General features: G+C 38.0%; 1 long non-coding RNA gene across 1 annotated transcript; it reads right to left on the reverse strand.

The window, feature by feature from the left end:
- Positions 1-22,367: 22,367 nt before the first annotated feature.
- On the reverse strand, positions 22,368-33,290 carry LOC149913179 (uncharacterized). Its single transcript, XR_016461437.1, has 4 exons — positions 33,238-33,290; positions 28,464-28,646; positions 23,928-23,998; positions 22,368-22,485 (listed from the first exon to the last, which is right to left on the reverse strand). It is a non-coding gene; the product is annotated as an uncharacterized LOC149913179 (long non-coding RNA).
- Between the last annotated feature and the right edge of the window lie 38,799 nt (positions 33,291-72,089).

The following is a 72,089-nucleotide window of genomic DNA, read 5'->3' on the forward strand; positions in this document are numbered from 1 at the left end:
AAACAGATGGCAAAAGGAATATGTTCTCTCTGTACTTTATGCTGCCTATTTCCAGCAGGATTTTGTAAGTAACCACATTTCTTTTTTCTGAGTTGCAAGACAAAGATCAGATGGGACAGACTTACCTCCACTGCTAGGAATTGCTCCCAGTCACACAGATGTATTTCTGAATAGAAAACCAGTGTTGTTTCAAAAGACATCAGCTTCTAGAAAGCCCCTGTTAGATCTGTAAGCAAGTGCATTGAGGAGCTTCTGACAATTCATTTATTCACAGATTCTAAGAGTGAAAGTTTTGCATTTTGATCATTAGGTCTGTTGTTCGGTGTTACATCATTTTTTCAACTGTTCAACTAGAATATATATCTCAGAAGAAAATCACACTAGTTGCCAAATTTTCAGCTTCATGTCTGATCAGAATACATTGTAAAGGAGTTTCTCTCATTAATTAATGTTCATAATGTCGAAAATCATTATGCTTATTTTCTTTGGAAAGATTTATCAAGAAATAAATTCACTGAATTAGCTAACCTTGCTGTCATGGATTTGGTTACCCTTCCTTTTGCCTCATTCCTGGTCCTCAAGATTTCAGCAAATTTCTCCCCAGTTCTCAGCTTCCTGGTGAATTTTCTATCCCCTCTCATTTGTGGGGTGTGACAGGATAATAGCAGCAATCCATTCCTTATTGTCTGGATCTGTGGCTGAACGGTGCTGTATAAGTGTAAAGTGTTATTATTATTGTAAGGAAATAATAATGCTAATAAAACAAAATGAATCGAAGTCTTGTTTTCAGATGGTTATTTTAGCAATCCAGAAATCTAAAGCCCATGAAATAGACAATTAAGAGGGGTTAGATACTTAATATCAGTTGTTGTGTTTTGGTAGAATTTTGCAATAACGCAGCTGCTATAATAATACGGATTTTTATTTCTCCTTACAGAAAGAAAGCACTTTGTTTTCGGAGAAGCTTCAAAGTCCTGCCGCAGAATGCAGAACTTTGTGTGAATGTGTGTGTGTGTGTGTGTGCAAAACTGCCTCTCTTCCTTTGCAACAGCTCCATCTTTGGGAGAGAGAAGGGGAAATGTGTTCTTTACACTCACTGGTTCTGCAAACAAAAGAAACATCAGAAATCTTATTTTGCTCGGGAGCATTTTTCTTCCTCTTTATCCCCCCCTCCCATCCTCCCCTTCCCACCTCCCTTACCCTTCTCTTCATCAGCTGGTGAATTAAAAGCAACAATACCCCCCTGCTCTCATTTGTGACATAACTAAGGGCCAGAGACTCATTTAATTAGTCTCTCTCGTGTGGCTTACAGCCCTGTTCAAGGCAACGTTTACCCATGGGCTTCAGAACTATTGCTTAGACAGTGATTTTTTTCCTTTCTATTTTTATTTATTTATTTATTTATTTATTTATTGTCAGGAAAATGTGGTATCTTGTTAATGGCTATTGGGGATCCTATGGCTAAATCATAATCATAATTGTCTACGCTAATCATAATTGTCTGGTAGTTGCAGTGCACATCCCTCCCTGCTGTCAGTGCGCAGTCTCCTTCTGCTCCCTTGTATTGTGTGCTTACATTGTAATGAGCACTTCCAGGCATGCAGACATTTCATTTTTTGTTTTGTTTTGTTTTGTTTTTGTTTTTCTGTCAAGGAACTGGACCTGGATCATGGAAAAATCAGGATCCTGTGGGAGGGATAACTCTGTGTTCCCCAGATCATTGTCCCAGAACTCTTCCATAGGTCTAACTGTTTCCTCTTAATGTAGGTCTAGCTGTAGAGAAGATACAGACCCTGAAGTAAGCAAGTCTCTTATCCAGAGAATGCTTTTATTTACTGTGCTACCCTTAACAATGTTTTCTCACGAATCTTTCACACCTCTCTTTGCAGTGGTCCATTTTCAGAAGAAGAAATGACATCTCCCCCTCACTCCTCGTAATATGGAGGGGGATTACATGACCCAGGAGATTGCAAGCTTTTGCTTGACATAGACCTGAACATTTCCTATGTCCTAAATGAACTGTCTTAATAATTTAGATCAGTTTTTCGGTGGACAATCAGTCATGAATGTCCTCCTCTGTCCATGCAGCGTTGATCATTAAATGAGTCTCTTGGAGAAGGATCCAGATCTTCACAAATGAACCATCTACTCACTTTGCTGCACATGAAGCCAATGAAATGAGTTTTTCCAGGTGACATAAAGCAACATCTCGGGTCCTGATAAGGCACTGGTACTAAATTGGTACTAAATGCCAAAATAGTTTAGACCTACAGGTATGTAAAAAATACATAAAGATAGGGCAAGAAGTGAAAAGTTTGAAATGAAAAAAAAAAAAATAGGATTTAATAGGATTTACTATGTCCTTGAATTATGTCTTGAATTGTCAAGTCCAGGACCAATTCTTCCCTCCCCTCCTGTCCCCTCCCCTCCCTTCCTAGGATAGGGAATATTTATTCCAATTATCTATACAAAGGGATGGATAGAGATCCCAGATTATCCACAGCGTTCAGGGCAGAAATGAAGAGATCAAAGAAATCACAGAGGCATACAGAGTCCACAGCATAGGAAACAAAACTAGATTGGACTCAAGTAGGTACATGATACATGAACTTTCAGGGACAAAACAGGGAAAAAAAAAAATCATCAATGACAACAACTTTAAAAAGGCTAAAGATATTTCAATATAGCACCAGAACTGTGGCACTAGAAAGACTTTGAAAGTCTAGAAAAGACTAGAAAGTTTCGGCATATTTTTTTTTTTCTTTTCTTCCCCCCCCCTCCCCCACCCTCCCCCCACTGGTCTTCTGATATAGACTGAAATCACAAGACACTATTGAAATCCAGATCTTCTGAATGCCAAACTAGTAACTTCAGTATTCTTCGGTGTAATGAAAATTGTTTGTATGCAGAGTTCAATTCACCACATGTTGTCCTATCCACACAGCTCTGCTGCAGCTCCTTCAGATTCACGCTGATAAAACCTCATTACAGTTCTGTAATGTACTTCTGACACACATTCCCACTTTCATTCTCATCTGCAATCCCTGGCATTGGCTGGGATTTGAAGAGAAAGTGTAAAAACTGCTGTGTTTAAAGATGTATTTTTTTTTCTTGCAGTATTTTAGTCACAACTAGAAAGAAAACTTACCAGAAATCTCCTGAGAAAGCCTGTTTTTAAGAGAATTCATTGCTAAAATTAATACACAGAAGTATCAAATTCAATCCAAAGTTTCTTTCCCCTTTAACAGCTAGGAATGCAGTCAAATTCCAGCATCCAAAACCAGACAATTTGGATTTGTCTCTTAGCTGTGGGGGTTTACCAGCAGACCTTACCACCACTGCTCCACAATGCCTCACATAATATAGCTGAGCCATGCAAAAAATGTTTGAACTGCTCAAGAGCTGCATCTAAACCAGTCAAACTCTTAAGCATCACACACTTCATATATTCGTTGTAAACTGTTGCATTCACTGGTAGGCTTCAGAGTGCACAGACAGATTTGATCAAAGCACACAGGGGAAAAAATAAATAAATAACAGAATAAACTTCCAAAATGGTGTGTCAGTAGTAATTCCTGAAGGTGGACATTCAGGAAAGGATGTATTCTTCAGTTCATAGTATGCTTGTCCTGTATTAAGCTGTGCAGTCCAGAGCTGGCTATCCTGGTGCTTGCAAAGTCTCTTCCTCCTTCACTTCCTGATAACTGTGCAGAAGCAAACAGGCATATGTAATGTTCAGCAGATCAGTAAGACCGTAAGCAAGACATATATTTGAGTTGACAAAGCCCTCTGATACTATAAGAGGAAGTTAGTTATGCATGCTGCTCAATAGATTTGTTAGGGAGAGAGTGAGGCATAAGGTGTGTGTTCCTAAGAGGATTGAGGTATTAGGGGTATTCCTGCTGAGTGAGGAGTCACAACTATAGATTTCCTTCAGAAACTGAATACCTGAGATAGGCTTAATCTTTCTTTCTTTCTTTCTTTCTTTCTTTCTTTCTTTCTTTCTTTCTTTCTTTCTTTCTTTCTTTCTTTCTTTCTTTCTTTCTTTCTTTCTTTCTTTCTTTCTTTCTTTCTTTCTTTCTTTCTTTCTTTCTTTCTTTTTCTTTTTTTTTTTTTTTTTCCCTTGAAAATCTTGTTTTTGCCCTAAAACTTAGTCTGAGCACTCATCTGATCCAAAGGAAACCCAGGGACGATTATATCCTTCCCCCATTTTTCTTACCATGGAGCTAAAATTATCCTCAAATTGTGCTTGATTCTAAAATGATATCAAGATTCAGTCTTCAATGTGAGTATATACGTTAAAACAAAACAAAACAAAATAAAAACAAACAAGAAAAAAAAAAAAAACTGGTTTCATGTATTTTTAAGATATGCACCTGGCTCTACAAATTAAGAATTGTTATTATTATTATTATTATTTTTTTTCCAGCTCAACATATTATTCTGAGCAAACTGTATTGAATAACACTGAGTTCTGGTAAACTAGACTTTCCTTTTCCTTTCTAAAGCCTTTCTGAGAGTCTATATATAAAATACAATTACCTGAGTATTGTTTGCATCCATCAGTTTTTCATTCTTAATAATGTTCCTGAGAGAAAAGTAAAAAAAAATACAAACTATGATTTTGTCATTATAGAGACTGTTTCAACCACAGTTTCCCAATGTCACTGTGAAATATATCTGAAGAAGTGATATCCAAATGATATTTTACTGTGTGGTTTAAGATTACTAAGAATTGCATTAAAGTTTGTTGTTAAATCTGCTCTATATAAGACTAGAAGCCCCCTGTTAATATTTATATTATATATGAAGGGGAGGCAGCAGGTGACAAAGGCGCAGTAACTTTTTAACACCCTGAAATATCTATGATTTACATCTCTAGGACATGCTAGGAAGCATGAAGAGGGCCTCAGTTCTGCAATGTGAACAGTGATTTAAGGTAAAGGCAAAGTGAGTTATCTTACTGCAAACCACGGTTCTTTTTTTCTTGGGTTAAAGAGACAGGAATATGCCTACTTCTCTTGCATCCATTCTGTGATACTTAAACAATACCTGAAGTAAGACCTCACAGGAACAGATGTTGTAATAAGAAATATTCTAAAGCCAGATTTTGTTTTGAAATATAGTCAGAAATTTTTAATTAGATTATTTTTGCAGGTGGTGGAGTATTGTTTACAGCAGCCAATGAAACATTTTATTCCATTTCTATCTATATCCATCTTTTAACAACATGATTAAATATAGCAAATCTATTTCTAAACTATAAATTTAATTTTAAAAGAAAGAAAACTGCAATGTGTAAACTGTTTCCATTTTATTTGATTTCACTTTGTTGCATTTGAGCTTTTTTTTTTTTTTTTTTTTTTTTTTTATTACAAATGAAATTGACACACTATTGTGAAAGTGGCTTCCAGAAATTTTCCAGTAGAAAACAACGTGTCCTTTTATAAATTTTTGATGAGTCTTAGATAATGTCTATCCTAATCCTATTTCCAAATAAGCCCTGCATTAAAGGTACCTTCACAAGTGCGTGTCTTTTGTGTAATTTTGAAATACCAGCAGTGTTCCTTATGCTATATCCAGATATATAGATATATACCTGGACTCCACCTTTGTGCTTCTGAACAGCTTAGTATTTTCTTTGAAGAGGTGACTAAGAGTTTAAGAACATAAAAGGCTGAGTAGGTACCATCAGCAAAGCAGTTTGACTGGAGATGTGATGGCCCCCTGCTGTTCACATTACTGACTCAGATTCTAGGCAAGAAGGCAGAAGAGGAGTTTCTCATTTTTGGATAAACTGTTTACTTTATGACTCATATTTCCCCCGAAGATAGTTGACTCTGGTACAAGCTTAATGATCCAAGTGAAACTGAGGACATTAAATGGTCTGCAGAGAGATCCATCTCCACTCCTGCGTTCTCTTCTAGCTATCCCTACTCAGCCCTGGCCTATAATACACTTGCCTCTCTTCCACAGTAAAAGTTCAGGCAGCTTCACATCCAGCCACTTTATTCATAGCATTCCATAGCAGATGATGTTCATAAACTTAAAAATTGCCTTAAGCTGAGGAGTGAAACGAGGAGAAAAAAGAGAAAATAGGAAACCCCACTCCAGATTGGCTGAAAAATGATGGACTTAACTCAGAGTTAAGATTCCTCTTCTAGCTCTCCTCTACAGAGCAACAGGTGGTGAAAATGATCAAGTCAACAATTATGAAAAAGTCTTTTTTCTCACTTTCTAGTACTATTATGTTTTTGTTTTTGTTGTTGTTGTTTGTTTTTCCCCCAAGATTTGCTCTAACTTGGTAGCTAATATTTGGTGCTGGTTAGGGTATGCCTTATTAGGTTCAGGTGTTGCATGCTAATTGACCATTAAATTTTGGCATCTATATTATTGATGATATTTACTGGACATTAAATTAAGTATTATTTATTTTCTACTAAGCTGTTTTGGTTTTAATATGAAGCTTTAAACTACACCCTACAGGGTGAACAGGACTATACACAGAATTATAGACTAATAGCTACAAAGCAAAAGGGTGTTGAGGCAGAGGAAGAACATGATAATTTAAACATCAGAAACAAAGACTTTGCAGAAGAAACCAAGTGTGAAAGTTTAGAATCCAACAATGCAAGGTGATGAGAATGGTATTTCTTGAGGTGTCACAGTAGTCTCAGGGTGGTTTGATAAAAGGTTACTAGGATACAAGTGAAAGGTACATTACAGGTGAACTGTCCTCTATGTTGCAAGTTAGAACCATAACAGATTTTCTCTACTAAGTTCTCTGATTTTTCTCATGTGAAGGTCTAATGTGAGAGACACCAACATGAGAGGAACTGGCAGCTTTCTTAAGTATGGCTGCACTGAGGGAAGTGAGGCACTGAGCTTGAATCTTGCTGCTTAGAAAAAAAAGGATGTACAAATTTTCTGTTTCATGTTTGTAAAGGAGGACAGATAGAGGAAAAGGGGATCTTTAGTATTATAGAAGTTAGGTACACGTGTCTGAATTTGTTGGATTTAGTCAGTCATCATGGAAATAAATATAATCCACAAAATTTCAGTAGGTTGCTGAAAAATATTTGCCAAATAAAGGTACAAAATTATTAAATTGTCCAATGACTCCTTTCTCCTTTCTTTGAATTATAGAATGGTTTAGGTTGGAAGAGACCCAAATAATCATGTAGCCCAGGGCCTCATCCAAACTGGCCACAAATGCCTCCAAGGATGGGATACCAACAACCCCTTAGAGTGACCTGTCCCTTTACCTCACCTCCTGCTGAGAAAAAAACTCTCTTCCTAACACCTTACTGAAATCTCCCATCTTTCAGTTAAAAGCTCTCCTCCTCTGCATCCACTTCAACAGCTCTGCATCATTCTTATCCTGAGGACCCCAGACTTGGACACAGTACTCCAGATGGGGCCTCACATGAGCAGAGTATAGGGGGACAATCATCTCCCTCACACTGTTGCCCATCACAGTATTGATGCAGACCAGTTGGCCTTCTGGGCTGCAAATGCACACTGCTGGCTCTTCTCCAGATTTTCATCCAGCAGGACTCCCATGGCTGCTCTCATATCTGAGATTGCTTCAAACCAAGATCAACACATTGTACTCGGCCTTATTGAATGTCATTAGGTTTACATGAGCCCATTTTTCAAGCTTGTCCAGGCCCCTTTCTCCTATTGTATCAGCTGCACCACTCGGCTTGGAGTCATAAGCAAACTACTGAGAGCACGCTTGATCCCATTGTTTAAGTCACTCATGAAGGTACTCAAGATCACCTGACTGAAGACAGATCTCTCAAGGACACCAGTCATGTTCGGCCTCTACCTGGACATAGAGCTATTGGCAACAACCCTCTGGTATGACCATCCAATCAACTTTTTATCCACTGAATAGTACACCTTTCAAACCCATAGTTCTCTAACTTAGTAATAAGGATGTGGTGCAGGACCACGTCAAATCTCTTGCACAAGACTATGTGGATGACATAAGTTCCTCCTAATTTTTCCACTGATATCAACACTGCACCATAGAAGACCACCAGGTTGTGAGGTGTGATCTCGTCTTGGTGAAGTCCTGCTGCATGTCTCTGATCACTGCTTTGTTTTGTATCTTCCAGGAGTATCTGATTCATAGTCTAAACAAGTACAAAGGTGAGGTTCGCTGCCCTGTAGCACTCCAGATCTTCCTCTCTCCTCTTCTTACAAATGGGAGTGATAGTTCACTTTTTCCAGTCACCAGAGACTTCTCTTGACAGCCATGATTTTTCAGATATGATGGAGAGGGCCTTGGCTTTAACTCAAATAACTAAGCACACAGACTTGGTGATGCCTAACTTATTTAAGATGATCCCAAGCATTTTAAAGCTGGGAAACTGAGACAAAATACAAGCAAATGACTTGTGCAAGTTCACACGAGAGACTTATTATCTAATCCTTTAAGCCAGAAAATATGAAATAGAACTTTCCAAATATTAGGACACACAAAAAGTTCTAAGGAAAATTTGTATCCTCTTTGCATATTCCTAAATTCAGAAGGAAACTAATCTTTTTAAAGACTCACAGTTCAACTGATTTTTTTTTTTTTTTTAATTATTACTATTCTTTTTCTGTATATTTTTTCACAGTAACAGTAGTCATTTTAAAACTAAACTAATATGGAAAAGAATGTTTACTTGTTGTCTAGATTAAAATTAGCTCTTTTTGTTTTCTTTAGTACTAAACTGTGTAGTAAAGTGTGTGTGTAATAAAAACCACAGCAGAAAATTCATCAGAATGGCATATTTTGAAGCATGCTTATTTTATACTTATCTTCCTCCTTTCTTGTTTTCTTACTTGTTTTTCTTAGAACACAGTATACTAATTTTTGACGTTTTTTTTCTTGTTTATTCTTTCAATTCCCCCTCTCCTATCTGTACAGCTTCTTTACAGAAGTATTTCACTGTTGAAAAGAGAATCTCAAATCACATACAACATGACTGAGAAGTTCAGTGTAAGTCTCTCCTTTTCTCTTCCTGTACTGTCCTAAATTTTATTCATTCTTATAATGGAGTCACTATATGTCTAGAAGTAAATATTGTCTCAATAGACATTTGCATTGCACAGCAAGTATGGAATAACAAAAATGGAATTTACATCAACCATATTCTGTGACTAGTTCTCACAGTCCCACAGAATTCTCATGCTCACAGTCACCAGATGTTTAAGAATATAGCTAGATAATAGAGTTTTGCTTCCATAGTGCTGATTGATATTTCGGGGATACATGCACATGTAGTCACCTGAAAGCTGGTAAGATGATGAGTTATGCAGCAGGTCCTAAAAAAACAACATCCATCTTCCAGGGAGTTTTCTTTCAACAAAGCCCATTAAGGCTGCTGGTCTCCTTGGCATCTCAGTTTCTTTTCTCAGGAAATAGTAGGTGAATGGTGTAAAGACCTGTCAGCTGTTTATGGCTAACACTTCTGGTCTGTGAGCAGCAGAAACTGAAAAAGTGTTTTGGCTTTTTGTTTGTTTGGTTTTTTTCTACTATTATTTATTTATTTATTTATTTATTTATTTATTTTCTGAAAGCATGGGAAAATCATGCTGTATAGAGGAGAAATACAAGGTGAGAGATTGTCTCTGGAGTCTTGGGGACTTTTCAACTCTGAATGTACTGTTTCTTGATGTCATATTGTTCCGTGTTTTCTGTTTGTTTTTTTATTTTCTTCCTTGTAAAAACAGAATTCTGTTCTTAAAATTTGTTTTCAATATGTATTTACCTATTAACATGAGGGAACACTTCTGTGCTAACCCACAATGGGTACAAGCACTCTTTCTGTCTCATACTGTAGTGTCTACTATTGAATACTGTAAGCAGTGTTGTCTCTAATTTAATAATGCCCTCATTCTACCCTGGATGTACATTGAAATGTCAGGGCCTGTATTAGTTTCTCGCTTGGTCTGCATCTGAATATTTTCACTTATATTTGGGAAGCACTGGGAGTCCATTTGTGAAAGAGCAATGCTTTGTGTCAGGAAGATTACTGTAAGCAGAATACTTTCCAATATCCAAATTACAGTTCTACATATTGGAAGTGCATTTTGCTTAACACAAAAAAATCATTATGGAAACAAAGTCTCACTACACTTTCCCCTAGTTTGGAGCTGTAACACTAACTTCCATGTTGAGCAGAAAAGCACAAGGAGGGTTAAGTCAGTTTTAAAAGAACATCAGTTGGGTGAAAATATGTTTGACCTTCACAGGGTTCTTCAGTCATTCTTCAGCTTGAGTGGCTGAGTGAAGAGTGTGTCATTCTGTCATATTAAAGAAAAAAAAAAAAAAAAAAAAAGAGAGAGGGAGAGAGAGAGGAAAAAAAAATGTAAAATCGATCTTGTCTACTCCTGAAAGCCTTAGTTTTCATTGGCATCTAACCAGCATAAATAATATTTTGTTGGGTTTTCCACTGCTATTTTTATTTAAATGTTGTGGGATATGCCAGCCAGCAACAAAGTCTATTTTCATAGCACAGTGCACTCCCACTTTTCTATTAAATATAATTAGATAAGAGGTTAAGTTAAAAAGTTAAACTTAAACCTTTGTTACAGTCAATAAAAGTAAACTTCATAACCCCAGACTACATCCTGATTTATAATTTCTAATTATGGAAGTCTATTCAAGGACATTTTAGGGGGGGGAAAAAAAATCTAATAAAAAACAACCAACAAAACAAACTAGAGGAATAGAAAAATATGAAAAAAAGGAGACAGGCAGTGAGAGTTAAGAATTTTAAAGGAATAGAATACAAAGTAGTGCATTTACTTGATCTTCATGTGAGGCAAAATAATTCCCCAGGTAGATTCCCATTGTTCTGCAATATTGCATCATCTCTGTGACAGTGATCTTGCATTGTAAAAGACTTTTGGCCAAATGGATCTAAGTGTTGCTGTACAGAAAACAGAAATAATTGGAAGCATGGGGATTTCCAAGGAAAAACATACAAGAGGAAAATGAAGATGGTATGTAGGCTTATTATTATATATTGCTCATTATAATGCATGGCACTATTAAGTGTATACCATGTAGCACTGTGCCCTGCACTGTGTCATGAAGTCACTCAATTTTTTGCTTTTTTTTTTTTTTTTCCACCCAAAAAAAAAAAAAAAAAAAAAAAAAAGAGGCAATTTCTTGATGTGGAGTGAAGTGAATAATTTGGTCTCAGTGAGGAAAAGCAGTCCACAAGCGAGAGCAGAATTCCATGACCTGTAACTCTTTTCCTCCTCTCCTCTCCTCTCCTCTCCTCTCCTCTCCTCTCCTCTCCTCTCCTCTCCTCTCCTCTCCTCTCCTCTCCTCTCCTCTCCTCTCCTCTCCTCTCCTCTCCTCTCCTCTCCTCTCCTCTCCTCTCCTCTCCTCTCCTCTCCTCTCCTCTCCTCTCCTCATCACAGGAGGGAAATTGAAATGAACAGAGAAAGTATATTCCAGGGACAGTTAGAGGGCAAGAAAACAGCCTGATAGGCATATCAAATTTTCTATTTCATGGAATCTTGTGAACAACTAGAGACCTTCTACAAATGTACAATGATATAAAACCCCTACACCTTCATCTGCACCTTTACCAAGGAAGAAGAGAGACAAAACATGGAGAAATCTCAAAGGGGATCATCCTACAATGATAGAGACTTACTCATGAGCTAGAAGTGGTAGAGGACACAGAGCTGGGAACTTCCTGCCTTTTACAAATACATAAAAGCATTTTCTGTGGCAGTGGCTTCATGCTGTGACTGAAGCTCCTGTCACACAGTACAACTGTTTTTGTCCCAGTCCAAAGGACAATGCAACCCATGGCTTAAAAGTATGCTTGGACTGTCGTCTGTGGTGTTCATGAGAGCCGATGGCTTCACAGCTGGGGATGGCACAGCTGCAGGCTGCATCACTTGCTAGTAAGAAAACAGCATCAGTTGTGATGTGACCCACTCTTATTTTTCTGGTACACATCAAGTTACATTTCTAGTGTCTAAAATTTCTTTAAATGCATGTAGTACATCCTTTTGTCTCTAACAACTGTGCTGAAGTGTTGTAGCTAATTATTACCTTGTTATGCCAATGTGATTCAGCGAACATTTACTCAGAGTTTTTTCACATCAGAGTTTGTGTTGTTTTTTTAATTACTGAAATGAAATGATGATTTGTGATCTCCTTATTTTAAGCTTACTCTTTAATGATTTTTACCACAGTCAGGAAAATAAATAAATAAATAAATAAATAAATAAATAAATAAATAAATAAATAAATAAATAAATAAAAACCTCAATATTTTCAAAAATATAACCCTATTCTACTCTTCTACTCTCTAAGAAAGGGGAAGAGGGGGGGGGGGGGGTGGGGGGGGAGGGGAGGGAAGAGAGAGAGAAAAAGAAAAAAAGAAAAATGAAAAGGTTCAGGTGATGGTAGTGCAAAAAAAAAAAATCAGAATAGTTCATACTGTGTTCAATATCACTTTTAGGCTATTATTTATTTTATTTATTTTTATTTATTATTTTTTTTTTTTAATGAGTAGGAGATATTTCAGAACTATTTTTATGATAAAGAAACAGAGAAAGAAAGAAAGATATGTTTAAAACAACATCCAGACTTAATAATAACATATATGTAGAAAGAACTAGTCTGAGATGGGTGCAAAATGCTGCAAACCCATCTAATTAAAAATGAGGTTATTAGTTTTTAGTTACACTGCAGTTAGAGATACTGCTACAGAGAGTGAAAGCACATTTTAAATTGTAGTAGGAATTGCATTTTATGTGGCATTTTATTTTATTTTAATGGGTGCTTCTAATTCAAGAGACGAAAAATTCAATTATGAGTTAAAACGGACGGGCTGCAGTTTCTCTCCATCTTCATTGGAAGGAAAGGAGAATGCAGACTTTTCACCCTTTTTGGCATTCCACCAAAAACAACAGTACAGACATGAGCCTTACCATAAGAGACAGCTGCCCAGATACTCAAGAAACGTGGCAATGTTTGACATTTATTTATTTTCTTTTCCAGAACAATTAATAATAATTACTGACTTGTTTTGAAAGCATAGCTATGAATATAATTCTCAACTGTTTTCCAGTAAATTTGTGACCCAGTTTCAAAGCTATTGTGTATGATAAATACATTTAGTAATCTCAATGTTACCTAAATTCTCAAGTAAATTTTAGAAGTTTATTACTAAGTTGTGCAAGTTTGAACAAGTTTTCACTAAGTTGTAAGTACTGACACAAGTATCTGTGTCTGAAGCACACTGAGGTATCTTGTTTTTAGAGTGGAAATTCTTGTGTAAGAAACATGAGTGAAATCTTCCTGCCAATGAAGTCACTGAATGAAAATCTCTTTGGTTTAACTAAGACTGCATTGTGCATTTTGTTGGTTTGTAGAGCTTTGATCACACCAGCAGTGTGAAAGTTTACTCTGAAAAGAAAAAAACTGTATATTTGGGGAGTGAATTGTTTTATATTTATTTATTCAACAGAAAAAAAAAATCATAAATTATAATTTATTTCTCCCCATTATATATTTTTCCATCCACATCTGTGCTGGAGTATAATAATAGGCTATGTACATTGCTCCTATAACAAGACCAAAAACTAAAACTAAACTCTAGTATAAAGAGCAATATACAGAACCTAAACTTTTGACCAAAGGCAAAGGTAAAATAACTACCTGCATATAAAATCGTATAAAAGAATCCAGATTCACATCTCAGTTATAAGCAGTCATTTCGGAAGTTCACAAATGCATACTGTGTTTAACTTACACGTCTTGACTAGATGTAGACATGCACTTTTTTCAAACTGCGAGCTTTGTTTACAGAGAAGCATGCAGGAGAGAAGTGTGGGAATATTTTCCATCACCCACAGCTGTCAGCTCACAGGGAGAATACAATCTTTAGTCCAATTTAAGGATAAAGCCAGGGAGATATTCCCTAGAGTGAAACACAATAAGATCTGCTGCTTCTTTTGGTATTTGACCAAATTAACTGCAGTCTAGTCCAAAGGATTTAATCACTATGACTACAATTCTAAACTAAACAGTGCCAGAAAATATTCCTGGGCTTTGGAGTAAATTGTCTATGAATTTAAATAGTTAGAGTTGTTCCTAGCACAGTCTTGATGTGGGTAGCCATCACATCCCCCAGTAATTTCTGGGAACAGTTCAGGAAACAGCATGGGCCAAGGATGACTTGGATGTGGCCACCCATTTCAGGAGGTTTAAAGATTTTTCTAACAAGGAAGTGGACTGATCTATGCCAGTTGGCTTCTACATATGAAATCAGTTCTGAGTATGTATAATTTAAGAGTATAGATGCGGCTTTTGTTCCTGCATCATATATTACATAGTATCGCAGAGAACAATACAAACTTGATATAAAAAGTAAATTAAAATTGGAACAAGAAGTTCAATTAAACCAAGAACACTTTCTCCAGATTTTTGTTTTGTGACAGATTTAAGTGGGGAAGCATTGTCTACTTGCTTCCATTTTGGCTCAGGAAATATTATAAAATTAAGAACTTAACTGTGAATTAAAAAGTATAACTCTATCCCAATTCTAATTAGCAGAGACTCAGCAAGTTTAAGAAAAAACTGTGTAGCATCTGTCAATTGCTCACCACACAATACACTTACATGCACATACACATATAATTCAGTGAAAATAAACAATACATAACACTTTGAAAAGGTCACTCAGTCTTTTTGGTGCAGACACTTGGCTCCCTTTGTGACCAGTTCACAAAGAGCAGTCTTTCTAACTTCAGACATTTAAAAAGCTAACCTTTATGCTTTAGATTCCCCTCATCTCTATTGACACATTCTTCTGTGCTGAAGACTTTACTCCTCAGAAAATGTCTCCCACTTCCTCCTATCTACCATGCTAATTTTGACAGAAACATCAAAATCTTCATCTTCAGTTTAACATTTCAAATGGGAATTTCTAACCATTTATTGGAAAAAAAAAAAAAAAAAAAAAAAAAGAGAAAGGAAAGTAGGGGTGAGGGAGAGGCGAGAAAGGAATATCATTGTATCCCTAAATAGAGTTAAGAATGCAGAAACCTGTCAGTCTATGTGTCAACAGAGACACAGCAGTATTTCTGGTGTGCCTCAATCTAAAGCAACTCAGAGAAGTAGCTCCTTTATTTCCTCTTCTTCTTTGGTTATGAGGGGAGCCCTGTGACGCTGGATGTTTCTGCATAAATGGATCTTGTCAGCAAGGTAAGGTGATCCATTCTCCGGTCCTGAAGGGTAGCTACTATGCATCATCTTTTAAATTGCACCAGTACATATTATCAACTTTTCTTCAGTTGTTTATGTACATGAGTGGCGGGTTTCATATCAGATTTCCTGAAAAGTGCTGAAGAGACAATACTTTCACCCACAATTCATCATAACCTAAGATGGTTGGGAGTGGAATAAAGGCATACCTAATATTTCTTCAGAGATCATTGTTGCCTATTGCATTAAGGAAGAAGAATCTGTCAGGATTCCCTCTGTAGTCTGGAATCACTCCATCTTTTCCAGACTACTGATTATTTTCACAGAGAAGGATAATTTCAGCATCTCTTGTTCCTAAGGCTGGTTAAGAATATGCTTGACAACTATGGTTTACCCCACTAGGAGTACTTTCCTTCCACAAAATAAATGTATAGCAAAAAATGGATATAATTATTGTTGTAATCTTTCTATTTTAATTAATTAACATTTTCTTTGAGATGGTATACTTCTTTTTTTTAATCAAGTTCATTTTTTTAAGACCTTGTTTCTTGTTTATCTATTTACTGAAGCTTACTATATACAAAGAAAATGTGAATTCTGGTTATAGAAAATGATTTTAAAGGAAATTATTTTAGTATTTTGTTATAAATATCAGTTAAAAAAAAAAACATGAATATTGACACATAAAATACCAGTATAAGGCCTGCAAAATATATACGACCTCAAAACGACGTTTCCTTTTCTCCCATTGATTTCTTATTTATTTATTTATTTATTTATTCCCAGTACAAGAAAGACAAGGAGCTGTTGGACAGGGTCCAGAGGAGAGCCACAAAGATGATCAGGGGACTAGAGCACCTCCACTATGAAGACAGGCTGAGGGAGCTGGGCTTGTTCAGCCTGGAGAATAGAAGGCTGGAGGGTGACCTCATTACAGCCTTTCAGAACCTAACGAGAGCCTACAAATAGGAGCGGAATCAACTCTTTGAAAGGGTAAGTGACAGCAGGACAAGGGGATATGGTTTTAAGTTTATGCAGGGAGGAAGTTAGGAAGGCAAAAGCCCAACCTGAACTCAGATTGGCCACTGCAGTAAAAGACAATAAAAAAACCTTTTATAAATGTATCAATGGCAAAAGAAGAACCAAGGATAATTCTCATCCTATACTTGATGCAGCAGGGAATGTGGCCACTGAGGACAAGGAGAAGGCTGAGGTCCTCAATGCCTTCTTTACATCTGCCTTTAATAGCCAGACCTGTGGGCTGGAAGTCTGGGACGCTACTCAGAAAACACCCCCAGTGATTCAGGTGGAGACAGTCAGAGAACTCCTCCTCCATCTGGACTGTCACAAGTCCATGGGACCGGATGCCTACACCCTTGGGTGCTGAGGGAGCTGGCGGGGGTGATTGCTGAGCCACTCTCGGCCATCTATCAGCGCTCCTGGTTAACTGGAGAGGTCCCAGAGGATTGGAGGCTTGCTGATGTGACTCCCATCTTCAAGAAGGGCCATAAGGAGGATCCAGGGAACTATAGGCTTGTCAGCCTGATCTTGGTACCAGGGAAAGTAATGGAGTAAATCATCTTGGGTGAGATCGCATGGCATGTGCATTATGTCCAGGGGATCAGGCCAGACAGCACGGGTTCATGAAAGGCAGGTCGTGCTTGACCAACCTCATCTCCTTCTACGACTGGGTGACCAGACTGGTAGATGAGGGAAAGGCTGTTGATGTAGTCTACCTAGACTTCACCAAAGCCTTGACATGGTCTCTCACAGGCTTCTTCTGGAGAAACTGACTGCCCGTGGCCTGGACAGGTACACACTTCTTTGGGTAAAAAACTGGCTAGAGGGCCATGCTCAACGGGTGGTGGTTAATGGAGTGAAGTCCAGCTGGTGACCTGTTTCAAGTGGTGTCCCCCAGGGGTCGGTTACTGGGGCCTATCTTGTTTAATATCTTTATTGATGACCTAGACGAGGGGATTGAGTTTACCCTCAATAAGTTTGCAGATGACACCAAGTTGGGAAGATAAGCTGGATCACTGGGCTGGGGTGAATGGGATGAGGTTCAACAAGGCCAAGTGCCAGGTCCTGCATTTTGGCCGCAACAACCCCATGCAGCACTGCAGGCTTGGGGATGAGTGGCTGGATAATTGTGAAGAGGAAAGGGACCTGGAGGTGTTGGTTGATGCTCAGCTGAACATGAGCCGACAGTGTGCCCAGGTGGCCAAAAGGGCCAGCGCCATCCTGGCCTGCATTAGAAATAGTGTGGCCAGCAGGAGCAGGGAGGTGATCATCCCCCTGTACTCAGCACTGGTGAGGCCACACCTCTAGTACTGTGTTCAGTTTTGGGCCCCTCACTACAGGAAACACATTGAGGCCCTGGAGCGTGTCCAGAGAAGGGAAACGAAACTGGTGAGGGGTCTGGAGCACAAGTCTTATGAGGAGCCGCTGAGGGAGCTGGGATTGTTTAGTCCGGAGAAGAGGAGGCTCAGGGGAGACCTCATCGCACTCTACAACTTCCTGAAGGGAGGTTGTCGTGAAGAGGGGTTTGGCCTCTTCTCCCAGGCAATGAACAGGACCCGGGGAAGTGGCTGCAAGTTGTACCAGAAGAGGTTTATGTTAGACTTAAGGAAGAACTTTTTCTCTCAGAGAGTGGTCAGGCACTGGAATGGCCTGCCAAGGGATGTGATGGAGTTGCCATCTCTGACAGTGTTCAAGAGGCATCTGGACGAGGAGCTGCGAGATATGGTTTAGTAGCTTGTGGTAGCAGTGGTAGTGTGAAGACGGTTGGACTAGATGATCTTATAGGTCATTTCCAACCTTGTGATTCCATGATTCTATGATTTTAAGTTGAGAGAGGAAAGATTTAGGTTGGATGTCAGGGGGAAGTTCTTTACAGTGAGAGTGGTGAGGTGCTGGAACAGGCTGCCCAAAGAGGTTGTGCATGCCCCATCCCTAGAGATGTTCAAGACCATATTGGATTGGGCCCTGGGCAGCCTGGTCTAGTATTAAATGGGGAGGTTAGTGGCCCTGCATGTGGCAGGGGGGTTGGAGACTCATGATCCTTGAGGTCCCTTCCAACCCTGGCCATTCTGTGATTCTGTGATTTTTTTTCCCATCAGCTTCTTCACCTTTTTTGCTTTACTTTCAAAATAAAATGAGGAACAATGAAATTAATTAGAAAATATATGAGGAAAGACATTTTACCTATTTTGTTTTATATTTTCCCTTCATCACGTTAGTTCATTACAAACACAAGGCTTAGGAAGCTTCCAAAGGCCAAAAACTAATTTCAGCAGTATGATTTGCAGTTTCCTTTGATAAAAAGAAAGGAAGGCTGATCCTCAAGAAGTTGCCTCCTAAACAGAGCTGCAAAAGGAAGTACCTGACAACTGCAGATAAAGAAAGTTGTACCTTTGTTATGGAGCTGCACTGAGGCAGAAATACAGGAGAATTTGCAGGTTCCAGAGAAAAAAGAAAATTCTTTGACTAACAAGATTTGAATAACACTCATCTTCCTTTTTTAAAAATTTGGTTCTCTTCTGTTTTGTTTCTGAGAAACTGATAGAACTGATAGGGGCAGGAAAAGAAAAAGAAAAGAAAAGAAAAGAAAAGAAAAGAAAAGAAAAGAAAAGAAAAGAAAAGAAAAGAAAAGAAAAGAAAAGAAAAGAAAAGAAAAGAAAAGAAAAGAAAAGAAAAGAAAAGAAAAGAAAAGAAAAGAAAAGAAAAGAAAAGAAAAGAAAAGAAAAGAAAAGAAAAGAAAAGAAAAGAAAAGAAAAGAAAAGAAAAGAAAAGAAAAGAAAAGAAAAGAAAAGAAAAGAAAAGAAAAGAAAAGAAAAGAAAAGAAAAGAAAAGAAAAGAAAAAAAGAAAAGAAAAGAAAAAATCCAGTCTCTATTTGTATTGGAATCTGAAGGAACGCCTCAGTTTCATTCTTTTCCTTCTCAGTAACCCCATATTTCAGCAATATGAAATATTGGCAGACCTGAGTTTCTGCCTGAGATCAGTGCTTTCATAAACTAAATGAAGTGGGAACATCATTGGAGGTCACACAGATATCACAACTACTATGTCCTTTGAAACCAACCTGCTCATTGCAAGTCTCCTGTTCAAGCACTGACTCATCCCAAACCTCCTTAGCTGATGAAATATGACAGCATCACAGCTTGAGTTGGCCCAACATGTTTAGCTTATGAGATGTGACAGGATCACAGCTGGAACTGCCCCAGGAGATCTGATGGGATCACAGCTTGAGAAGATTTAGCTGTAGAAAGAGCATGCAAAAACGGATCCAGAGATCTGTATAGAACCCTAGTCACATCCTAAAATGAAACCTTCCTCAACTTCAGGGGGAAGGGAAGGGGGAAGGGGGAAGGGAAGGGAAGGGGAAAGGGAAGGGGGAAGGGGAAGGGGAAGGGGAAGGGGAAGGGCAAGGGGAAGGGGAAGGGGAAGGGGAAGGGGAAGGGGAAGGGGAAGGGGAAGGGGAAGGGGAAGGGGAAGGGGAAGGGGAAGGGCAAGGGGAAGGGGAAGGGGAAGGGGAAGGGGAAGGGGAAGGGGAAGGGGAAGGGGAAGGGGAAGGGGAAGGGGAAGGGGAAGGGGAAGGGGAAGGGGAAGGGGAAGGGGAAGGGGAAGGGGAAGGGAAGGATGTTTTCCATAGCTAACTATCTGGAAGTAACTTTAATTTCATAGAATCATAGACTATCCAGAGATGGAAGGGGCCCATGGGGATCATAAAGTCCAAACTCCTGAGTTTGCTTGTCACAACATGATTACAAAGATCTGGAAAATGACTTTTTGAATGTGACTATTGCATAAATTCACATGCTACTTTTTCAGTCCATAAATATACCCTCTTTCCCTTCTTCATGCTTCCTGACACTGGAAAGTTAAGTGAAAATTAGGAGAAATTTGAGAATATTAAAGCTAACCTGCAAGTAAAAGCATGTTTCTAAATTGATAAAACAACCACATGACAAAACAGAATAGTTTCTGTTAAAACTACATATAAGTAAAATTATATCAAAGTGAGGTAAAATTGTAATCTATATACTTACTAGATTAATGAATATATTTATATAAATTAGAATTGAAGATATTCACTGTAATGAGGTTGTATTTGTTTTCTTCACCATACTATTTTATCTCATTGCTAGACTGCCTAAAATTCTCCATCAAAGATCAGAGCTCTTGTACAAAGAACTATACCAAGAGGACAAGAAGAATCCACCATACTGAGAGTCAAAACATCTTTTTATTTTTGTTTTCCAGTTAGGCCAATTCTATTCAGGAATATCTTCCTTCCTCCCTCAAGATATAAAATGATTTTTTTTTTTTTTTTTAATTTCATTAAAGCTTCAGACTTTGTCGCTTCATCAGCCACTAATAGGAACTCATGAAGTCTTCTAGAAGAATCCTCACTAAAAAAAAAAAAAAATTATATATCTATCTCACCTGGAAAATACTTTGTGCAGAAGGTCTGAATAGCTTATTGATAGCAACTAAGGAAATGTCTTAAGATTAGTTTGCTCCATACCATAAACTAAAGTACCTCATCAGCACTTGAATCTCAGCTAAAGTTCATGGAAATCAGATCACAAAGACTTTCCTTGTCCATCTATCTAAAGCAGTGTTCTTCAGCATTTTCAGGTTACTGACCTATTTTATTCAAGTAAAAATTTTCTCTGACCCTCTTACATTAACTATGAAAATAAAAGTACATAATGTATTTATGATAACAATGATATGCCTGTATAATTTAGTTGCGTGCATGTTTCAAGAGGTCGATGGAGAGCACATGACCTTGAAGAGGAAGGGCAAGTATAGAAGAAAGAGTTTCATTGTGTCTGTTGACAGAAAAAAAATTAGATGCCTCATACTGATATTGTTTGTCTTCCATGACCACTGCATCACAGCCTAGAACTTGCACAGCAAACTCAGGTGATCAATAAGTATCAGTATTACAAGGCAAGCTCCTTGGGAAGTGATTTTGTTGTCTTAGACATATCTTTTTCCTTTTTTTATTTTTATTTTTATTTTTTTTTTGGCAGAGACTAATTTACATTTCATTCACAAAATACTTTTACAACTTTTTGTTGTAAAATTGTCAAAATTGAGCATGTCAGCATTTGCATTGAACTTTAAATGGAGAGTTAGACCAATCACTGAACAACATTTTCCGTAAGCTATGTTGCAAAGGAAAAGGAATATAATGAATGCATTTTGGACATGGGGAACAGCAGCTAGTGTCAAAACTAGATCACAGGATCCAAGAGAAAAGTAGATGCACCTGAAACCTGCACTTCTTCAACCCTCTACATTGTAAATGTTTTAGTTGATCGCTCAAGACAACTAGGCTTGTCACATTCCTGTCCACCATCTACAGTATTTGGAATACAACTCTATATGTTGTGTAAAATGTTGTGTAAAATCTATCAAAATGATATTCATAACTCTTTCTTTTTGTTCACAGATTTTCCAGATCTCTTTTCTCTATAATGAGAGACAAGTTGGCAGTAGACTTTCTATTTTCACAATCAAGGGAAAACAAACAAACAAACAAACAAACAACAACAACAAAAAAACACAGAGGTGCATAGCTTGGTGTCGGCTTCAACACTCGGACCTGATCAAATAGTTTGTAGGAAGTTCCTCGAGTTGTGCCCAGCTAAAGAGATATAGTAATACAGTAGTATGCTATTAGTATGCTATATATATATATATACACATATATCTTTAAAACAAAAACAAAAAAAAAACAGCTTAGCAGACTGGTTGTTTTAGAAGGCTGCAAATATTTAGGAGTTGATTTATGTCTTCTAACTTAGACATTCATAATGTAGGTGTTGATGTCTCTGTTAAACTCCTTAGGCTCTTTTGAGGTGTGATGCATGACAGCTAAAGTACACAGCTAAAGTAGATCAGATGAATTACTCCCTAAAAGTACGCAGTACCCTGGTTAACTGCAAAGAGTGACTGCAGAGCCTGGGGTGACTCACTCAGACGTGGAGGTTTGACATGTAAATATCTGCAGCTAGATGAGATGAATCCCAGACTGCAATAATCTATGAGAAAACAGGGTTAAACTCCCAACTCTGCTATTGACCACCAGGGAAAACATCACCCACTTACAGAGAATAAGAGTAGATATCATCTTTCTTCATGCCTCACATGGGAAAGAAAGCTGCCAAAGTGGCCAGAATGAGGGTGGTCTGAGTATCGTTTCCATAGGAGCTGTGCAAGTTCTTGAAGTGTGCTGTTTGAAAAATGATGATGCATAAGTTAGTGAGGCTCCAGGGCAGTATCTTACCTAGTGTTAGCATAGCTGACATGCTGACAGTTTATACGGAATTTATGTGCACATTTACTCTGCTTTTTATGGGAAAACATGTTACCTTACAGCTGCCACATCACATGCTACTTATCCTGCCTCAGAGCTACAGAGCACCTTCCTCAAGGAAATATACATGCATGAAGAGATTATGTATTTTTTAACAACATTGCGAGGGGAAAATAATAAAATATGCATTATACTCTGTACTACGAGCTTTTAATTTTTCTACGTTATTTATTTAGCAGATTTAACTTATTCTAAAAAGAAAGTTTGGTTGTTTTTTTCCCTCTCATTCACATATTTAGAAGGAAATAAAAAAGATGGAAAAAATGAAGTATTTTCTGCAGGAGAAAAGAACACAGTGAGAATCTTTTGAGTTTCTATTATATATGTTAAGGTTCTACTATAGTACCAAAATAACAATATCAGTAAGAGATGCTTAACAAAGAGATGCTTAACTTGACCATAAAAGTATATCAGATGGTAAGTCAAATAGAAAAAGACAGGATTTAATGACAAGACTTACAATCCAAACATTCTGTTCTCAAAATGCCCCAAAATAGAAAAGAATAAGAAATAATTCTCCTACCATGGCATCTTCTATAAAGATATCTTACTGATATCCTTCCTCATTCAGGCAATAATTTATGCTTCTACATGGACATATTCTATTTTTTCATTTGATCAAGGGAATATAAATAGATTGATTCATGAACATCATGGTGTTACTACTTCCCGAAAGTTCTTTTATACTCCTGAAGTGATGCTTTAAAACAATTTCAGTAATGATGTGAGAAATTACTTCTTACCAATCCTAGCATGAAGAATAACAAAAAAAGACATTGCTGATGTGTTATTCCATTTCGCTGAACTGATGCTACTTTAATTAGAACAGCTGATTTTATTTAATTTAACCCCCGTGTAACCTCCTTGTTCTGTCAGGGTCTGAACCAGAGCCTCATTTACCTGAGACTTGGCAATGAAAATACATCCTCTTCTCTCTTCTATGAAACCAAGTGCTGAAAAGCCAACAGTAAATTTTATATTTTCATATACAGTGATTGGAAAATCATCTCACAATATAACTAAAATACAAAACACAGGAATTCCCATGTCTGCAGCACTAGCTATTGGTACAAAAACATTCTATATGAGAATTGCTCAATCAAGCTTCTTGCTGGCAGGTTTCCTTTATTTTTCCCTTCCAAGAATGCAAAGCCATGTTAGTAATTAAATCTTCAGATTGTGAGAAAAAACAAAGATATAAAATTGAGTTCTATATCTGTAACTGAAAGTGGAAGTAGTTATGAGCTAACTGAAACAATGCACTTAGGCTGATTTCCATGTAACGGCACAAGACTTACCTGGATAAAAAATGGCCACTCCAAGTGACAACAGTGTTGAGTCCTAAGGGATGATGTCTGCACCAAATAGACTGTTGTGGACAGAAAATCATCACCCATTGCTGTAGTTTGAATAGGGAGTGAACAGAAAATCTATATAATGCTATATGCAGTTCAGTTTCTAAGACTGACAAAAAAAAACAGAAAAAGTTTCAAGAAAAGAACTAAAACAACAACAACAACAACAACAACAAAACACTAGATGGATTATGTTTTTCACTATTTTAAAGTACTTCCAGTGCTGTGTCCATGTATCTACTTAATTTTACATCTTCTTCAAGCCCTTGGGACTGTACTATTTTGAAAACACCTATTTGTCAAGGACAATCCAGAATTTAGGAATACATCTACATTTGTCCCAGACAGGATAAAAAAACTTTCTTTTCTCCGAGGTAAGGATTGTGTTCTGCTGCCCCAGAATGCTCATTTTTCTTTTATTCTCAAAGGACTTTCTGGTACCTAGAAGGGTCTCTATTTGGATTGCTGACAGAAAGTATATTCAACTGCTTCCACTTACTGTAGAGGTTTCCTAAGCTGAGCATTTTAAGATATGGACAATTAAGTATGCAAGTTCTGAGGGGCAACAAGGGAGACAGGAGACAGTCTAAAAGCAGCCAAGTAAATTTTAAATATTATTATTTAAATATAAAAATATGCTTATATACTGCCTTTTTAAAATAAGCACTTTGATGTGTTTAGCACTGCTTACAGCAACTTAGTTTTGAATATTAAACAGCAGTTGGCATTTTTTAAAAATTATTATTAATATCTTTTTTTTAAGTGCAGAGGGATTATTTAAACACATGCTTAGGACAATCACATGGTAGATACCAAATGACTCTAACAGATGTTGTCATTTTATTTTTTAAATTTATATACTTATGTGATGATAGAAAATGTTAGGGACTCTTAGATTTGACATTAGCTTATTTCTGATGCTGACAGTGGCAAAAGATTCCAATCTGCAATTTTCAGGGCAAAGAAAGATTTAGTTGCATCACAGATGACAATGCTGAAAATGAACTTTATGAGGGACGTTAAGAAATCTAGTTATTGGGTCTCTTTAATCAGATGCAGAAAGGGTATCACTGGTATTGAGTTGAGATTCCTTAAATCAAGACCTGTGGGGAAACCATGAAGTTTCAGAAGAGAATTCACATTAAATTGATTGCTCATTTGGAAAATAGAAACAGAAGAACAAGAAAAACAACAACAAAAAAAAGAAGGACAAGTATAGCAGATATTACTACAAGTGAAAAGGAATGATAAAGAAAACACACTAAACTGTGGTTTTAACTTGTCTTAGATTTTTCAGCTCCTTTGTTTGCGAACTATGGACAGTTCCTTTCAGTGTGCTGAAAAAGATAGCTCTCCGCCTCCCTCTTTTTTTTTTCTAGTTTACAGACTTTCTTCTTGGTTGCTTAATGGCACAGGCCTTTTTCTTCATCCTAAGACTCAAGTAATGAAGTACCACTGATGTTTGTCCCCCAGGTCAGAAATTCATTATGAACCTACCCAACACTTGATGAATTTTGCTATCCAGCCTCTAGTCAGCTATTAATTATATACCCCTTTCCTTTCACAACAGTTCCTACTGCAGCAGTGTCCTGACATCCATTTTACAGATGGGGCTTAAGTACAGGGAGATTAAATGTCTTATCTTAAGCCGAAAGTTGAGTGTATGTGTGACACAGTTCTGCCCGGCGAGCAGGTCCTAAGATTTGTCATCCCTTTCCTTACATCAGTGTCCGTTAGTACTCTACTATCCAATAGGCCAGGAAAGATAAATCAAAAAGCCAGTACAACCTTGTCACATCCTTTTCTGTACCTTGGCAGAGACCCAGCTCAGTATCTGTCCTGAAAGCAAAGAAAAGCACTGGCAGAAACACTCTGCTGAACTCAAAACAGATGCAGTGAGTGCTCTTCAGTTACTCATGGAAACCTCCTAGGAGGTACCACAAGGAGAAGATAATAGAAAAAAGAAACCAACTCTGGTAACTACTGCCAATGAAGAAATCTTGAGGTATTGTAGCAAAGGATTTTTACAACTCTCTGAGATGTGTGTATCTGACATTTTGCCCTGGCATTAGAAAAATATCTATTCCTTAACAAGCATAACTGATTATCATTTCAGTTTTGTGTATTTTCCTGAGAAAACACATTGTATAAGTGCAAAGAACATCTTTGTTATAAGGCAACTATTTAAATGTTCATTTTATGGGATGAGATTCGACAGGACCACGTGCTGAGTCCTGTACTTTGACCACAGCAACCTCAGGTACAGTCTTGGGCCAGAGTGGCTGGAAGACTGTGTGGAAGGAATGGACCTGGGAGTATTGGTCAATTATTGGCTGAATATGAGCCAGCAGTGTGTCCAGGCTGTCAAAATGATCAATGGCATCCAGGCTTGTATCAGAAATAGGAACAGGGAAGTGATCATCTCTCTGTACTTAGCTCTGGTTAGGCTGCACTTTGAGTATTCTGTTCAGTTTTGAGCCCCTCACTACGAGAAAGACATTGAGATCCTGGAGTGTGTCCACACAAGGACAACAAAGCTGGAGAGGGGTCTGGAGCGCACGTTTTATGAGGAGCAACTGAGAGAACTAACTGGGTTTGTTTAATCTGGAGAAGAGGAGGCTCAGAGAAGACCCTATAGCATTTTTTAACTATGCAAAATGAGGTAGTGCTGAGGTGAGGTCCAGTCTTGTATCCTGTATAACTACCAATAGGATTAGAAGGAATGGCTTCAAGTTGCATCAAGGAAGATTCAAGTTGGACATTAGGAAATATTTTTCCAAAAGAATTATTAAGTGCTGGAATGGGCTGGCTGGGGAAGTAGTGGAGTTGTGATTCCTGGAGGTGTTCAATAAATGTTTACAAGTTGCAATGAGGGATGTGGTTTAGTAGGAAAATATTGGTGGTAGGCAGACAGATGGTATAGATAATCTTGGAGATATTTCCCAACCTCAGAGATTCTATGATTCTGTAATTGTATATTCATTACAATTACAATGATTACTATATTTATAACAATTTATTACAAAATAAATTGTAAGGTTTAGCAAAAATCAGCAGATACCAAAGGAACAGTACAGCAGATGTACAACAGGAGAGAGTTCAGTGAGAATTACAGAATCACAGAATCATCACAACAGAGAATGGCTTGGATTGGAAGGAATTTTAAAGATCATTTATCTCCAACCCTAATGCCATGGACAGTGTTGCCAGCCATCAAATCAGGCTGTCAGGGTCCCATTCAACCTGCCCTTGAAAGCCTCCAACTATGGGACATCCACAGCTCCTCAGGACAACCCACTTTACTCCCACTGAGTGAAGAAACTCGTCCTAACATTTAACCTAAATGTCCCCTTTTTTAGTTTTAAGTTATTCCCTCTTGTCCTACCACTATCAGACTGTGTAAAAAGTCACTCTTATCAGCTCCCTTCAAGTCCTGGAATGCTACAGTGAGATCTCCCTGGAGACTTCTCTTCTCCAATCTAAGCAAATCCAGTGTTCTGAACCTTTTTTCATAGCAGAGGTACTTTTTTGATCATCTTTGTAGCCCTCCTCTGGACTGACACTAACAGTTCTGCATCATCCTTGTTCTGGGAGCCCCAGATCTTGACACAGTACTCCAGATGGAGTTTTTCATGGGCAGAGTATAAAGAGACTATCACCTCCCTCTTGCTATTGGTCATCACTCTATTGATGCAGACCAGGATACTGTTGGCCTTTAGGGCTGCAAACACACACTGCTGGCTCTTCTCCAGGCTTTTATCCACCAGAACCTCCAAGTCCTTCTCCATAGGGCTGCTCTCAGTGACTTTTTCTCCCAGTCTGTATTCATATATGGGATTATACCGACCCAAATGGAACACATTGCATTTGGCCCTGTTGAACATCATTAGGCTTACATGAGACTACTTTTCAAGCTTGTTCAGGTCTCACAAATTGGCATATCTTCTTTCTGTTGTGTCAACTGCACCACTCAGCTTAGTGTTACAGAATCACAGAATCACAGAGAATCACAGAATGGCCGGGGTTGGAAGAGACCTCAGGATCACGAGTCTCCAACCCTCCTGCCACATGCAGGGCCACTAACCTCCCCATTTAATACTAGACCAGGCTGCCCAGGGCCCAATCCAATCTGGTCTTGAACATCTCTAGGGATGGGGCATCCGCAATCTCTTTGGGCAGCCTGTTCCAGCACCTCACTACTCTCTTCCCCTTGACATCCAAGCTAAATCTTCCTTACCTATCATCAGCAAACTGCTGAGAGCACACTTGATCCCATTGTCTAAGTCACTGCTGAAGGTGCTAAAGAGCACCAGTCCCAAGACAGACCTCTGAAGGACACTGCTCATGACCAGCCTCCACCTGGCCATAGCTGTTGATAACAGCACTCTGGCTATGATCATCCAACCAATTAGTTATCCAGTGGATATTCTAGCCTTCAAGTCTATATCTCTCCAATTTACTGATAAGCATGTCAAAGACCTTGTACATGTTCAGGTGGACAATGTCAGTTGTTCTTCCGTTGTCCCCCAGTGCTGTCACTCCATCATAGTCTTGGACGGGCACAATCCATTCCTGGTGAAACAGTGCTGTAATGGGTGTCTCAGATCTCCTCCTCATTCTCCTGTTCCTTAATATCTACTTGAAGATGATCTTCTCCAATATCTGTAGGCATGGGAAAGTGGAGATGATGAAGGCAGAATCAGGGAAGGGGAAGAGAGTTCCAGACCTGGACAAAATCAGAATCCTACAATGAGCAATGAGCTGTAGAGAGAAACTAACTGAAATCCAGGATTACTGATGCTTTTTTGTTGAACTATACAGGCAGGAAACTATTTGCTTCCAACTAGGAGCAAAAATTCTCAATATAGGAGATCAAAGCTTAAATGGAGAAGTGTGTTCACTTCAAAAGATAAGCATGCTTCCTTCAACTTTTCTGCCAAAAATTGAGATCACCAATATGGAAAGTAATAGTAAAAAAGGTTCATTTAATCTTCTGTTATTTTTATTATTTTATTAACCTACAGGATGCAACTTATCACACAAGTCTTTTTAAACAATATCTACCCAGAATGGCTAATGTTAAAACAAAGAAATTTGTAAGAAAAGCATGAAAGTTGTATTACTCATAAAATTTGCCAAATAAATTGTTCTTAGCTCCTTCAAACTCATGAGTGGACTAACATAATATTATGACCAGTTAAATCCTTACTTTAAGAGCAAGTGATTTGTCTTTCATTAAGAAAGTATGGCCTGAATTCTGAAAAAAAATATGAAGAGTAATTTGAAAAATCTCTTTTTATTCATTTCTTTCATTCTCATTTGATAAATGTATGTCTTATTTAAGTAGGCATGACTATCTACCTGGAAACTAAAGCAGCTGAAATCAGTCCATTTGAAAATTTAATTATAATGTTGTTTTTTCTTTCAGCAAAAGATATGAATACATTTTCATTCTTGCTTTAACTGAAAACTGAATTTATTCTTGGAGGCTATGACAACATTCCTGATTCATAAATCTTGTCATTTTCTTGCATTTGTCTGTCAGACTACTACTCATTATATTTGAGGTGGAACTGAATTTTATTTCTTATTGTATCCTCATTGTATTTCCATACTGGAACTTTAACTTGTAAATAGTGCATTTAGATGCTAATAATAATAAAGAATTACTAGTGTTGTTAATAATAATATATGGTTTTTAGATTTCAGCTTACATATTAGGCTAATGAAACAAAACAAAACAAAACATAAAACAGAATCAGGATTCAACTTGTACTATAATTAGATAATTAGACTTTCATATTTGCTCAAAATAATAAGTCACTGCATGATACACATTACAAGATCTTTATTTCCTGTGTCATAGTGCGAGGGGAGGGAGGAAGAAGTGACTATCTTAGAAACAAGAAAAAATTTGCTGTTTTCAGAGTATTTTCTCCAATGTGTAAAGAAACTTGCCTTAATCCATGTGAAGTCCCTGAACACTAATGGACATTCTATGATTTCCTACCATCATAATATAATATATTCTTTGTTCAATAACTTAGGAGAAAACAATAAATATACGAACACTACAGAGTCCTGGTCTCAGGATTCCCCGTGGGGCTTTTGACTTCTTTTGAAATATGCTAGTTTTTTTAGTACTACAGGGGCATCATTTAACATAACATGACACTTCTTTCATTCACCTTCCATAAGGATGTTTGCCAATCATAAGGAGAAACATTAAATTGAACAAAAATAGAGGAGTTAAGAGGAAAAGATTTTCCCAAATGCACAAGGAGACCTTTGCAAAAATGCATCAAATGGTGATTTAGGGGAATGATCATCCCACAGTTGAATTAAGGTAGGAAAATGTGTGTGTAAATTGAGCTCAAATCTAATTTATGTAAGGCTTATTTTGTTCTTCTCAAAAATGACAAATCAAGCAAAAGGCCTAAGAGTTATCTTCCTTCTTCTGCAATCACAACTAACCTAGATTAAGAGTTTAATCTCTCTCAGTCTCAACCTGTGGTGAAGGGATGTAGACTGTACAGTGACAAGAGGACAATGCATTATATATATATATATATATATATATATTTCCTCTGTGGTGGCATGGGGAATTCTATCTAATATCATAATTCATATCTAAATCACAGAATCACAGAATTAGAAAATAACAGAATCATTAAGGTTGGAAAAGACTTCAAGATCATCCAGTCCAACCATCCACCAATCACCAATAATACTCACTAAACCATGTCCCTCAACACAAAATCCAAACGTTCCTTGAACACCTCCAGAATGCCCACCTCCCTGGGCGACCCATTCCTTTGCCTGACCAGTGTTTCAGAAATGTAGTATTTCCTAATGTTCAGCCTAAATCTCCTCTGGCACAGCTTGAAGCCATTCCCTCTAGTCCTATCACCAGTCACACGAGAGAAGAGGCCAACCCCCAGCTCACTACAACCTCCTGTCAGGTAGTTATAGAGAGCAATAAGGTCTCCCCTGAGCCTCCTCTTCTCCAGACTGAACAACCCCAGCTCTTTCAGCCACTCCTCATAAGGCCTGTGCTCCAGAGCCTTCACCAGTTTTGTTGCCCTTCTTTGAACACGCTCCAGGGCCTCGATGTCTTTCTTGCAGTGAGGGGCCCAAAACCGGACACAGTACTCGAGGTGTGGCGTCACCAGAGCTGAGTACAGGGGGACAATCACTTCCCTGTTCCTGCTGGCAACACTGTTCCTGATGCAAGCCAGGATGCCACTGGCCTTCTTGGCCATCTGGGCACACTGTCAGCTCATGTTCAGCTGAGCATCAATCAATACCCCCAGATCCATTTCCTCTACGCAGTCTTCCAGCCATTCCACCCCAAGCCTGTAGCACTGCCTGAGGTTGTTGTGGCCAAAGAGCAGGACCCAGCATTTGGCCTTGTTGAACCTCATCCCACTGGCTTCTGCCCAGCAATCCAGCCTCTTCAGATCCCTCTGTAGGTCCTCAGCCAACTTGGTGTCATCCGCAAACTTACTGAGGGTGCATTCAATGCCCTCATCCAGGTTCATCAATAAAGATATTGAAGAGGATAGGCCCCAGCACCGACACCTGGGGAACACCACTCGTGACAGGTCACCAGCTGGATTTAGCTCCATTCACCACCACTCCCTTCCAGCCAGTTCCTTATCCAGCCTCGGGCTGCCAGCTTCTGCAGGAGAATACTGTGTGAGAAAGTGTCAAAGACCTTGCTGAAGTCTAGGTAGACTACGTCAACAGCCTTTCCCTTGTCTACCAGATGGGTCACTAGATCATAGAAGGAGATCAGATTGGTCAAGCAGGACCTGCCCTTCATGAACCCATTCTGGCTAGGCATGATCCCCCAGTTATCCCACACATGCCACATAATCTCCCTCAAGACAATCTGCTCCATAACCTTCTCTGGCACCGAGGTCAGGCTAACAGGCCTGTAGTTCCCTCGGTCCTCCTTACAACCCTTCTTGTAGATGGGAGTCACACTGTCAAATCTCCAGTCTTCTGGGACCTCACCAGTCAACAAGGAGCGCTGATAGATAACGGTAAGCAGTTCAGCTATCACCTCAGCCAGTTTCCTCAGTACTCTTGGGTGAATCGCATCCAGCCCCATGGACTTATGACAGTCCAGCTGGAGTAGTAGGCATCTGACTGTGTCTTCCTGAATCACGGTGGGTTCTGTACGCACCTCAGCCGAGACTACCAGGTCAGAGTGGAGTTCCCTGAGGATACCTGGTCTGACCTTTAAAGACAGATGTAAAGAAGGCATTCAGAACATCTGCCTTTTCCTTGTCCTCCGTGGTCACATTCCCAGCCTCATCCAGTAAAGAATGAAAATTCTCCTTAGTCCTCCTCTTACCACTGATGTATTAGTAAAAGAGTTTCTTGTTCCTTTTTATCCCAGCAGCCACATTGAGTTCAAGCTTTTGCCTTTCTGATTTTCTCTCTGCACATCTTAACTTCTCTGTACGTCTTCTGAGTCACCCATCCCTTCTTCCAAAGGAAGTAGATTCTCTTTTTCTCTCAGAGCCTCAACAATAGCTCCCTATTCATCCACGCCAGTCTTCTTCCCTGATGGCTCATTTTGAAGATTGGGGGACAGCCAGCTCCTGCACCTTTAAGACTTTCTTCTTGAAGAGTGACCAGGCATCTTGGATCCCTTTACTCTCTACGACTAAAACCCGAGGGATTCCCCCTACTAGCCTTCTGAATAATTCAAAGTCCATCCTCCAGAAGTCCAAGATAGTAGTTTTGCTGTTCCCCCTCCTGACTCCACCAAGAATTGAGAACTCTACCATTTCATGGTCACTCTGTCCAAGACAGCCCCCGACCTCCACATCTCCCACCAGACCTTCTCTGTTTGTGAACAGCAGGTCTAGGGAGGCAGCTCCCCTCATTGACTGTCTCACCAGCTGCATCAGAAAGTTATCCCCCATACACTCCATAAACCTCCTAGACTGCTTCTTCTGCGCTGTGCTGCATTCCCAGCATATGTCAGGGAAGTTGAAGTCCCCCATGAGGACAAGGGCTGACAATCAGACAGCTTCTGCCAGCTGCTTGTAGAACTCCTCATCTATCTCTTCATCCTGGTTCGATGGTCTGTTGCAGACGCCCACCAGGAAGTCTGCCTTGTCAGCCCTTCCCCTGATCTTTACCTATAGGGATTCAACCTTATCATCCCCACCTTCAAGCTCAATAACATCAAAGCATTCCCTAATATAGAGAGCCACACCACCACACATCTCCTTACTTGCCTATCCCTCCTGAAGAATTTGTAGCCAGCCATTGCATCACTCCAGTCATGGGAGTGGTCCCATCATGTTTACATAATGGCAACTAGGTCATAGTTAGCCTGCTGCACAAGGGTTTCCAACTGTTCTTGTTTGTTGCCCATGCTGCATGCATTGGGTAGATGCACTTCAGCTGAGCCCAGTGCCTCACCCCTAATCCCATTACTGCTCATTTCTAGCAGGCCTAGTTTTATTCCTTTCTCCCCTCATATCTAGTTTAAAGCCCTCTCTACAAGTCCCGCCAACTTCTGGGCAAGATTCCGTTTTCCCCTTTGGGACAGGTGATACCCATCAGCAGCCCTCATACCAGGTGCTGGGTAGACCACTCCATGATAAAAGATCCCAATTTTTTTGCATTTGCACCAGCTTCTCAGCCATGTGTTTATATGGTAGGTTTTCCTGCTACCCTCAATGTCCTTCCCTGCCACCGTAGGAATACAGGCAAATACTCCTTGTACGCCTGCTCCATCAATCCCAGTCCTCTAGAATCATTTTCAACTATTCTGAACTTGCTTTATTGCATGCTAAAACACTAGATAAACCCATAAATGCTTCTGACTGTCATAAGACCTACAGTACAGAAACAGTTTTGTGTTGAGAAAGGCATGAGCAGGATGATCTGCTGCTCTTCTCTTGATCCATACCTTACATTACGAGTGCATACAAGCAGTAAGAATAGGAAAGTTATCTCCTTGAAACCAGTTAATCCCTCCATATTGTCTTCAGTCTGTAAGGAATGTCATGCAGGAATGGACTGGCACAATTCATCAATACCAGGAATTAAACAAGTCTGAATGGGCAGAACCTCTAACAGTGAGGTAATTTGATCTGTACAATTAATATTTAAATGACTATGAAGGCAATGGGACGTAGGATCACAGGTTTGGATTTAAGTAAACATCATCTCAGAAATTTTTAAGTGTTGCTGGAGAACAATTGATGGCTTAACAAACTTTATTAATTTTCAGACAAATGTTTAGTGTGAAACCACTTTGATATAGGATATGGATCAATGCTTTTCTTGGCACTGGTCAAAACTAAAATGATTCAGTTCAGATAACTGCAGAAATGTGTCCAAAGTGTACCTCATAGGTTGATTCTGATGTCCCTGTTTTTCATAAACTGGACTATAGTAATTATTATCTCACTACTGTTTATATATTTATACTCAGGCATTGCTAATCATTTTCATATTGACTGTTTTCTTATAGGTACAAAGATCTAAAGATTATTATTGATGTGCACTAACCACATATTTAGATTCTCATTGGTATTAGGCACCTGCTCTAGTTATTGAGCCAAATTTCCATGAATGATATATTTGACCATTTTCCAGGCCACATGCTTTCATTATATAGTATCATCTATAGCTAAGTTAAATGATAAATGTGTTGATCAGTTCACAGTTATTATATATAAAAGGGAATGTCTTTTAATCAACTGTGGACATTTGTCGATTACTCTCAGTTGTGCAGCTTTTTATTCCTTTTTATCTAAATCACTTCAGCTGCATGGTTGACTAAGGCAGGCTTCATATTCTCAGTACTGCAGAACTTTTATCTAGTAAACTTACACACTACTTCCTTTCCCTGCATGTATGTAGCTTTACCTTATGCACCAAGGAGACCACTTCTTTCTTAAAATCAAACCATAGCTGAAACTCAAGAATCCCAGTTTCATTTATTTAGGATCAGCTTCTCTGCATCTGCTATGATCTTGCATTTTTTCAGCTCACGTTTATGTGCCAGAAACAATTAAGCAAGCATTCATTTCATACATAGTAACCATAAAATCTCTAGCATCACTGAACTGCATTATTATTTCCCCTAGGAAAAAAATCTTGAAAAAAAATACAAATGAAAACTACAATCTATATATTTACATTATTTATAAGTTCTCAAGGATAATTTCTCTGTACTAAAAAAGAAGGGAGATACTGCTGCATGAGAATTCTGGGAAAGTTTTTTTTAATCTAAGTTCTACGAAAAAAAGAAATAATGCTCTCTAGTCACATACAAATGTAAGCTGTGTAATGGTAGATTGGGTAAACCTGATGGTTCTTTTGTTTTCTATAATTCTTTCCACCTCTAAAAAATGTTTTAATTTTTATAATTTTGCAAATATAAAGGTTATATTTTCAAGAAACTTCAGCTCTTACTATGATTCAAAAAACAAAAACAAAAACATTTGTACTCATTTTATGAACTGAATTTGTTTTGTGTATAGTAATAAATACTTTGGGAAAAATGCATAATCATTTGCTTACAGTTCAAGAATATATGGGTGTGTACAAAAGTGTTTATGCATCTAAACTGAAAGTCTCTTTTAATTCATACATTACAATTTTTTAAAAAAATTGAAATAGAGTTTCCATTCTAGTACAATCAAAGTCAAACCTAATGTACATATGTTCTTTCTAAAAACAAAAACAAACAAACAAACAAACAAAAAAAAAAACCCACACTTTATTCTGTACTGCAGAGGTTCATGAGAATCAAAACACGATAGTCTGCTGTTACAAGATGCCTTAAAAACAGAACATAAACATTGCTATTGGTAAATAGAAAATCAGAGTTCAATTTTTTTTCTTACAATGAATGCAACTCCAATGTCAAGTATTCAGCTTCATACTCATATTCAGTTCACTGAAAACAAAATCAGACAAATTGTGTAGACAGATGATTTGTTTATCCCAAAATACTGTGTGTAAGAGTGTGTCTTTTGGGGAGATAAGAGTTTAGATATTGAGAAGACTTTTCTGCTCTTTTACAGAGATCATATCTTTTAGGCAAAAGACAACACCATAGGGTATCACAATCCATAGCAACAGCAATAAAAAATGCACAGTAGATGTGCTGCAAAAACTTTAATTGACCCGAAGAGAGTTAGAGATAATGAGAAAGCAAAGAGCAGGACTAAGCAGCTCAGCTCTTCTGAAGTAGGACAAATGTTTCTTTCCTGTCATTCATATTCTGCTATCTCCATATTCATATTGAGAATCTCCATCCCTTGTTGGATGCAGAAGAAAACACAGTGACCAAGGATCAGGATATGGCTGAGGAATTTAATGTCCTCTTTGCCTCTGTCATTACTAGTAAAACTAGTCGTTACCTGGGTGCACAGTCCCTGTACTGGAAAATAGGGATGAGGAACAGAACAGACCCTGCATAATACATGATGAGACAGTTTTGGGCCTGCTCCAAAATCTCACAAGTCCATAGGGCCAAATGGACTGCATCCTGGAGTGCTGAGGGAGTTGGTGGATGTGGTTACCAAGACACTCTCCATCATCCTTCAATAGTCCTAGCTAACCATCCCAAAGGACTGGAGATGTGATACCCATCTTCGAAAAGGGCCAGAAAGATGACATCAGCAGCTACAGACCTATCAGTCTCACATCAGTGCCAGGGAAGATTATGGAATGGATAATCTCAGGAACCATCAGTGATAAATTAAAGGTCAACCAGGGGATCATGCCAACAATGGGTTCATAAATGGTAGATCCTGTTGGACAAACCTGATTTCCTGGCTTGTATCAGAAATGGAATGGTGAGAAGACTAGGGAAGTAATCCTGCCCCTGTACTTGGCACTGGTGAGGCCTCACCTTGAGTACTGTGTTCAGCACCTCAATACAGAAAGGGCATGGAGGTGCTGGAGCAGGACCAAAGAAGGGCAACAAGGATTGTGAAGGGCTTGAAGAATATGCCCTACAAGGAGTGACAGAACAAACTGGGGAAGAGGAGGCTGAGGGGAGACATTATTGCTCTCTTCAAATACCTGAAAGGTGATTGCAGTGAAAGCAGTGTTGGTCTCTTCTCTCTGGTGACAAGTGACAGGAAGAGGGGAAATGACCTCAAGATGCACCAGGGGAGGTTTAGGCTGGATATCAGGAAAAACCTATTTATAGAAAGGGTTGTTAAGCACTGGAATAGGCTCCCCAGGGAGGAGGTTGAGTCACCATCTCTGAATGTGTTTAAAACCATTTGGATGTGTTGCTCAGGGACATGATTTAGAGATGGGTTGTTAGAGTTAGGGTAGTATAGTTAAGTTGTGGTTGGACTTGATGATCTTGAAGGTCTTTTCCAACCTGAGCTATTCTATGATTCTATGATTCTGTGATTCTATTATCTGACTAGTTCATCATAGCTATCACCCCAGCAGAAATAAGACAAACTGAGTGAGATATTTTAAGTATGGATATGAGAACTGGTTTCAGTCTTATTTTCTCTGTATGGGAGTTTCTATCATAAGCTTTAGTTTGGGCAGTAGTTAATGGTGCTCTAGATAGATTAATGAAGAGTGTCTCCTAGGAAAGTTGTAGGTAATGAGGCCTGTTTCCTTCATGCTTCAGCATTCAAATTAGATAAGCCACAAAAACTGAGGAAGAGGCAAAGATCTGGTATAAACTCCTCAAAGAGACATGTGAATGTCCTTATACCTTGAGATAACTTCAGCATCATTATAAATTATAGAGACAGTGGGATCGAATGTAACCTAAGCATGTTTGCTGATGACATCAAAATGAGCAGTGCAGGCGATATAAGATAAGGAAAAGTATCCATCCAAAGGGACCTGGACAAGCTTGAGAAGTGATTCAGTGTGAATGTAATGAGATTCAATAAGGCCAAGTGCAAGGTTTTTTCCACTTGGATCAGGATAATCCCAATCCCATTGAACTGACTGGAAGAAGAACTCAATGAGTGTTGTGAGAACTCTTTTTTTTTTTTTTTAACCCTGGCTCAAAGCTTGCTTCCTGAGGTATTTCTTGTGATAAGACTGACATCTAGGTGATGAGAGATGGGTGTTGCCATGTGGCAATCGACATCACTGTGTGGACAATTTTACATTTGAAAGCATTTCTTTGGATCTGCTTGCCTCTGGAGAGAGTGCTAAGTAGTGTTTACTGGAAGAAGATCTGGCCTGTGACTAAATAGCTCCAGCTTGATATGGAAAACTGGGGAATGATACCATCATGTCATGTGAAAAACAGGATGCAGGTGGGCATCCCTGCTCCCTCTTATCTGCTGGCAAGGCCCGGAAGATGGGAACAAAGGAGTTTCTGCTGAGATTCCAGAACCGGGAGCTGCCACTCCAAGGAGAGCTGACTCAGTGACTTTGGACTTATATAAATAAGTTTGTACTACCATTGAAAATTTGTTGTTGTCTGCAGAACAGCAGCGCCTGATGACTCAACACTACTGATGATCAATGACTGAACTACGAATCACGCTGGACTTACGGTGATGACTATCTCCCTCTTGCTTCCTACAAAGACTCCTTGCTTCTATTTCCTACTTTTCTATTGCCCATCTCCCCTTTCCTATCTCCGTAATAAACTGGTCGGACCAATATTTGAACTTTTGTTTCTTAATCTCATGTTGAGTATACATATATCAAAGAACTTCTTCTCCCTCCTGTAAATTGGAGCGAGAGAGTGTGGGCCTGAGGAGAAGGACCTGGGAGTCCTGGTGGATGTGAAACTTTATATGAGCCAGCAGTGAGTACTTGTAGCTGAGAAGACTGTAAGTATCCTGGTCTGCATCAAAAGAGGGTTGGCCAGCAAATAGAAGGAAGTAATTGTACCCCTATACACTTTGCCTCATGAGCCCCACCTGGAATATTGCATCGGAGTCTGAGGACCCCAGCACAAGAAAGTTGTGGAGCTGTTGCATTGGGTCTAAAGGAGGGCCACGAGGATGATCAGAGGTGCAGAGCACCTCTCCTACAAAAACAGACTGAGGGTGCTGGGCTTGTTCAACCTGAAGAGAAAAAGTTCCAGAAAGATCTCATTGTGGCCCTCCAGTATATAAAAGGAGCTTTTAATAAGGAGGGAGATCAACTTTTTGCACAGTTTGATAGTAATAAGGCAAGGGGGAATGACATTAAACTTAAAGAGGGAAAATATAAGTTAGATCTTAGGAAGAGATTCTTAGGGAATGGTGAGACATGGGAATTGACAATTGGCTGCCTGGAGAAGATGTGTTGTTCTCATCCCTGCAGGTGTTCACAGCCAGGTGGGATGATATCCCTGGGATATCTGATCCTTTGGCCGACAGTCCTGCCTGTGACAGAGGGATTGGAACTAAATGATTGTTAAGGTCCTGTCTCACACCAATTTATAGGTGGGAGATGAGGTTCTTTTAATATCTGTATACCCGGCGTGAGATTAAGAAACAACAGTTCATATGTTAGTCCAACCAGCTTATTATAAATCCTAATCAGGGAGACGGGGAAGGGAAGGAGGGTGATAGAAAAGATAGGAAAGAAGCAAGAATCACATAAAGCGGGGATAGTCACCACCAGGATCCAGCAGCGGTCCTGTTGCACGATGTTTCGAAGGTCCAAGGCAGAAGCAGCAGGGGGGGAGAGCAGCAGCATGGCCGGCCTTGGGTAACAAGCAGGTAGCAGGAGGCAGTCGCAGAGCAAATCCGGAGGGAAGCAGCAGGACTCAGGTAGCAGGCCCAGGTGAGTCTGTCAGCAAGCAGGAATTCTGTAGTGAGGAATCTGATGGCAGACACCTTTGTTCTTCTTCAGCATCATGGTAGAGCGCAAAGCAAGTCCAGGAGGGAGAGTGCAGAGCAAGTCTGGGAGGGAGAGAGGCAGGTCATGAGGCTTCTTTATGGCAGAAACCTCTTCTTCTTCATGAGGAATCTGTTGCCAGAAAAACTCAGTTCTTCATGATTGTAAGTCCCCATTTTATCCTTTTACTCTTTCTGCCTACGTGACATCCCTGGGTGCTTGAGCAAGAGTCATGTGAGAACCCCCTGAGATGGCCATCATCCTCAAGATAAGCCCACATAAAAGGCCACTTTATGGCCATTAAGCTGCAGCTTATCTCTCTCTCATTACCTCTGGCCCTGTCCATCTGTGTCCCTCAGACAAAGGATTTCACAACCCTTGCCCAGGATTTGTCCATCAAAGTTCTCCAGACAAAGGATTTCTCAACCCCTGCCTGAACTTGTTCATCTGTGTCCTCAGCAAGCTTTGAGACAATGATGATGTAAAATAATAATCTCTTACAGGTCCCTTCCTACCCAAGCCAAACTGATTCTTTGACTAATTCTGTGATAACTTCTCAGAGGAAAAGACATCAAGAAATCATTTGATACAAATACGTCAAGTGTTATGATAGAATCTGATGGTGTTTAGTCTCATACTGATACTGATACTCTATTTGTACTCTATTCATATTGCCTATAACTTCTGTTACAGCAATTGTTACAAGTAATTGTACTGCTGATTTCAATATTCATATTTCAAATGTAGTTTATTGCCTTATTTGATTTTTTTTTTTTCCTGAGTATTGAATGCTAATTTTCAATTAGAAAGTTCAATGTGAAAAGTTCAAGTGGGAAATACTTGCATAAATACTTGCAAATAGTTTACTATAAGTAAAAGACACAGCTTTCAAATTGTTAGATAAAGATTCAATTCTCTTGTCACACGATGTTTTAACAGGATAGAGAAGCAGTCTTATTTAAATGAAGTGTTAAATTTTCAGACTCCACCTTCTGTATGGGAATTGTCTACCTTAAAAAGTCCATCCTTTTTTTCTAGGGGTGCTGCCATCCTGAACGAAAGAAGGAGAAGGAGATAACTGGCTTGATCATGTCAGGCAGCAAGTAGTGCTGATGTCAGATACCAGCCCTGAAAGATGCTGAAATTATAAGTCTCAGTGGTTTTCAGTTTGAAATGCTGAGTAGAGAGATAGTGGACTATGTAGCTGAAGAACTGCTGAAAATGGGTTGTCTAGGTTGTGTCAAAATCTCCTCAGTGATGAGCCTGGAAACGTCACTGTGAGTCTCAAGAAAAATATTTCTTACACTAATTATTTCTTACAATTGTGCATCCAATTTAATGTGTTATTTGAGATCCAGACACCCTGCACATGCACAAGATTTGAATAACTGATTAAATGTATACATTGGTTCTACAGATTAATTCCTAAAATATATATATATATATATATATATATATATATATATATATTTCTCTGTTCACTTTATAAAATCCTGACAAAAGAAAATGGTGAAGTGCCTACACTCCAAGTAGAAATGTTATAAACACCTGAAGATCTAGGTCAGAGCTACTCATAACCACTAGAATTCATCTCTGACAATACGCATGATTGTTTCTCTTCATTCTCTATGGGTGATCTATGGGTGATTTAGTTCACAAAGTAGTGCAATATTCAACTCATTGCTATTTGAACTAACAAAGCCAAACACAGTTTGTATTATAGAGAAGCAATCTTATTGACAAATCTGACCAACTTTTTTTTTTTATTATTTTAATGTTTTTGTTTTGTTTTGTTTTTTTATCTTTCTGTGTTCTTTCATCTGAAGGACGTTAAGCTTTAAAAAAAAAAAAAAAAGAACAAAACACTCAAGTTCTCCTAACAAATTCTGCCTGATCAAAACAGGAATAACCTTTCAAAATTCAGAAAACATTAAGTTGCTTATTTTAGGAAAATCTTAATTATTCCAGTTACTGTGATTAAACACTGATTTGAACTTAACAACACATTTCTTTTTTTCTTTTCTGGCCAAGCAGAATGATATCTTCTCTTTAGTCTTAGTTAAAAATTAAAAACAAGGATGTCTGCACTGCAGATTTCAACATATGTAAGGATCCTTGTGGTGCACACCAGAAATTAGGCCAGAAATCAGGTCTGCACAACAATTTTCTCTCCAGAGCTTCTGCATGTAGTACAATATGCTATGCCTTCATAGTTCACATAGTCTGTTGACTTTTCTCACTTTTCAACAGATTCAGTACATATTTTATTTCTTTTATTATCTCAAATATTTGGAAGATAGATTTTCAAAAAGGCATTGAAAGTCAACAGATTTCTGCGCTTTTACATTGTATTTCAAGTGGTTTATTGCCTTATTTTTTTATTTATTTTTTTTCTGAGTATTAAAAGCTATTTTTCAATTAGGAAGTTCAATGTGAAAAGTTCAAGTGGGAAATATTTGCAGTTACTTATCAAGAATTTTGAATTATGTTAAGGATAAGGCCTGAAATTCAGTGTAGTATTTTAATGAAAAATATAATTTAAGAGCAGATCTAGACTGAAGGACTGGAATTGCCTAGAATAGACCTTTGAACGACTATAACTAGATATTGGTTTAATCCCTAATTGATATCCATGCAGCTAATTTTAGGGCAGCATGTCTCCTGATTTTAAGGATAAATCTATATTTGTATAGAATGAAATGCAAAACAAGCATTGTTGTGTTGATGAGCAATGTGTGTCTGGATCAGAACTACTGTACAGAAAGGTAACCATAAAGTATGCTTTGAAGGTGTTCACCTTGGAGGAATCAGTTATATGACCTTATAGCCAGATTTTAGTGACTGCCCTTCCAAGCAAACTATTTGATTCTCCTAAATAGCACTTTTTTTCCTAACAAATGTATAGTATAAGGCAGTGATCTGCTGTAGAGTATGAATATATTAGTATAGTTTGTGCTAGATAACCAGCCAAGTCACACGGCAGCTTAAATAACTTTAACATAACAAACAACAAAGTTAAAAAGTAGAGACAGCAAGCTGACAGTTACTGCTAATTTCTGGTCATTGCATAAAATCTTTCCTTAAGGTAAACTCTCCAGTGCAAGGAAGCATTTTGTTTATGACAGAGCACGATGGTGACAGTATCTGTCTTTCAAGATAATTATTGCTATTAAACAAGTGGGCTTTAAACATATCATTCAGATCAATTTATTCAAAAGTGTTTAAGTCTCAGCCAAGTTTACCATTGGTGTGACTGTGGGACACATTAAATTTTGACGTAATTTTTGATCATTTACAGAGGGATGTGAACAAAGGTGAAATGCAAAGGAGGTGGGAAAAATCTGTTGACTTTCATTGACTGTTGTTTTCCATTGTAGACATTTCCATTTTTGGAGCCATTTTTGTAGTTGAAAAGACTTGGAAGAGGCTGAGGGGATATGGGTGAGTAAAGCGTTGAGCATCTATTCTCCACTTCAAGGTTAAAGTTTATGAAAGATTTTATATCTTTCTTTTCCTTCCTAATAATGAGTCGCCTCTTTTTTAAAATATATATATATATATATATATATTTTTTTTTTTTTTCCCTCAGCCCTGTCTCCAAAGAAAGAAAGAAAGCAATAAGCCTGTCAAAGAAGGAATTAATTAAGCAAATCAATCAGTTAGTTTTATTAAGGAATTACAAAGCCCATGTGCAGCATTAATTATTCAGATAATGGGACATCTCTAAGCCTTTCTTTTCAATTATTGATAAGCCGCTATCTATCATTCTGACTGTTTTAGTACTGATTTAGTTGTGAATGAAGCCAGGTCACTCAGCCATAGCATATGCCAGTTATGAGAGTTGCTAGATGGCTAGGGGCGGGAGAGAGAAAGATGAGAGGTATCGTTTATTTCCATCCACAATGATTGCAAACATTAAATATTTCAGGTCACGTGCCTTCTTCTGAACTGTAGATGAAAGGGAAGCTGTCCTTCCTCACTGATATCATCTGGATGATCACCCCTGTTCAATGAGGCAATACATGACCATTTTTCCCTTTGCAATATCACTGAAACTTTTCTGTTGACTTTATGTGAAGTTCCTTACTAGTTCATAAGGCCTGGAAAAAATGAGATGCCTTTCCATTGTCACAAGAATGTTATCATTTTGCATCTGCTGATCAAGGCAACTGTTCTCATTTTTCTCTACTAGGAATTTCATGACAATTGCTTTAATAGAGAGTCTTTCTGCAGCCTGAGGCATATTTTTCATGTGCACCTCATTAGATATAATGCACAGGGAAGTATTTTCCTACCTGTTTTCAAAAGTGGGAAGCAATGATGTTGACCTCGTAAGGGAGGAACTCAAGCAATCAAGCAACTTCCCATCACAGAAGAGAGAAGTACGTACAAATAATTCTTAATGGGAGAAGGATCTCACAGTAAAGGAGACTCTGGGTGTCAATAAAATTATAACTGAGAAAACTCACATTTCAGTTGAAAGCTATGGCACAAAAGAAATTGTAAGGAACTGTGATGTAGATCTTTGCAACCACATAAAGAGAAAAAACTTCATTTATTACTACCGCCCATTAGGTTATGTAGCCATTTACACACTTTCTATTCTCAATAAACTGCTTTAAAGACTATTCAATTTAGACTACCCAGTGCAATAGGAAATGGTAGAGATGATAAAATCTGGCTGATAGGAAGGTTATAACAGATTCACAGAGCTGCAGGAATTGGAAGGTACCTGAAGAGATTGAGGGCAGTTCCCCTTCTAAAGCATGTTCCCTGTAACAGCTTGCACATAGAATCATAGAATAGAATCACTGAATCACCAAGGTTGGGAAAGACCTACAAGATTGTCCAGTCCAAATATTCACCCATCACTAATAATTACTAAACCATGTTCCTCAACACAACATCTAAACGTTCTTGAACACCTCCAGGGATGGCAACTCCACCACCTTGCCGGGCAGCCCATTCCACCACCTGACCACTGTTTCAGAAATTTAGCATTTCCTCACATCCAGCCTGAATCTCTTCTGGCAACTTAAGACCATTCCTTCTAGTCCTGTCACTAGTTATATAAGAGAAGAGGCTAATCCCCAGCACACTACAACCTCCCTTCAGGTAGTTATAGAGAGCAATAAGGTCTCCCCTGACCCTCCTCATCTCCAGAGTGAACAATCCCAGCTTCCTCAGCTGCTCTTCAAAAGGTTTGTGCTCCAGAACATAGTTGCCACCTTAGTAGCTGTAAGAGAATATTCTTTTGCACCTTTGTCTCAAAGCTTGCTGAGGATAAGTCCAGGCAAGTCCTGTTCAAAGGTTGAGAAATCCTTTGTCTAAAGGACACAGATGGATAAGTCCTATCTCTCCTATCACCTGCTTTCCAACTTCCCCATCACCCTAATTCATAATAGTCACCAGTCTTCCCTACCACATCTCCCTAATTGATTAGAATTTGTAACAAACTGATCGGACCAATATTTGATCTACTGTTTCTTAATCTCATATCGGGTATACATATATCAAAGAACTTCCTCTCCCTCCTATAAATTGGAGCGAGACAGTTGCCCTTCTCTGGACATGCTCCAGGGCCTTGATGTCTTTCTTGCAGTGAGGGGCCCAAAACTGAACGCAGTACTTGAAGGGTGGCCTCATCAGTGCTGAGTACCAAGGGGCAATTACTTATCTGCTTCTGCTAGCAATACTATTTCTGATACAAGCCAGGATGCCAATTGACCTTGGCTACTGGGGCATACTGCTGGCTCATGTTCAGCCGAGCATCAATCAAGACTGCCAGATCTGTTTCCTCTACGCAGTCTTCCACCCACTGTGTCCCAAGTCTGCAGCGCTGCCTGAGGTTGTTGTGGCCAAAGTGCAAGACCTGGCATTTGGCCTTGTTTAACCTCATCCCACTGGCTTCTGCCCAGCAATCCAGCCTGTCCAGATCCCTCTGAAGGGCCTTGCTACCCCCAGACAGATTGACACTTCCAACCAACTTGTTGTCACAGGCAGGCATGCAGGTGAGTCTTGAATATCCCCACAGAAGAGGACTCCACAAACTCCTTGGGCAAACTATTCCAGTGCTCCATCCCCCTTGCTGTAAGGAAGTTGTAAATAATTTCTTCCACATGCCATTATGGAACTTTCTATGTTCAGGTTTTAGGCCACTACCTTGTCTTACCCCTACACACCACCGAGAAGAGCCTGGCTTAATCCATTTGCCTCTCACCTCCCTTTAGATGTTTATACACAGTAATCACATCCCCCCTCTGTTTTCTTTTCCCCAGGCTGTACAGACCCAAGTTACTCAGTCTTTCCTCATATGGGAGATGCTCCAGGCCTGCTGCCTGGACTATGGGTCTGAACCATCTTTATGGCCTTCTGCTGGACTCTTTCTAGGAGATCCCTGTCTTTTTTGAACAGGGGAGTGCAGAACTGGACACAGTCTCCCAAATGCCTCGCCAGGGCAGAGCAGATGGGGAAGATCACCTCCCTCAACTGGCTGGCCACACTCTTACTAATGCAGCACAGGATATCATTGGCCTTCTTGGACACAAGTGCACACAGGTGACTCATGGTCAATTTGTTGTTGTCCATGAGAACACCTAGGTCCTTCTCCACAGTGCTCCTCTCCAGCAGGTCATCTCCTAATCTGTAGTGATGCATGCAGTCATTTCTCCCCACTAGCAAGATTCTACATTTGCTCTTGTTAGACTTCATCACGTTCTTCCCTGCCCAAATCTCTAGACTCTCCTGCCACTCCTTTTTAGTGGCAAGTTGTTTAAGACGTTGAACAAGACTGGATCCACCTCTGATCCCTGGGGAGCACTGCCAGTTACCAGCCTTCAAACAGTCCTTCTACAACAGATAACAGCCCTCTGAGCTCTGCCAGTCAGTGCTCCATCCACCTCACCACACACTTATCTATCTTGCACTTTCTAAACTTGCTGAAGACAAAGTATGCAGCATCCACTGTTTCCCCCCATCTACCCAGCCAGTGATGACATTGTAGAAAAATACCAGGTTATTTTTTAGCTTGATTTGCCCTTGGTGAATCTATGTTGACTTCTTTGCTTTCTATTGCTCGGAGATGGCACCTAGAATAAGTTGTTTCTTTACCTTTCCAGGGTCAGAGATGAAGCCAATTAACACCTTGGCTGCAGTATATTTCTAGGCAATTGTGATTCCGTGTAATTTAGTATCTGGCATGTGGATTGTGATAGGAGGTTCTGGAAACATATTTATGCTTAGCTAAATCAAAAAAAAAAAAAAAAAAAAAAAAAAAAAAAAAAAAGAAAGAAAGAAAGAATAGAGATGATATATCTTCCTGCCCATCAGAAGCTCTTCTTTCTATCATTTTTCTATCATTCTTTTCAGGAACATTGAAATGAGGTTGATTCAGCTGCTATTTCTATACACAGCATCAGATGTAGCCACTGGGTTCCTCTGCTCCATCATCTCTATAATCAGAACACACACTTGATAGCTTTAAAATGGTCTTTTCCTATCTTTCTTGTAAAGACAAGACAAGAGCTGTACTTCAGGGCATAAGCTTATCTCCAGCTGAGATCAGGGAGATATTTATCAAACTAAATAACTGGCTTGGTTAAATTGACTGTCTGCCTTTCTTTAAATACCCATCACTGGTCACTGTATGATATTTTTCAGAGTTAGAAATGCTAATGTCCACCCCACAGAATTAGACAGTCCTTCTACCTTTGCATCTTGTAGATCAACATGAAAATGTGCAATGCAGTAACATTTGTGGGTGGCAAACTTCAGAGGGTTGGAGTGACATACCTTCACTCTTTCTACTAACTTGACGTAAAAATGCAATGAGAATTCATTGCTGTCTGAGTTATTTTGCTTCAGCTCTCAGGTAAAAGCCATGAATGATAGAGATTAGGAAAATTAATGGCAGAGATAGGAAGATCTCTCTCTCACTTCAAAAATTTCAGCATTGACACAAAACATAACCTTGGGGGAAAAAAAAAAAGAAAAAAAAAAAAGAAAAAAAAAAAAAAGCCATCCAAACCTAACTGTCATTTTTATGTAGAAATGTAAAAGGTGTAGCTGGTAGCCTAAATAAATGTTGCTTGGACAATTATAGATTCAGTTTTACTAAGAAAAAGTAATTAGATTTCAGAAGGAAAACAACAACAACAACAACAACAACAACAAAAACTGGATAAAATCTGTGAATTAAAAGCCAGGGGGTAAGGAAATTAAGCTTCAGAGTTCCAGGCCATTTTTATTTGTTCCTATATGCATAAAATGTGCCACTTCTTGTAACTGTGTGAGTTTTCTGTCTTCCAGTGGTATCTATTACTTGTCCACTGACAGCTGCTTTCTGGCTGTAGCCTTAGGCTCAGCACATACTGCTATCACTTTGCCTCAGCAATGCTGTCCTGCTTTGACTTCTGCCAAATTGTGTGTCATATATGCTAAAAAATCTCAGCAGTTAAGAAATAAAAAGGGGAAAGCATTCCCAAAGAGTAACTGTTTAGTATGATAGTGTAGAAATAACAATAACTTCAATATATATAAATGGACATGTGTGTATATAATTTCTGCATAATATTATAGCCTACACTTGCTTCAACTCTCTCAATAAGTAACCCTAATGTAGCTGGAGAGTAATAAGACAATGTCTTCAGAGCTAACACAAACACTTTATCATTTCAATAACTACATACATTAACATCAGGCTGGTGATTCTGAGGGTTCATTTCAGTGACCAGGTGTTGATTGTTGTTTGTTTGTTTGTTTGTTTGTTTGTTTTTAAAGGAAAACAAAGAGATATGCCATCTTATGGGGAGGGGGGCTGAGTTTCTGACATACTAGATTGATCCATAGTCATGTTCTTAGTATGAGCAAGAAGAAACTCACACCTGCATTGGATTTACTCTCAGCCATTTTCCTTTTCTACCCATGAAAATGAATAAGTTTCCAGCTCTATGACTTGAGAAGTGGAAAGCAGCACATGCCTTGTGCTCAAAAGCAAAATCTGTACCCCATTTTTTTTTTTTTTTCCAAAATCAGGCAGATCTGTATTCCCAGCTCAGTCTGTGCAGCAGAACTGGTGCTAATCCTCCATAACTTTGGAAAAGATATGCTGAGAAATGGTGTAAATCACCTCCAGTTTAGACTACCAACAACCATCAGATCTAAAAGATAATGGTGCTGGATGATTCCTTTTCCTACAAATTACAGTGCAATACAAGCAGTAGTATAAATCCAGTATGGAACCAAAGCAGAGTTGTGCGGTGATGCCAACTATGTAACTTCTCAGAAAGGATATTTCCTGAACAGAAAAAATCAGAAGAGTTGATGTCTTGGATTCTTGTGAGAAAAGTGCTGTTAACTGAAATCAAGTTCTTAAGGTTTTTTCTAATAATAAAGATTTTGATTTCCGGGTCTACGTGCTATCTAGGACTGTGCTGGAATTTGAGTCAGCAGTTTGTCAGATAAAAACATCCTCATTATTTTTTTTCATCATTCATGGTTTAACTGCAGGTCTGAGTTGGTGAAATTCCAACAGAGAGCAAGATATCCTATCCATATTTATACACTGACAGAATTTGGATTGTTTTAGATGCAGAATTTAGTTAATGAACGTAGTTCCTTACATTTCTCAATATGATAAAAATTTCCCAGTGTTTCAATCAGTGAAGAGAAAAGCTTATTTTGTATGTTGCAATTTCTTATGCTTTTACATTAAAAACAAACAAACAAACAAAAAACAAACAAACAAACAAAAAAACCACACCAACCAACAAATCAACATAAATCATAAGAAAACAGTAAATGAATTGAATACCTATAGCTATATCTTCCAGATAGACATACTCTGACGCTGAGCAAAAAGACTGAAATTTCAAAGAAGGTCACTGTTTTCCCTAGTTTACACACTAATCAAATCTCCAAGCAATAATTTGAAACACACAGCATTTCAGTCAGTGATTTCTTTTCGTTTGGATTCAGTACTTGGTTTTAACTTCCTTTTGAAGCTTTAATATCCAATATAATTAAATGATGAACAAATTGAGTATTTATAACTATATCTTTATATATTTATACATACATAGCCTCACAATTTCAGTGATCATACAGTGTGTCCATGACTGAATATAATATCAATTTTATCCCAATATTAATGGAAGGGAAAGAAATGATGTGAACAATCTTTTCAGTCATCAGAAGTTCATTATTATTTCTTTTACTGACAGATGTGTAAACTTTAATTACATAAGGATTCTACTTTGGCAGATACTTTACAAGCACAGAACAAAGAAAAATAATTCTGCTTGCAAAATATTTGGCAGGAGAAAAGCTGAAACCAGACAGATTTTAAGGAATACACTGGATAATAAAACACTACTAGCCAATGCTGTTGCAAATGTATTGACAGGTGTTTTTTTGTTTGTTTGTTTGTTTTTTAAGATTTTGTGATAAAGATCCTTAAGGAGGAATTTTAAAAAGAATGCAAAGATACTGCATCTCTTCTTTATAGGAAAGGCCAGTGAAACCCTGTGAGGACAAGTACAGTACAAAGTACAAAGTGATTGAAAATTTCACAAGCTGATGATTCAAGTTCAAAACCATATGCCAGCTGGAGGTCAGAATTAACCTCTTGACAGCTGGTAAGAAATTATGTACAGAGGCAAGCCTCAACTATGACTGTCTTTTGTACCTACTGTGAGAGTCAACAAGAAGTGGGTGAGGAGATGAAGGAAAAAGTGAGACAAGCTTAGACTGTCAATCAAAAAATATGTTTTCTGCAGCTTTCTCACCCAGATAGATAAAAGGGATGTTAGAGAAATTGAGATACAAGGCAGTGAGAGCAAAGGTGAGAGTTTTCCTGTGTGGACAGAAATGAAAGGCCATATCATAGACATGGTCTAAAGAAAGAGTCAATCAGACTTACTCACTACCTGAGTGCTGAAGGCCTGGATGGATTTCTGTATCACTGATACATCATAAATTTACTGAGATAGATGTAGATGAGCAAGATGGTGACTACCGAGAGACTGACAAGATGGAGCAGGAGATGGGAGGAAGGCTTAACACAAACCCTTGCCTCAAATCCAAGCCAGAATAGAGACGGATAAAAAGGAAAATTGTGGAAGTTGGACTTATACTTTGAATTAACATATCCAGAGGCTGTTCTGACCGTTTTGACTGTTTTGAAGTTATTCTTGTTATTGTTGAAAAAGCAAACCAAAGTCTTCAGTGGTATTTGCTGTTTCATTCTTCAAACCATTCAAACCATGGTTCATTTTTATTGTTACTATTGTTACTATTCTTCTTGTTGCTTTTGTTGTTGTTGTTGCTGTTGTTAAACATATTGGTAAATCTGAGCTCTAGGTTCTTCAGTGCTCCCTTAGATCTATTGTCTTCTTTTTCTTCTCTCTCCCAGTTTTACTAGTTCTCATTTTATCTATTTATGCAGTATTCCCTTCCAACTGTCTTGTCCAGATGATTCACTAACAACTGGACTAATGACCCTCTCGCTCCTTAGCAGCTGAGAGGGTGAGAGAATGAAGGGGTCAGGCCATCAGCTGCTGCAAATTGGTGCCGCACCATTGGTTTAATTGAAGCAGTGCCAGTTTGCACCAGCCGAGATTCTGAGCCTGGGGCTTAGTTCAGCACAAGGAAAGCATGTCTCCAATCTGTTTCCCCTCTTTAAGTTTTCTACCCAAACATGTTACAAGTAAAGTTTGTTTCCTATTGGCTTTTCAGATGAGCAAAAGGAAAGAAAAGATAAAAATAAAAAGGGCATCAGCATGTGAAGATTTCATGGAATCATAGAATCGCACAATCACCAAGGTTGAAAAGAGATCTTTGCTTTCTTTTCCTTGCTTTCTTTCTTATGACCCTCATAAAGGCATTCATAGCTTCACACTTCATGTATGCACATTTGATTTTAAGGACAAAATATCAAAATATGCAATAAGATCTAGGATGTTGACACATCTCCATTGATTTAGTATAACAGTGTCTGTTTTACACTTCAGTTTGCTGATGGCAACACTGGTTTTGGTTCATAGTACATGTATTTTACATTAATGTCTGTAGAGATCAAGAAATAGATTATAGTTAGAAGCATGGAGTGATTTTCGTAACCCTGATGGGGGTTATAGACCTGGGGATTTAGAACAGCAGACTTCAAATATGTATTTATTTATTTATTTTCTTTCCCTTCACTGCTGCAGGGAGCAAAGATTACTTTATTTCATGAATCCTTTGGTCTAATCCTTCCTCTTTCTGTTTCCCTTGGAGTGCTAATGTCATAAAACACTGAAAAACTGGTAGCATTCCCATTGCTAACAGTAAGGAGTTAGACCACAGGGTTCTCTTCTCCTTGTCATACAGATTCTGTTCATTGACATTCATTTCATAACTTAACAATCTGAAGCCATGTTCTCTGTCTATATATATTTTTATTTGTTGGTGGTGGTGGTGGTTGTGGTTAAAAAAAAAAAAAAAAGTTTTCACAATATTCAAAGTAACTTCATCTTTTTGGAAGTTGTCAGGATTGGCCCATGGATTTGCAAGATGGCATACACATGGATTTTGACATCTGCATTGAGAGAGCAAAGATGATATTACAAATTAAGGAGAAGGAGGAGAGAGAACAACAGATAAAAACCTGAGGGTTTGTTTCCCTTCCTCCCTCCCCTTCCAACCCCCCCCTTCATTTTTTTCTTTTGGCAAAAAACCTGCTATAGAAACAAATGTAGATGAGGGGGGCACTGAGCCATATAGAAGTGAGTAATTATCTACTGTTACAGGCCTTATTATCTCTCCAAATGTTTGCTAAAAATTCTATTGGGCAACCATCTGGACCCTAAGCTTTAACTCTGGATACAGAGTGGATTGTTGCTTTAACTTTTAGAAGGGAAAATTTCTTTCTTTAAATCTTCCCTGTCATTCTGTTTTAAATAATTTAACAGAATGTCTTCTAGATAGCTTTCTGTGTCCTCGGAGTGAGTGCATTCCAGGTGATATCCTCATATAAAATATTCTTTGAAAGCTTAAATACATATATGTATTTACCATCAGAGGATCTGAGGACATTTTGCCATCTGTTGTAAGGGTTTGCTAATGCACCTATTTCCTCCTCTATCTTTTCCTTTCTCTCTCTCTTTATAAATTACAAGGCTTAATAACTTGTCTCATTGGTAGCCTCCCCCAGCATCTCAAATTATTTTCGATTCATATTGCTTCAACTACCTTTCTGTGTTTGAAACCTTGCTCTTCTCCATTGTTCCATTGTTGCTGTATTGCCGTAATTTTGAACAGCAAATATCATTTCCTTCATTCAGACTGTGATAAATAATTCAGTAACATGTCATCAATAACTATAGACCAGTTGCTTATCTTGAAACCTGTCTGTAGTTTGCTGTGAAGGTCATTGCTATCAATTATGTACCTATCTTCAATGGAATGTTTCAATTTAGTGTTATAATATCAACAGTAAATGATCATTGTTCTTGTGTAGGATAATTTGTTTGCCTAAGTTTGCTGCTGATTTTTTTTTTCTTTTTTCCTAATTTCCACGTAGACAGTGTAAGACACTCAATTTTAGCTGACTTGCACAAAGTCATGATACTACATCTGCAGCAGAACCATAAATAATATTCAGTCACCCAGTGTTCTGCACTTGCCTTTGGATATTTTCTGTGAAACAGTGCAATGACCACATTGTGAGGCTTGCCCCATGACAGCGAGTCCATATTGCCTTGCCCCTATCCAGCAGTAGCTTTCAACTCTACCCATTTTCAAGTTGCACACTGAAACCGTAGTGGGACTGCAGTGCATTTGAATTTACCTTTTGAAATACAGCCCTCGGGCAGTCTTTGCATTCCTCTAGCTGAGCAGAGAGGTGGGTGAAATAAGTTCTTGATTTAGCTGCCAATAAGTGTCCTAAGCACTACATGACTGACAGTCTGCAGAGAAGCAGAGATCCTTGTAGAGCTAGCAAGTTGATTCACTAAAGTCACTTTCCAAGGCAAGGGTAGGAATGTTCAAGAAGCAAATGAAAGACAAAAACACAACTAAATCCTTTCTGTGTCCCTGGTTTCCCCTACAACCTTGTTCCAGTAGGGAGAGATTTGTGTCCTATGTTGGTACAGAATCCTCCTCTATCTCTGCTCCAGTGCGCTTGCTGATACCTCCCATCCCTCACCCATAAATCAAGGAGAAAGGAATCCAGACAAGGTGCACACGGCTTCTTCACAGAATGAAAAAATCACAAAATGGTTGAAGTTGGAAAGGATCTTTTGAAATTATCAAAATAATCTAAACCCTTAATAAGTCTAAACTCCTGCTCAAGCATGAACACCTAAAGCACCTGTTCACTTGTTAGTCAGAGATAAAGTGACAGAAAATGGTAAAGTTGTAGATGTAATGTCATTTTCCTATTCTACTCTTGCTGCAGTCTTTTATAGCTTTGACATTTCTAAAGTTTTGATGGCTTTTTTTGTTTGTTTGTTTTTTTTTGTTTTGTTTTGTTTTGGCAGTGGTGGTGATATTCCTTTTTTACTGTTGTTTCTTCTTTTTTTTCTTTTATATTTTCTGTATGTACTTTCTTTTGTTCCTTCTGGCCAAACAGATTTTTGTGATGGTATTAATTATTTCTTGGGATTGGTTGCTCTTATGATTTTTCCCTTTGTGACTTCAGTATTTCATAAACTTGGATTATTCTAGCTTATATGAGATCTTTTGGTTACAATATGTAAATAAAAATAACATTTCAGGAAAAGGTTAACATTTGGCTTTTTTTTTTCCCCTGATCATATTTGGGATCAGATCTTTGGAGTTCTGGAGCATCTTTTACCAACTTAATTTGATGTAGTTGATTATATCGAAGTTCTGAAAGTCAGAAACAAAGAGTTTTTGAAATCTTGATCTGAAACCTCCAGCAGGAATGAGTCAGACAGAGTTGAAGAGAAATGTCCCAAGGGATACAATTCAACCATGATATAAGATTCATGAGAATGGAGGGAAAAATAAGAAAAAAATAAATTATTATGGTAAAATATCCTGAATAGGAAAAGAAAATGATGACATGACTTTACTGCTTTTACTTACAATAGTTTGTCTTCCAGAGCATCTCCAACATAGTCTTGAAAGTCACAATCAGGGACCTAGCTGCAGTTTGCAAAAGGTCTGATCTTATAACAGTGGAAATGACATCAACAGGAAGGAATGGGAATGGGCTGTTAGCACTCATTGATGGTGTTACAAAATATTGGAAACACATTATTATGGATATTAGCTGCAGAGAGAAAATGGAAAGAAGTGTCTGCATCAGCTGGAAGAACTGCTGGAAGTACAGTCATAACAAATCTTTTTTTTTTTTTTTTTTTTTTTTTTATCTATTTAACTCTGACTCTTACATTAACAGAAGATACAGTCCAGGAAACCTAAATATGACTTCATTTCTTAGTACTTTGTAGATCAGAGTTCCAAAACTGCATGTTTGGAATTGAATTTTCATGTAAATATCCTTTTTGCAGTCTTATTTTCCTTTCTCATTAAACCCTCTTGAACCCATGTAATTATTAGGGTTATCTCAATAATTTGAGTCACATAGGTTCATGCCAAGAAAGTTGAAAGAAACATAGAGGAGCACTCCCTCAGTAATCTTGGAATGCATGTAATCTCTCTCTCTCTCTCTCTCTCACACACACACACACACACACACACACATTATATTCCTTGGATTTTCTAATTCTGTATAACGTTTCTCAAAAAGAAAAGAAAATGCCCATTACAAGGAGAGCTATGGAGCTGTAGTTTATTGCAAAACCAGAATACATCCATTGATTTTTCCATTTTTTTCCCCTCTTTTTTGCTCTTTTCTCTCTGTATGTAGTGCCCCTTCAGTGATGCAGATATGGCACCATAAAGGATATACAGTTTGAATGAGGGAAGCTCAGCACAATTTTAAATAAAAAAGAACATCTGTAGCTCTGCTAGCTGGGATAAAAATGACAAGAACTTTATATTCTCATGCTTCAGGGCACTAACTGATCAGTACCTAGGGTCAGGTACACCCCAATCTGTCACAATTAGGAACATTCACAGAGTTTTAAACTTTCTCTGCAAGAAGCTGCAGCTGATAGACATGGTAGGTTGGGTGGTCCTCTGTCAGAGGCATGAGAAAGGTTGAAGTTTTGTTACCATATGATTTAGAAAGAATAAACTAATGTGAAATTCTAGTTTTTGTTTTATGGCAGGAATCACCTCTTTCTCTGATCCAACAGAACAACCTTTGTCTTGCACCTTTGAAGGAGTTTATCAGGCACATTTTTGTTTCATTTTGTCAAGCCTTGATATTTTGTTAGTCTCCTTTCCTTTCCTTTCCTTTCCTTTCCTTTCCTTTCCTTTCCTTTCCTTTCCTTTCCTTTCCTTTCCTTTCCTTTCCTTTCCTTTCCTTTCCTTTCCTTTCCTTTCCTTTCCTTTCCTTTCCTTTCCTTTCCTTTCCTTTCCTTTCCTTTCCTTTCCTTTCCTTTCCTTCTCTTCTCTTCTCTTCTCTTCTCTTCTCTTCTCTTCTCTTCTCTTCTCTTCTCTTCTCTTCTCTTCTCTTCTCTTCTCTTCTCTTCTCTTCTCTTCTCTTCTCTTCTCTTCTCTTCTCTTCTCTTCTCTTCTCTTCTCTTCTCTTCTCTTCTCTTCTCTTCTCTTCTCTTCTCTTCTCTTCTCTTCTCTTCTCTTCTCTTCTCTTCTCTTCTCTTCTCTTCTCTTCTCTTCTCTTCTCTTCTCTTCTCTTCTCTTCTCTTCTCTTCTCTTCTCTTCTCTTCTCTTCTCTTCTCTTCTCTTCTCTTCTCTTCTCTTCTCTTCTCTTCTCTTCTCTTCTCTTCTCTTCTCTTCTCTTCTCTTCTCTTCTCTTCTCTTCTCTTCTCTTCTCTTCTCTTCTCTTCTCTTCTCTTCTCTTCTCTTCTCTTCTCTTCTCTTCTCTTCTCTTCTCTTCTCTTTTTTCTCCCTAAAAGCAGTTCTGGGACTATTATATTCTTGTCCCCTTGCATTTAGATGTGATGTACAGCAGACAGAAGGCGGAACTATGTAATGCAAGAGTTCAGTTTTCCTGCCCTTTTGTAGATGTGAATGTAGAGCCTTTGCTAGTAGCTGTTCTCATAAGCATTGCTGACTAAATGATGGCATGTTGAAATTTCATACAAAGCTGAATGATTTCCTTATCTAGAGATCTTCTTCGGTGGCATTAGTTATGCTAATAAAGTGGTGCGACTTTTCTGGCAGTGCTTGAGGCAGCTGCCAGGCTGTGACTGAAGACTCTATCTGGGGAAATAACTCAGCAAGTAAAATTCAGATGGCCGGCAACCTGCTCGAATTCATGGTCCTCATCCAGAGCTATGTATAAGCCCTATTGTTGAGTTTATAATAATTTCTGCCTAACAGGCACAATCCCACTGACATCTCAGACAATACTTTACAAAATTCTTTAGGCTGCCCCAAGTGTTAGCCTAATTTATATGCTGACAGGCATTTCTATGACATCCATTGCCAGTGCGTAGAAAAGTCTGGCAAAGTTATTAGGGTTCGCAAAAGGAAAACAAAAGATAGAGTCAGTTTGCACATTGCACCAGATGATCCAACCAGCTGCTGGAGGAAGAGGCATGTGCCACTCCAAAAGCAAAAGGAGATGAGGTGAATGCAAGACGAATCTGCATGTGAGGTGGCACTCTTTCTTTGCACAACACTGGGGGCCAGAACCAAGACGAGTGAGAGCAGAAGAATAACATGTAGAATTTAAATTCAGCTTCTTATTCCGTGAAAATGCACAATGCTCTGAAAATGAGATGACACAGTAATGTTCACATGAAAAATACGTTATAGCATAAGTGTGCTTGCACTCTACAGCAGGCGACCTGGCATGGCGCAGCTGGCAATGTGGTCACCTCCTGCCCTGCACTATAAAGACAAAGACTCTTCACCATGCAGTGGCCCCAGGCATGCACCCATTGCTCAGATCCAACCAAACCATCAGAGCACTATTAAGGCTGTGTCAACTGAAGGCAATGTTGTGCAGTGCTTACTCAGATGATGGCAAATATTACTGTGTGTTGTGATATATTGGCGAAACATGAGGCTCTGAACAGTGATGAATATGCAGCTGTGCTTTCCATTTTGATGAAGAAATTTTGAAATAAGTTTCAAGATTTTTAAAAAAGGAAAAAAAAATAATTTATGTTTGTGAGATTGTTTTTGGTTGATATAAGTACATGATCTGCAAATTTTCAAATGGAATGCATAATGTTGCAATCAGATATTCAAATTAAAAAAAAAAAAAAAAAAAATCTGATCATGTCCCTTCACGAGACTTTTATAAGCTCTGTCTTAGCAGAGAAAAACATCCTTTTGTTTCACAATCACACCTTATTCATGTCATTGCTTTTTGGCAAATACGCACATTTATAATAATTATTATCAACAGGGAAATACAGTAAAAGTAAAATGTCATAAAAAAAAAAAAAAAAAAAAAACCTCTGATGAACACCCTGAGACCTCACTAAGAATTGCAATCACTTCCATTGAATTAGTCTGATGTCCAATGATTCCACTGAATCAGTCTGATCAGTCTCAGTTTCACAAAAGCAAGGTCAAATATCTTACTGATTTTATGCACTTATTTTTGTTCCCTCTCTTTATGTTTTAAGAAAATACTAAAAAATGAAATGTTTTGATACTTACATAGTAGCAATATTGTACATTTTATGAGGGCTGTTCCAAAAGTGATGTTTCCTGTTTTATTGTGGTGGCCTATATTGTCAGAGGTAGGTGCTGGTAGTATGGCAGTAGAGATTGAAAATTCCCACCTGTATTCCATTCTGTTTCGTTGCTGTGTGACAGATGTCAGCAGAGGGGCAGTCTGACAAAATGGTGTAAGATTTGAAAGTGTGTATGAAACAAAGGTGTGTCACTGAATCCTCCAAACAGAAAAAAAAAAAAAAGTACCCATTCACATCTGTTGTTTCTTTCTACGTCTTTAGAATTTGCTCTATCAAATAGTGTTATTGTGCTCTTTGTATCTGTTGTAGTTTCCATGGAGATAAAATAAATATGAGACATTACTTTTGGAGCGACTGATGTATATGCAGCCCAAGGCAATTCTTATGTACTAAATTCAGCCCAAGCAAGCCAAATGTTGGACATTCATGTTCTACAGGCATAATCTACATCTGAAATCTCACTCAAATGGATGCACTGCATCACAAGCTGAATCACCCTACTATGTTGTTCACTTTTTCATTTGTGTTGGTCCAGAGTTTGAAATTAAACTGAAGCCTAAGGAAGAAACTACCTCTTACTATCTCTATTGTTTTCTTCTAGAGGTTTCATTCCACATTAGAGATTGTTCCTTGTGAATATTCTCTCCTGTAAGAAATGGTCATGGGAAGAACACCTGAAATATTTGTAAATATTTATTAGGCACTACTCTTTTATTCACATAGTCGCAAGTACCATTATTCTGTTCAGGTTGGTTTGCAGATGAGTGATGTTTTCATGTTGTCTAGGATGAGTTTTCTTTCTTCTATGACAATGTAGAGTAACATGAGCAATCTAACCTTGTGTTTGTCCTGCTGAGTTCCTTCTCCTTTGGGACAAGGCATTCTTTCCTTTTGGTTTACTTTGCTTTATGATTTTGTAGCCAAGTAAAGGCAAATATCATCTGTTATATCATCTTCTAATAGTTGTGAGCTAAGGACGCAGTCTGTCAGTACAAGAAGACTCAGGACCAACACTCAGGGCTCAAGCTTGTCAAGTCGGATCTGATTTTTTTCTTGACTTGTCTACAGCTTTGTTTTTCTTGGTTTAGCTGTAAATGCAATTTTTGTAATGACCAGGAATAGTTATAGGTAATTTGTTTTACTTCTATTTGTCTTTGTACGCTGCCACAATTGTTTTATGATACTAATTCAGTTAAGTAGTACAGAAAAAATACAGTTCTTATGAGACAGTAGAGACCTGGGGAAATCAGTATATCCAATGAGACACAGAGGATGATGTCATGGAGGAGCAGCTAATACTGGAGACTTCACATATAAACAACTCATTCATGGCAAGTTAAAGAAGCACAGAACTGGAACTAGATGAAAACAACCTGAGGGGTAAAAAAGAGAAAAAAGAAATAATGTCTTACTATTTAAAAGGCAGCACATATAGTATATTTGGATGTGGAGCTGCAGATCAATGAAGGCAAAACAGTAAGAGATTGTTTTGCCTTCATTTTGTCTAAGCAAGACAATAAGGATAATTTCAACTGGATCCTAAAGTCAAGAAGAATCCATAAACATCCAAGTCATTCTCCTGGCAAAGAAATCCAGTTGGATGAGTATAACACTAGGAAGAGGATAGAAAAACTGGAACTGTGCGTTTAGTGATAATCACAAGTTCTTTATTATTATAACTTTTTTGGCATAAAAGTATTCTTTGTCTTTTCACTCTAATAAGATCCAAACTAATAATGATTAGACAGTTAAAATTTAATTACACTAATAATAAACTTTTGGCTTTCTATTTGAGGTATGTTTCCTGTGTGCCAGTAAACTGGATTTTGAGAGCAACATATTTTCACATTCCACAGTGGCTACTATTCAACACTGCCTGAATTGAGCTTCACAACCAGTTTAAGATGAAGGACAATAATAGCAATGGCCCCATTACCCTTCAGCCAATACTCCTGGCTGGGTATTTCCTCAACTTCAATGGTGCCACTTCTCACTTTCATGTAGATCCATGGTACTTGATATTCCTTAGTCATGAGATGCACTCTCAGTTGCTCAAAATCTTGTTTATGGGCAAACTGGAAAACTTTACACTTATCTATATATAAGTGTATATACATGCGCACATAGGCTCCAAAAATATTGCCTCCTATTTATTTCCATGGAAATTCCAACAGTCGTAAAGAACACAATAGTACTGTCAATACAGAAAATTCTTAGCTATAAAACATTGTTTTTCAACATAACCACCACCTTTAGCTATGCATTTTTGCCAGTGATGAACAAGAGTTTTCATGTCACGCTCGTAAAAGTCTCCACCAGTGGTAGTAACCTACTGTTGTGGTCAACACTGCTAAAACATCCACTATTTGACCTCCATAAATGTTCAGCAAGCATCAGTGAATCCCAGTCAGTGCTAGTGATGCTCAGTTACAAATTTAGTTCCATACCTTTGCTTCATACACACTTCCATGTCAGATGCCATTTTGTCAGGCTACCCTTCTACTGAGATCTGTCACACAAAATATAATGGAATGTTGGTAAGAAGGTTCAACCTCTGCTACCACACCACCTCTGAAGTCATGGTCCAGCATAACAAAATAGGAGGCATTCTTTCAGAGCAGCTCTCATACGTGTGTTAATTCAATAATTTATTGTTAGTAAAATAGAAATAGTATAATCTAAGAATAATTAGTCTACCTTTAATTGCACAGAAAAACAAAGTATACTTTGATGAAGAAAAAGTTTAATTAACAACAGCAAGAACAATAAAAACAATATAGCTATGACTATGCTGCATCGTATAGCTACCCATTTACAGCTGCTTCCTTCAGAGTTACATGAGGTTGGAATTGCAAGTATTAGCCTCAAAATGTGCTAATGCTGGACTCTTTCAGAAGTAAGTGTGCTTTAAATGCACACATTCACATTTGTTTTGCTCCCAAATGAATAGTAAATATGACAGATTTTGGTGGCTGCAGATGGACAAAGACAGGAGACAGGAGGAGAGGAGGGAAGGCATTAGTAAGTCAGCTTTGTCACCCAAACATTAATGTGCTGCTACACCACCAGCTTGCTGTTTGCTGCTCATTATATGCTATACCCTTCTCCCAAAGATTTCAGTTATCCACTCGGAGAGCAGAGAGATGTAATTTTTCAGTCATCCAATCGGGGAACATATGATTTCTGGGACACAACACAGTTTATGGAATAACAGAGAATGAATAGCTGAAGTAAATAATTCAGGAACTATCCATAGGCTGCAATTTGTTTGTATAAACTATTTGGTAAATACTTAAGTGTAACTATTACATTCATTTTAATCAGGACCAGCTTGGGAACAAAGGCTAAATCTCCTGAATAATTTATTCCCTAGAAATAATTCAGATCACTCTTGTGTACTCCCTTGAGTCTCCCTTGGTGACATGTTACCAAAGGGTGAAAGCTGGCTGAGTCCCAGGTAGAACAGAGTGTGAGCGTCTGGAGTACAACCTGCAATATATAGAGAAACCCTTTTCTCCTGGTAAGCCAAGCTGCAAAGACCACAGCACAGCTGTTCCATGCCAGGCTCCAGCACATCAAGCTGTTCCCTGCAACCAAGAACTGATGAAATTAGTGCTGAAGCATCTGTGACAGAGAGATAAATATAAAAGTAATAATAGTAATATAATAACAGCCAAGAAAATGAAGAGATTTGAAGAAAAGGCAATTTGAAAAATGCACTACTATTAATTAATTAATAAATGACAACAAATTTTGACATCTTATCTGGACTGTGAAAGAAAAAACAGCTCCTGCTCTTTATTGCTTCATATATGAAAGAGCATTTTATTCTTTTCCTTTTTATTATTTTAAGGTTGGCTATATTATGCAGATTTTTCATGTATTGTTTCTGCTCATGTTAACATTCAAGGTCTTATCTTCCCCACTCTCCATGTGGAACTTAAAGATAATTAGAGAAAAATAGCAATCAAATTTTGAAATTTAAGGCATTGAAACAGAAATGTATTACTTCTGAGAGGATTTTAGTCCAATGTTATAAAATGTCAAAATCAGGAGGTTCTAACTATGTCATTTATTTACCTGTCCATAGTCATATATGTGCAAAAAAACAGAGACAGACAATTTCCTTTACTTTATAGTTTAATATTATTATAATAAACATCTTTCAAATTCTACTCACCAAGAAAATTTAGGCGTCTTCTTGGTTGCAGATGCTAGCAGAAGAGCTATTCCCTCAGTGGAACTGAAGTGGTTTTATCCTTGATTTAAAGTAATTGATTTTTATTTCATACAACTTAATTTCAGTAGGATTTTTCAGATTTTGAGTGCAGAAATGAAAATGATAATAAAGTTACCCCACCACTGTCAGTTTATTTAGGAAACATTTTCTCCTTATCTTTTACATTAAAGGTGTTTGTTTTCCTTTCTTACTGAAATTTTTCTGAATAAAAAAGCGTCCTTTGCTATGCACACATACAAAAAAAATAAATAAAAATAAAATAATAATAATAATAATTACAGCTAAGAAACATGAAATGTGTCTTCCACCCTCACAAAATTGGAACCCTCGAGCATGAAAAATTGTTCCTTATTTTTTAGGGCTTCTGAGCCCCAGTCATTCCCAGCTTGCTTTTTTCTCAGTGAGATTATAGCTAGACATATTCCCACAAAAGAGGAACAGGGCAGCCAGATAAAAAATAAAATACAATCACATATCAAGACTTTGAAATAATCGAATTCTAGAGATAACACAATGTAAAAACAAACAACAAACAAACAAATATAACAAAAAAAAAAACAGAATTTTCAAGTCATAATTTTATATATGTTAGCAGAGGTATTCACATTTGCTTTCATCCTCAATGACTTTGAGGATTGTTTGGTTTAATCTTTCATTTTTGCTGTTTGTCTTCTTGTTCTTTATGGAAAGCAATAGTATAACCATATTCCATTGTGAAATGTCAAGCCCAATTCACAAATTAATTTGTCTGAAAGTGTCTTTTTGATTTTTTTAAACCACACTGTCTTGTCGATCCCTCTAGTTTAAGATGTTGTTTAAGATGTTGAAATAAAGAAATCCTTGGACTGCAAAGTAAAATTTCCTTAAGAAGCAGTTTTCGAAGCTGTGCTAGTTAACTTCAGTGATCTGTGCTATTTTTAAATTTGTGAAATATTTTCTATTTACTCCTTAACAGCCACTTGCTAGGATATATATTTCCTTCTTAACCAAAATGAATGAATAGTTTTCAACACAGCAAGTCTAAGATCTCTGCTTGAGTTGAGGAGTAAATAAGACTGTTGATGGAAACAACTCAAAAATATGGAGGCACTGCTGGTTGAGGTCAGAAGTGAAGAAAATTATAGATGGTTCCCAATAAGATGTTAAATAGGACCTAAGTCAGGGAGAAGTGTCCTGACAACACTGTTTTGGAAGTACTTCCTGTATCATTAACCAACCACTTTTCTGAGCAGGCACAAACTCAAATCCAGGATTGTTTGGGAGGCATAGCTCTTGCTGACCACAGCCAGATGAAGCTTTTTCTAAATTAAATGCTCTGAAAACAGTAGAAGCCTGATTTACCCATGAGAAAGTGTTTAAACTCTTGGCAAAGGCAAAATTACAAGTTAAAAAGGCCTATTTTACACTGCTTTCCACAGTAGTGCTGTACCTTTAATTTTCATAATGCATACAGCTTTAAATTCAACATTTATTTTTAACACATATATTTTAATGAAACATGAAATATAAAATGAAACTCCAGTCTGCCTCCTATGAGCATGGAAAGAAATCCTAATTACCTGTTTCAAAAGTGTGAAGCTCTTTCTAATTTTCCAGCAGCCAGGTTCCTTAGACAGCACTCAGTATTATAACTATTTATGCCAATTGTGCTATTTCATGCATAAAATTACTGCATTATTGTTGGAATAGATGCTGGAGAGATATCTAAGCAGGGTGTAATCACTTCACTTTCTATCAAATTGAGCTTCTGAAAGGTATCATAAATTTTATTAGAAGGCAAGAGGCTAATGGAAGCCAATCAGTGTTAATGCTGATAAAATTGCTTGTATTTTACATTATAAAATGGGGAGATATTTTTATCGGAAGGTTCCCTTTTGTTTTATTAAGAGTGTATCATGGAAACTAAGATACATTAGAACAACAGAGGGTAGTAAGTAAACCTCTCCTGTTTCTGTTGCTGGCTTTACTTTCAAAAATGTGTAGCACAAGGCTATTTCTGATCTTTGATGGTGAAAAGTGAGTGCAAAACTGTTACCAAGAGCACTCAGGTTCACAGGCTTGCACAGAACTGTGCAATGGCATGGTGCATCTCTTCGAGAAAAAATATTAATGTCCCAAATGTTATTAGATCTTTTCATTGTTAAAGATAATTGTTTTCTATTAGGCTGCCTATTTAATCTGTGGAGAGGGATAGTTTTTATGACTCCCCAGCTTATTTTTAAAGCTCCACAGTAAGAAAATGAGAGAACATTCTGATATGAGAAGAATGAGGATCCAAAGATGGGGACAGAGAAAAGGAGCTTTACCCATCAAGAAGTAATTGAATGCAATTTAATGAGATTGGTCTACTTTGATGGCAAATTAAAAGTTGATTTTTTTCCCTGTTAATAAAATTTTGTACTAATCAGACCACACTCATGCAATCATTTGTGAAACACTCGATAGCAACTAATTTTCTTTCGTCTGCATGTGGAGATCATGGTCTATCATTTATAGGCAGAGGAACTGACATACCAAAAGGTGAAGTCCTCAACCCTAAGGAGAATTAGTAGTAAATCTCAGATTTGGAAAGAATGTATTTACAGAAAGTACCATTCAGTGAACTCACAGGATTTTACCAACTACATTTGGTTTGCCATGAACAAGATCTGGAATAACTTTCCTTGCTTCAAAAATGACCACTCACTTATCTGATCTGTCTTTCCCAAATGCTCAACTCCATCTGCAACATACTGTCACTGCTGCTTTAGGACCAAATATTTACACCACTGCTTTTCAGTCTGTTATTGGCAATATTATTAATATTATTAACATAGTTTGCACTGCATCTATAAAGTCTTCTCTGAGAGTGGACATTTTGTGTCATGCATTGTACAAATACATTGAGGACAGTTCCAGTGCTGCCAACACAGTGAACTGAATAGCTAAGGTAAACAGAATGGGAGAAATCATTATAGGATAAATAAATAAATAAATAAACAAACAAATAAATAAATAAATGAATGAATGAATGAATGAATGAATGAATAAATAGAATGTCTCAAGTTCAAAGAGTCCTATAATAATCATTGAGTTCAGCTGCTGGATCCACACAGGACAACCCAAATATCAAATCCTATGCCTGAGAGCTATGTCCAAGCATTTCTTGAATTCCAGAAAGCTTGATGCTGTGATCACTTCCTAAGGAGCTTGTTCCAGTGGCCAGTCACTTTCCAGTGAAGAACTTTTTTCTGATATCCAACCTGAACCACTCCTGTCAAAGCATATGCCATTCCCTTTGGTTCTATCATTGATCACCAGAGAGAAGAGATCAGTGTAATCTCCTACATTCCCCTCGTGAAGAAGCTGTAGGCTGCAATGAAGTCTTCCCTCAGAGTCCTCTTTTCTAGACTGAACAATTTAAGTTCAGTTTAAATTCAAATTAATTCAGCAACTTTGTAGCTCTCCTTTGGAACTCTCTAAGAATTTTATGTCCTCTTTTTCTAGTGGGATGCCCCAAACTGCATATTATAAGATGAGACTGCTCCAGAGCAAGGTAGAGGAAAACAACCACTTCCCGCAACTGCATGGCTTAATCACCCCAAGATACTGTTGGCCTTGGGTACTCTGCCAACTCATATTCAGTTTACTGTTGACCAAGACCTCCCAAGTCCCTCCCAGTGGCATTGCTCTCCAACATATCTTCCAGCCTGTACATAAAACCAGGGCTTCCCCTTTCCCTAGTGCAGAATCAGCCATTTGCTTTTGTTAAACTTCATACAGCTACTGATTGTCCAGCTCTCAAATTTGTCTAGAGCTCTCTGCAAAATATTCTTGACAGAGTCAATAGCTCCTCTCAATTTATTATTGTCAGCAAACTTGCTCTGAAAGCCTTAGTAGTCCTACATCAAAGCCATTTACGAAAACATTAAAGAGACAAGCACTAAAATGGAACCCTGGAGAACTTCACTAGTGATCAGCCACCAAACTAATTTAATGCCATTTACCACAACCTTTTGGGTGCAACCCAGCCAAGTACTCATCCATCACATTATGTCATTTTATAGCTGTATGCTAGACATTTTTTTCAGAATACTAAGAGAAAAAACATGGAAAGCTTTAATGAAATACGAAAAGATAATTCATCTGACTTCCCTTGGTCAACTAGATAGTTGGTTGACCTTATCATTAGAGAAGTTGGGAAGCTGAACATCAACCAACAATTTGCAACTGTATCCTGGGCTGCATCAAAAGATGTGTGGAAGGTGCTCTTGTCCCTGTACTCTGAGCTGGTGAGGCCTCACCTGGAATACTGCATCCAGATGTGGAGTCCTCAGTACAAGAGACATGGACCTGTTGTAGTACATCCAGAGAAGGGCCACAAAAATAATTCATGGAATGGAACACCTCTCCTACTAGGAGAGACTGCAAGATCTGGGGCTGTTCAGTCTGGACAACAGAAGGCTGCAAGGTGACCTAATAGCAATCTTTCAATATCTAAAGGGGAGCTACAGGAAAGAAGGGCACAGACAGTGAAGCAGTGTCTGTGACGATAGAGCAAGGAAAAATGGTTTCAAGCTCAAAGAGGGCAGATTTAGGTTAGAACAAAGGAAAAAATCTTTAACAGTGAGGATGGTGAGGGACTGGAACAGGTTGCACAGTGATGTGGTGTGCGCCCCATTCCTGGAGACTTTCAAGGCCAGATTGGATAAGCTGGTCTAGCTGTAGTGTCCCTATTTATTTCAGGAGAGTTGGACTGGGTGGCCTTCAGAGGTCCCTTCCAACTCTAAGGATTCTATAATTCTATGGTTCTAAATGGAAATTAGGTTAGTTAAGCAGAACCTTCCCTTTGTGAACTCTTGTTGACCAATGGCCACGTTGTCCTTCAGATGTTTTTCAATAACTTCTAGCAAAGTTTTCTCCATAATTTTATCGGGCACTGAACTGAGAGTCACAGTCTATTATAATCAGGGTCTTCTTGTGATTCTTGGAAAATGGAACAAGGTTTGCCAGCTTCCAGAGCCCATCAGTGGTTTTGTCTTTTGACATTGTCTTTTGACGTACCTATGACATGGATTGTAAGCTAACCACTCTCATCAAGCAACAATGTTCTCTTTGCTCCTTCTTTTTTTAGTAACATATTTAATATATATATTATATTGGCCAACTTCAACTCCAAGTGAGCTTTAGCAGCACAGATCTTTTTCTCTACAGCAAAAAAAAAACATCCCTGTAGTATTCCCAAGAAACCTGACTTTGCTTCTTCTGGCCATTCTTCTTCTCATCATTCTTTTTCTGACAAAGCTCTAAAAGAAGATCCCTGCAGCCAAGTCAGCCTTCTGTTCCTCTTGCTTCACTTCTGACTTTTTGGAATTGCTTGATTTTCTGTTCTTAAGAGGGTACTTAAAGAGTGTCCAGAACTGATGGAACCCTAATGCCTTCAAGAACAGTTTCCCAGGGGACTTTACTAATTAATTCACTGTGTAGCCTGAAATCTGCTCTCCCTATATCCAAGGTTGAGGTTTTGGTGCCAACAGAAATTTAAAATTCAGCTATTTCGTGGTCACTGTGGCCAAGACAGCCATAAGTTGCTACTTCACCCATGACACCATCCTGGGTATCAAGAAAGCAAGTAGGTTGTCTTTTGTTTAAGAAGGCATATGACAGGTAGCAAGAGTAAGGATCAATTCACAGCTTTGCCACCATTTTTCTATGTAATGTACTACTTAATCATTCTACATTTTCTGACTTCCACAAGAGCAAAGCGACTGATTTATTCCAGGTTTCTCTGAGGTCTAAAATTGTTCATGCTTAGACCTAGCACCAGCTAATGAAAAAGAGCTGTTGACTCAATTTGGCCCATAACAGAATTTATATTCCTGCCTCTGGTAGATATGCATATTCCTGTCAAAGCCTATACAATGTAACACTGAATGTTAATGGAGTCACAATAAGGATGGATTTGGTCTCATGCAAGTATGTTTTTTAATGCAAAGACCAATGTTAGTGTTCAATAGATAGAACAGATAGCATAAGCTGTTTTGTTGTTGTTGTTTGTTTGTTTGTTCGTTTCTTTTAATTCCAATTACATTTTAATTTTCTGCTTCTGGTTGGCTTTTATTTAGTCAGTTTATTCTTTTTATTATTTTATTATTACATTTATTCTAACTTTTTATTTTCTTATTTTAATCCTCCATTTTTAAACACAGTTTTCATCTTCACCTACCAATAACTGCATGACTGATTTTACTGAATGAAATCTATAACAATGACAGAACAAAAGGGAATTTACTCTGAATCTAAAGCAAAGTCATGTTAACAATATACCCTATTTTACAGCCTTAGTTTCCTTGGAGCACCCAAGTATTTCTGAAGACAACAGTCTATTTCGATATCACAGCCTCAGTTACATTTTAATGTGCCAGGAGTTTCTATAACATTGTTTAGATTATCTGATTTTGCCCTCTGAAATAAGCACCTTTTAAATATTTTTCTCACACAGACTTTTGTGAAGAATAGAACATTTTTTTTTAAAGTTCCAGACAAAAGAATTAGTAAAATGAAGTCCAGGCAGTGAGTATTTATCCTAACTAGATAGAAAAATATAGTGATAATTTAAAAACCTTTTGCACATCAGGATACATGTCCCCTGTGCTAAGATGTAGATCTGTAGGACTGACTTTAGTTAAAAACAAACAAACAAACAAACAAAAACAGGACATTAAAAAAAAAAAAAAAAAAAAAACAGAATACACAAATCTTTGTTCAGCTTCTCCATATCTTGATTACACTGCTGCTACAGTTGTTCTGTCCTAGCATTTCAGCTTCTGTTACTCTGTACATACATGGTGAATGTTTCTATATGTGCTTGACCCTGTTCAGTCTCTAGTATCTTCAATCATGAGCATCCGTACCTCCCTTTCTGTCTGCACCTTTCCAACTTGCACAACTTGGAGCAGAGAACACACATGATGCTAGAATACAGAAATATGTTTTGACTCAGTGTTTAAAAAACTGCATTGGAATGACAGGCAAAAAAATGTAAGGCAGGGATTTACAACCATCCAGGTGTCTATTTCTAATGCTGAAGTAGTTCACTATGTAAGACATACGAAATTCTTACCATCCCAAAGGCTGGAGGGCCATGAAGTCACTATTTCAAAGACAAGAAAGAAAAAAAGAAAAAAAGAAAAAAATATTAAAAAAAAAAAAAGACATAATTTCTACTTGCTTTTCCTATCAGTCAAGGAGATCACACTGTTCTTTGTTTTTCAGACATTATTATTTTCAATATTTTTTAAAACATTTTTTTTACACTGATAGATTGAATGTTTTTGACAGCATTATTTTTGTTGCTGCAATCCAAATTGTCAAAACACAAACTCAGATGAATGAAAAACTTATACATATCTTAATCATGTCTTTCTGTTTGTTACTGTAGTCAGTTCAAGATGAAGTGAGAATACGCAGTGATGTCCATTCACCGCTGATCATTATAGTACATCTTCTGAATAAAGTAAATTCTGTATGTCCTTCTGTGAGGAGGAGCTACAGAAGTAGCTGAAGAGATTCATAATGAGAGAAGTCTAGAACCCCACCTATATAGCTCTAACAATAGGCAATACTGTTTGTGTTTCACTTATAATCTAGAAATATTTCAGTTCCACTTTATCGGGGAGGCCAACTCCACTATAAGACTTTCCTCTTTCAAGTAGAAAAGCAAAATAAACCTGTTTTGGTTTTGTGTTGTTTTAAAACACTGCGAGTACAGAAATCACATTCAATCCTTACATGAACAGCACCACATTTGTGCTAATGAATAAGAAATAAAAACATCAAATAATTATGCTGACATTGCACTTCACTCTAAATATTTCTCAAGCTGATGATGGAAAATGTGAATTGTCAGTGGCAAATATTCTGTGCTTTCATCCAAATTCTGTTAACATTGCTGTTCTGCACTGTCCCTGAGATGGACAGCAGCAGAAGTACTACTCCATTGATTTACAACCTTTTCTCACCATTTATTTTGTATAAAATGAGCCATTACTGCACAAACAGTAGAATTCTGAAGTACTGGATTAAGAGAGTTCTTGTTGTCAACGCCCTTTTAGAGGGGAGAAACAAAGGTAATACAAAAATATTCTGGCTAAATCTATGAAGCACTTTATAAAAAAACTACTTATTTCTTACCAAAGACATCACCATTGCTGCCTGCTCCTTTGCATTTCAGACCTTGAAAAAGAAGAGAACTTGCAAGTGTAACCACAAATGGGAAGCAGAGGACAAATTTCTGAATATATTTTGGACTATGCAAACAAAAATTCAAGAAAAAAGTTTTTTTTTTTTTTTTTTCTTTTCTGCTTTCAGGCAGATCTATGTATGCATAGGTCTTCTATGATGCTCTGGTAATAAATACACATAGAATCGTGGAATCACAGAATCTTTAATATTATAAGTGATCTTTAAAGGTCATTTAGTCCAACTTCCCTGCAATGAATAGGAATTTCCTGCAATTTCCCTGAAATGCAAATTCATTCAGTGAATAAACAGGGACAGCCATTACTAGAAAAACGTTGCTCAGGGTCTTATCCAGCCTTACCTTGAAAGTCTCCAGGAATGGGATTCCACAACATCTCTGGACAGCCTGTTCCCATGCCTCATCACTGTCACTGTGAAAGACATTTTCCTTGTTTCTATCTTAGAGTTTTAAACCATTTTTCCTTGTCCTATCAAAACAGATATTGTTGAAGAGTCTGTTCCCTTCTGTAGCTCCCCTTTATCTTTGTATTAAGTTAGCATTATAGCATGTGAAATACAAAACTTTCTCAAATTTAAGGAAATTGGTCAGGTTAATGAAAGTCATCACTGATTAAATAAATATTCTCTCTAATTTCTGTGTAAAGCTATAGTCATTTAGTGAAGTAGCTAAATAACAACTTTTTTTCAAATTGAATCAGTGATAATGTGATGTATATAAACTGCAAAGTCAAATTATAGAAGTTCACTTTCAGCAAGTTTGCTGATAAGACAGAGCTGGGAGGAGTGGCTGACACACAGGAAAGTTGTACAATCACCTGGACAAACCAGAGATTTGGGCAGGGAGGAACCCAATGAGGTCTAACAAGAGCAAATGCAGAGTCTTGCTCGTGGGGAGAAATGACTGCATGTATCACTACAGATTAGGAGATGACCTGCTGGAGAGGAGCACTGTGGAGAAGGGCCTAGGTGTTCTCATGGACAACAACAAGTTGGCCATGAGTCACCAGTGTGCCCTTATGTCCAAGAAGGCCAATGATATCCTGTGCTGCATTAGTAAGAGTGTGG

The sequence above is a fragment of the Phasianus colchicus genome, chromosome Z, assembly GCF_987193195.1.
Source record: "Phasianus colchicus chromosome Z, bPhaCol1.hap1.1, whole genome shotgun sequence".
Taxonomy (NCBI): domain Eukaryota; kingdom Metazoa; phylum Chordata; class Aves; order Galliformes; family Phasianidae; genus Phasianus; species Phasianus colchicus.